Source organism: Haliotis rufescens, unplaced genomic scaffold, assembly GCF_023055435.1.
Source record: "Haliotis rufescens isolate VD_foot unplaced genomic scaffold, xgHalRufe1.0.p SCAF_6, whole genome shotgun sequence".
In the NCBI taxonomy this organism is placed as follows: domain Eukaryota; kingdom Metazoa; phylum Mollusca; class Gastropoda; order Lepetellida; family Haliotidae; genus Haliotis; species Haliotis rufescens.
The window spans coordinates 47,658,155-47,714,624 of NW_025964334.1; the positions used below are offsets into that span (position 1 = coordinate 47,658,155).

The 56,470-nt window shown below is 41.6% G+C and overlaps 2 protein-coding genes across 2 annotated transcripts; both read right to left on the reverse strand.

The window, feature by feature from the left end:
• Positions 1-8,782: 8,782 nt before the first annotated feature.
• LOC124146927 lies at positions 8,783-17,722 on the reverse strand. Its single transcript, XM_046517493.2, has one exon. The coding sequence runs from the start codon at positions 17,212-17,214 to the stop codon at positions 16,363-16,365; it is 852 nt and encodes a 283-aa protein (XP_046373449.2). The 5' UTR covers positions 17,215-17,722; the 3' UTR covers positions 8,783-16,362.
• A 25,232-nt stretch (positions 17,723-42,954) lies between these two features.
• LOC124146943 lies at positions 42,955-49,912 on the reverse strand. Its single transcript, XM_048386532.1, has 6 exons — positions 49,900-49,912; positions 48,731-48,940; positions 48,184-48,346; positions 46,186-46,310; positions 44,885-45,050; positions 42,955-43,054 (listed from the first exon to the last, which is right to left on the reverse strand). The coding sequence occupies exons 1-6, from the start codon at positions 49,910-49,912 to the stop codon at positions 42,955-42,957; spliced, it is 777 nt and encodes a 258-aa protein (XP_048242489.1).
• Between the last annotated feature and the right edge of the window lie 6,558 nt (positions 49,913-56,470).

Here is a 56,470-nt window from a genome sequence, read left to right on the forward strand (position 1 = left end):
TGTCGGTTGAGGGCCATTGCACTAGGTACTTTTCGACAGTTCGGTGTTGTGTGAAGACGACAAGACATGAACATATATTGCGACCGTTTAATAGAATTCATGTAACACATGTATACATAAATGCCATCACTTATATTGTTTAAGCAAATGAAACAGTTTCGTATTGTACTATACAGTTTATCATCTTTATACAGTTAATGAGAATTCACATGCAAATGCACTTTGCGGGGAAAAGTCATCAATCTAATTTGACATGGCTGACAGAGTCGAGGTAGTCCAGATTCGTCAGGTTTTGCTGTCGGAACTGAGTTTTCAGGTCGGAGAGCCTGCCATCCAGGCCCCTGAACTTCATGACTAAAACACCTGGGCCATCCTGGCTTCAACTGCTGGCTGCTCTGTCTTGACAACCGACACATGTTCGAAGTTAGGGTGGCACTTTCCAGAAATATTGTTTAGTCTGTGATGCCAGCCCTCGAGGTTATTATTGGTACGACGTCCCTCGTTGGTGTAGTGGTTCCATACGTCCCGATTTCACGCGTTTGGATCCTCGATCCAAGACTCTGGGACATTGTCCATAAACTTCACAACTGACTATCTGCAATGCAGTTCACCCAGACAACCTCTTCCCCTTGAGGTGGAACTAAACGCACTGAAGCTGCACTAGTCGATGACCTAGCTCTTGACATGTCGCCACATCACTGATAAAATGAAAGAAACATTCTTGAACTTGTCAGTTACTGATGGCTTTGTGGGAAGCTTTCTCAAGTCTAACTGGACGATGTCTGGTGACAAGTTGCAACAATATTTCGGTTGATGGAGGTTCCGTCTCTAGCTCTCTGCATTATCTTCTCTTTAAACATGTTAATTTGAAGTGATTAGTGATTATATGGCTGGGGTCCAATTCGGCTGACAATATCGTCATGGGCCTGCAGTATTGTATTACAGGTCTTCTCAATACATCACCAGTAGGATGTCTCGTTCTTGTGTCTGTTTCTTTTAGGTGAGGTGAAATGGGGTTTAACGTTGCGTCCACGATTTTTGCACTTACATGCACATGTGTGTGGCTGTGTGTATTAGTCCGGAGTGATGCTGATTTTATAGTGCTAGCCCATCGAGATACAATGCCTCAGTTTAACGTGAATAGCCTCTTAATGCCGAGAGCCAGGGTAACAACAAGTACCATCTTTTACGTTTGGTATGACGCGGCCGGGGATCGAACCCCAGACCTTCCGCTCTCCGGGCGGACACTCTACCACTAGACCACGGAGGCGGTCCTGTTTCTTTTAAACTTGTATCCTCCACGGCTCAAGTTAAGATGTCCATACTTACTCTCTGTGAAGCTGATCTGAAGTAGCGCATTAGCCATTATGACATTGGCGTGACCTCCTTCGCCGTGTTCCAGGCTTTTATAGCTACACTTACAATAAGCAAGTGACAAGATTTACTCATATTTTATCTTATTTCCGTTCTAACCTCACCTCACTTTGATCTTAAAAATCAGGTTATTTTGACTTTTGTAATTCTTAAAACTATATTTATTTTGACTTTAATAATATAGTAGATAGAAGAGAAATAATGTCGAAGCCATAACTTAATTCGGTACCGCTTATTGCTTTGTTAATCTCTTCTAGTTCCTTCACATTTTCGGCAGTTGGGTCCTGGGCACTGATGTGCTAAACTTGGCTTTTCGATAGTCCGGTACTGAACAGTACATTATTATAATGCCGCCATTCGATAGTTCGGTCCTACCTGAACCATTTAGATAGCCCCATGGTACTTAGTGCGAGGTTTGCCTGACAAGCAACACTTGGTACACCGGCAGTGGGGACTTGTCTCTTGTTAACTCACTTGTCAGTTGATGTAGTGTCGGGGGCTAATTACACGCATTCGACCGTGACTGATGCGTATATAATGTGTGTTAATTATATCCCCTGGGACTCTGTGTGCGAGTACAGCAACCACGTAGATTTACAAATAAACCGTAAGAAGCGACGGAAGGTGGTTAGGCTCGCTGACTTGTTTAAATTTGATGCAAGTGTATACCAATTGGGTTGACCGATCGCGATGCCTATGATGCCATTCACTGGATTGTCTGGTCCAGAATCGAGTATTTACGCCGTCATGTGAACTGCCAGGCGAGTATACACCCATGTTTGACGGTGGCTTAAAAATTAAAAAATGAAACAAACAAGAAATGTTTATGCGCTGGTGATGTATTTCATACGGGTAACATAGATTTGTCTTAGACTTTAAGTGTTCCGACTGTTTCAGCCTATAACGTTTCAATAACGTTTGTAATGTTTTGATCAAAATGTTGTTTTTTTATGACCGGTTGTTTATTTGGAATATTGTTGAATGCGGCACTGAACAACAAACAAATAAACTAATAAACACCTCTTATCTTTATCCCTCAATGAAGGCCGGTTAGAGGTACATGTGTATGGTGGGGTAAAATGAGATTTATTGTCCCCTTCAAGATTATTGAACTTATATTGTGCATGCACATGTGCGTGTGTGTGCGCGTGCGTGTGCGTGTGCGTGTGCGTGTGCGTGTCTGCTTGAACTAGGACGGAATAATGCCGATTTCATAATGCTAGCCGACTGAGATATCATTGCCGCAGTTTAACATGTGTACCCCACTCAGACATAGTACACTGACTCAGAGCCGACCATTCCTTGTTTTAGCCCCTTTACAACAAGTACCATCTTTCAACGTCTTGGTTTTACGCGGCCGGGGATCGAACCCCCGACCTTCCGCTCTACGGGCGGACACTCTGACACTAGACCACGGAGGCGGTCATAAAGACCGGTTAGATGATAATATGTGATATAATGTGAGTGAGTGAGTGCCTTGAGTTTAACGCCGCTTTGCAAGCATTTCAGTTGTACCATTACATGACGGCTTTGTGGAGAAAGAGGTGAAAAAGTTAACGCTTTTGTGAAACGGATGAGCCCGGGTATTGTTCTAACAAAGCAAAGCTCATTATAATAGCTAAACTGGGATTCGAACCCACAATCATAAGATAGGGAGACGCAATTTTGCAAAGCGAATGGCATGGCTGTATACGACTGGGCCACCATATTCTTGAATTTATTTGACGTCGACACTGAAATAAGACTACACGACTTGGTTGTCAATGTTTCAAATATCATTGCTGACGCTAAAATGTCTTTTTCTTGTGTCTAACGTAGTAATATTCCAGGTATATGACGCGGCCAGTAAATAATCAAGTATGGGACAGACAAACCAGTGTTTGATATCATGAGCAACGTCCCACCCCAGCGGGGTACAATGACAAGCAAGTCTCCCACCCTTACCACCCGATCCATTCAGATATCAAGAAAAGGTTACAGTCGGGACCTATTTTACCCCGAAATCCCACACAGTTCGACATTTCCAATTATTCGTGCCATGAGGAAAACGGATATAGCGACAAGTCGGTTATAACGAATTCACTTCTAGTCACCATTATGTGATAATTAACTAATTATTAATTAATTAACTAAGTCCCTTATAGTTCTGTATATCTGGATTAAACTGCTTCGTGAGAGGCTGTTTGAATGACAGCGTCTGATAACTGTATACGAGACGCTAATTTATTGACAACGTCTGATTTTTTAACCTTTGTTTGTACGTAGGCGAGGTGAATGACAGCGTCAGATTTAGTGACATTTGTTATATGTAGGCAAGGTGGTTGACAGCGCCCGATATAGTGACCTTTGTAGTATGTAGGCAAGGTGATTGACAGAGCCGGGTCTGGTAACCTGTGTTATAAGCAGGCGAGTTGATTGACAGCGTCACACTTAGTGACCTTTGTTGCATGTAGGCGATGGTGGTTTATTTCCAATGTCTTGTCTGTTATAACAAGGACTTTGTGTCATTAACATAGTTTATTAGATTCTATAACAATTCATATAGACACACCATGTAAAAGTAAAGACATTCACACATTGTTTGAAAACATGCCCGTTTAATAATAACATCAGCCATAACGTGACGGAAGAGCAGAGACTGGCGGTAGATACTGACCCCAACTGATTGATGTCTTAAGGGGACGCTTCGATCTCTAATGTAACACCCCAGTGAAGAAAGACCAATTCTGATTGGCTCCCTGGGTTTGACGTTTGGACCCCCAGGCACAGCCATGTCTTAACAGAGAACCAATAACCATTAAAAGTGCATGCCCTGCATACTTGCAGGGATGAGTGCTTTGTTTCTTTGTATGCCTTAAATACATATACAATGGTATTTGCATTCACGTAATATCATGTAATTTCATACAATGCTGTTTCCTGAAAAGTTGTTTTTAGGTTCTCACCTCGTCATGTCGACTGTGATATTGAGCTCATTTTTAAGATTCAGTGAAACCGAAGTACTATGAAATCATACATGTAGGATTCAGTGAACCCGACATACAGTGACAGCTAACATGTAATATTCAGTGAATCTTCATATGTAAGATTCAAGGAAAACGCATGTGTAAGATTCAGTGATACCTTGTAAGATTCAGTGAATGTCCATAGGTAAGATTCAGAGATACCTAACATTCAATGAATGTACTTAGGTAAGATTCGGTAAAACCTGAGATTTAGTAAATGTTCATATGTAAGATTCGGTGAAAATTAAGATTCGGCGAATGTCCATATGTAAGATTCAGTGAATGTCCATATGTAAGATTCAGTGAATGCCCATATGTAAGATTCAGTGAATATCCATATGTAAGATTCAGTGAATATCCATATGTAAGATTCAGTGAATATCCATATGTAAGACTATGTGAATGCACATATGTAAGATTCAGTGAATGTCCATATGTAAGATTCAGTGAATGCCCATATGTAAGGTTCAGTGAATGCCCATATGTAAGATTCAGTGAATGTCCATATGTAAGATTCAGTGAATATCCATATGTAAGATTCAGTGAATGTCCATATGTAAGATTCAGTGAATATCCATATGTAAGATTCAGTGAATATCCATATGTAAGATTCAGTGAATATCCATATGTAAGATTCAGTGAATGCCCATATGTAAGATTCAGTGAATATCAATATGTAAGATTCAGCGAATGTCCATATGTAAGATTCAGTGAATGCCCATATGTAAGATTCAGTGAATGCCCATATGTAAGATTCAGTGAATGCCCATATGTAAGATTCAGTGAATATCCATATGTAAGATTCAGTAAATGCCCACATGTAAGATTCAGAGAATGCCCATATGTAAGATTCAGTGGATGCCCATATGTAAGATTCAGTAAATGCCCATATGTAAGATTCAGAGAATGCTCATATGTAAGATTCAGTGAATGCCCATATGTAAGATTCAGTAAATGCCCACATGTAAGATTCAGTGAATATCCATTTGTAAGATTCAGTGAAACATCACGTGTAACATATGATTAAATTTCGTTGACTCGAACTCAGTTGTATTGATGTATCATAGTATGAGTTCGACACTGCGTCAACACATCGTTTGTGTCGAAATAGGCATAAATCGACACGGTCGTTGATACCTAAAACTAACTATACTCTGTTGTGAGGGTAAGAAACATGTCGCGTATATATATACTGTCCACTTGAAGTCATTTATAAAAGTCGTTACCACACATAACAAAGTGTGTTTACTAATCAAATGTATCTCTATGTTTTTGAAGGATGATTACCAAACGGGATATAATGTTTAGAGGCTAGCATAATACTGTTACTACTCTAAAAGCAATTGTACGAATGCTTCCGGCCATTGTTGATTTCGCACTCGACTCCAAAATTGTTTTCATATATAAGCCGCTAACATGCAGTCGACTCTGGTCATCCTGCAATATGCTCGACTTCGAATTAACCACATGGCCCAGGTTACACTGAACTCTTTTACAATGCACCAACAAACTCGACATTTCAACCCCGTCGATGTTGAAATCGTAAGTTCACTATATATGTGATATTTGTGCAATTAGAAATATAGATTCTGGATGTGTTTCGATAAAAAAACAGTAAACGACCTTGAAACTGAAAAGACTGTACCCTCGGTAGAACCGAAGTGCGAGGTTGAACGGTGAGCGTGGAGGTGTGAGTTGTCGTTGGTGACGTGGGTTAAATCGATTTCGAGATATCCGTCTGATAAGACGACAGTAGAATCTATGAACATACAGCATACTGTTTAGTCCGGATATAACGATCGATATAACTATGTAAAGCGACTTAACGAAGCCAGTTGTATTTGTAAGTAGTGGCAATTAAATACATTTGCATACGGATATCAAAGTTTGGCTGAAATGAATTAAAGTATGGTTTTACGCCGCTTTTAGCACTGTTCAAACAATATCACGGCGGGACACACGAACTGGCTTTCACACAGTGTACCAAAGTTGGGAATAGAACCGGGGTCTACGGAGTGACCTACGAGCACTTTAACCACAATGCCACCCTACCGTCCCATGGGTGAAACGAAGTGAACTAGGCTGGATGAGTTCGATTTATCCGGAGCTGATTTTCTGAATTTTCTCAAATGGCTCCACTATATATTAATTATGACGATTAATACGAAAATAACATCACAGTTTGAACATATCTCCCCTGTGGAAACATTGTGCGAAAACGCATAAATATATATAAACATATGAACAAGGTATGTTTTAATATAATCACATATATCGTGCTGATTGTTCAAAGTAGGTAACCCGACATCAATTTGAGCAACACATGTAAAACCGTTTCGTGTCTCAGTCTTTAGAGTATCACGTTAAGCGCTAACAGAATATCACCGTGAAAGACAAACAAACACATTCAGGCAGCAGTAATGAAAATGTGAACAAAGGTTAAATATCATGACAGTCACTTGTTATTGGATGTCACAGTTTAATCCATTGGAGAAATCACCTTTGATATTTGCGAGACAATGAAATTAAAAGATTTATGTCATTTCATTCACGGAAATCATGTGAAGAGATATCACGACAATTGAATTAGCACACGCAGTTCCACCCACAAGCTTATAGTGTTCTAAAGCATATCATATCGTATCCGCACTTGGGGCAGCGCGACCCAATATACCAGCCCAGAACGAGCCTTGAAATCAATCGGGAGAATCCGTATTTACCAAATAAGGGCATATTTGTTACGATCAAGCAAAACAGAATTCAATGAGAATGTTAAATGGGGCAATGTATGACAAACTGGCGATATCGATGTCCCTGAACAGCTTAAGGTTTCATATTTCTGTCAATGCCGTACAGTACATAGGCCCAAACCGTGACTTTTTATATTTGAAAACAATGACAGGTCGATGCTGGCTTTCTATGAAATTACACATGAAGACTTTTTAGTGCTATATATTCCCGTTAAAAAACATAGGAGGATGGGGCTGGGGCGTATTGGGGTGAGTATGGGGAGGTATTGGGGGTGAGGAATGACAATACCGGGGTTGGGGAGTTGGTGGGGAGGAGTGTGTGTATGTGTGTATTGGTGAGGGGGGGGGGGGGGGGGGGGGGTAGGGGGATGTCCTATGACTAAGCATAACACATACCGCGCATGCTGTGAAAGGCACACGATCAACAGAATGTCAAAATACACTGTGACACCTTGAAAACATTCCACATACCTCTGTCATAAACACACGTCATTACATCACACAGAGGTGTAATATACATCAAGTACAATATGCCTGAAGTGTTCCTATCCGGTGGACGAGGACGACAGATTTACAGTGTCCAGATAAAGTAGGTTGCAATTAGCAGACATTGTGCTATAACACACAACACATATGTCTACCTAGTATACACGCACACGTGCACGCGCGTGTTTGTGTCGTTTAGCAGTATTTCGTTCGGCTGTAGTTCAGCTCTGTGGCGGCAGTCTGTAAATAATCAAGTCTGGATCAGACAATCCAGTGACGTCATCAGCATCGATTTATGAAATTGGGATATGATGACATGCATCAATCAAGTCAGCGAGGCTGATCATCCGATCCCGTTAGTCGCCTCTTACGACAAGCATAGGTTACTGAAGAAAAAGTTCTGACCCGGATCTTCACGGGACATAGTCTGTATGAATAAATGTACTGTCCTGAACCCAGTATAATCAATACCTGAAAATAGCAATGTATACAGTCGGGATATAACGGAATCTGATAATAATAACAGCCAGTCATAACGAGTATACGTCTTCTTATTTTCTTTTAAACCTTTAAAGAATAATTAGTCTTAAGATTTTACCAAAGAAATATATTGTTCGCTAGACATGTTGGATGTCAGGGAAAACTGTGTGTTTTAAAACAGTTTCTCAACTGCCTCAAACAGCCCCGCTTCTCATAGCTTATAGTGAGTGAATGAGTATGGTTTTACGTCGCTTTTAGCAATATTCCAGCAATATCAGGACAGAGGACACCAGAAATTGGCTTCACACTTTGTACCCACGTGGGAAATAGAACCCGGGCCTTCGGCGTGACGAGCGAACGCTTTAACCACTAGGCTACCCGACCGCCCCTCTCATTGGCTATTAGGAAATACTGTATTTTGATGGTTTCTGAATCGAGTGCATGTAACGAATAGTTATAGGTACTACTAGTAGTAACAAAAGTTGAAGAGGGTTTGCCTTTCCGTCGTTAATGAATGAATGTGTCGGTTAGTTTATCAAGTCTTCACGGAAAAATAGGGCTTCAATGAAGAATATCCATGTGTGGATTCTACCCGGACTGAACAGTCGCACTGCTGCATGTCTACCCAAGTCTTTAACACTCCAAAAGGTCATCATAACCTAAACAAAAAAATACACTTACAATGAATGGTAACAATAAGCTCTATTCAATGTGACACGTACAGTTTGACGTTTGCTGATATACAAAGGGAGGTAAGTACCCTTAGCACTTCCGGTCGTCCATGTTGTATGGCGAAGATAGTATAAACGTTTATAACAATAGAATTGGCATGTAATAACATTACAAATATAAACAACTTGAATCATGTGTATAGGATGTTTGCAATGTGTAACAAGTAGAATAAAACAATTAAATAATCACAACAAATGCCATTGTTTTGTTTCCTCGTGTTGGCGCATCACAACACAAGTCGTAAGTCATGCCCTTAATGGACTTATTGACTTAAATGAACAATGTAATAAAAATACATATAATAAATGGAATTTCACAAATATCCTTTAGAGATGAGCATACTCATACAATCAACATAAAAACACTAGGTTTACAAGTTTGCCAGACTTCATTCGTTGACTTTGCATTTTTTGCTTTCTTTAATATGTCCTATTGCATAGCACTTGTTTAAAATGCTACATCAGCAGTAAATGAATCATGCATTAATATGGCGGTGAAATTTAACAGTTTCATGTGAAACTCGTACAAACAATTGTATTCAAGCAATCATTGTCCAAAATCCACCTGTATCATCGCAATCTAAAAACAATTACTTTCAATTTGGGATAAAACAGTTGGTTAATCCCCCTTGTATATGGCGGGGGCAGGCATGTTAAAGGTGTATTCAGGATATATGTACTATAAGCAAAGGCCAGGTGGCAGATTGATTGAAACCAATATGTATTGGATATATTCTTGATGTAGCGGCCATAAAACTTCCGAGTACCGTGATGGGATTCGAACCACGGACCTTCTGACCCGAGGTCGGACGCCTTGTCCACATGACCAAAGAGGTTAACCCCGTCAGCAAGCTCACAAGGTAAGGATGTCATCTGTGGGATGACTCTAAGCTCTGCTAGATACTCTCCCGTCAACAGAAGACACGTCCCGGGCCGCATAGTAGGGTACTTTGTCTTATCTTGTTCTTATTTAATATAAACGTGCTCAGCCCTACGTTGGGCGCAAATGTAGCGGCCATTAAATTTCCGAGTCCCGTGATGGGATTCGAACCGCGGACCTTCTGATCAGAGGTCGGACGCCTTCTCCACATGACCAAAGAGGTTAACCCCGTCAGCAAGCTCACAAGGTAAGGATGTCATCTGTGGGATGATTCCACGCCCTGCTACATTGACTTCAGTTATGGCCGCATTTGGACAGACGGTTCATAGGTAATTTATCAAGTTCAGTAACGGTAAACATCACGTTTGGAGCAAGGGTTCCCAAAGTTCCCAAAGCAACAATGGACATCACTGAAAGCTGAATTGGGAGACGGGTTTACCTTCCATAAAAAATGGACATCACTTTAAGCTAAGTTTGGAGAAAATTTCCCAAGGTCGCTCAACACATTTCAGCAACAATGGACATCACTTCAAGCTGAATTGGGAGAAGAGTTCACTTCTCATAAAAAATGTGGACATCACTTCAAGCTGAATTGGGAGAAGAGTTAACTTTTCATCAAAAGTGATCATCACTTCAAGCTGATTGGGAAAAGAGTTTATCTCTCAGCAAAAATGGACATCACTTTAAGCTGAATTGGGAGAAGGGTTCGCAAGGTCGCTCAACTCGTTTCATCAAAAGTGGACATCACTTCAAGCTGAATTGGGAGAAGAGTTTACCTCTCTACGAAAATAGACATCACTTTAAGCTCAGTTTGGAGAAGGGTTCGCAATGTCGCTCAACTCGTTTCCGCAACAATTGTAATTTCTTAAAACTGAATTCGGGGATGGGTTCTCTTTTCAACAAAACTGGACATCACTTCAAGCTGAATTGGGAGAACGGTTCACCTTTCAGCGGAAAATGGACATCACTTTAAGCTCAGTTTGGAGAAGGGTTCACTTTTCTGCAAAAAATGACATCACTTATGGCTAAGTTTGGATCAAGGGTTTCTTAGGTAATTTGTCACGTTCAGCAAAGGTGGACATTACTCAACTGCTAAGCTTCCAAAAGGGTCCCCAGGACATCCATCAAAGCCATACAACTTGAAAGATACGGTAAAATTAATAATGGCTTCGCCAGGTGTGTCAATAGCTTTTAGATCTCATCCTTTAAGCTAATATGTATACGATATCACCCACCCACAGACCACTGACGTCGGTGAGTGCGAAGATTGATTTTGCCCCATTTGTGTTTTTGATAGGCGGAGGACACATTAGAGAGATCTTAGTTAGCTAAAGTAACCTGCTCGTGGCACATGCCTGCTTGCACTGATATCTACCATGGCCCCAGGTGGATTTGTAGTCCTTGAACATGCTAATGTTTCGTCGTCAAAGCGTTGCCGATAAGATGTCGTAAATGTCACGAGAACGAATATTTTGCCAGAAATCTTTCACATCAAACGAATGGTGAAATTGAAACTAAACCATTCGTTGTATGTGAACATGGAACTGACAGTCAACGTTAGCAATGCGATAACCCGAAACTACAGACTTTTGGAATATCGTATGGGTGATTATAGTATTGATCCTGATCTTTAGAAGTAGTTCCTGGAAATATGCAGTTTGTTCGCCTAGGCTTCGAGGTCCGTGTATTATTTTCATTTGATCATGTCTCTGAGCGCGACATTCTCGTGAGATACTTTCTCTCAAGCTCTTAATGCCGCCAACATATTACTCCAAACAGCGAATATCGACCACGTTCTGTCCTGTTTAACAAGTGGGAACAGGTTCGACTGTCAACTGAAACGTATTACAAGGATCTAGGCTAGATTAGACTTGTGATTGTAGCTTGGTGACAGAAGACTCATAATGCAGTGACCGGAATAACGCGCAGTGGCAGGGTGTCGTCCTAACTTTCAGGTTCTGTCCCCTGACAATTATCATGTTTTGAAGAGGTCTGTAGGTCTAAATGGTCGACCTCCGCTATCGAACGACTTCAGCTTAACGACAAGGGGCAGAGATGAGGTAATGGAAACTATTTTATATAAAAGAAAACCCAGTCATGTGAGGGAGGCACGATATGTCTGGGGTTCTTGCTGTTACTCCACGCAAATCGATTCTGTCATTTTACTTGTTATTGAGACTTCAGAACCAAACAACCCTTAATGGCGGGTAAGCATATCAGTGAATTATCCCAGATAATTTGTGAGTTGTTTAGCCAAAAGAGGGTCAGTCGCTATTGAGATGCCGCAATCCTCAACAATCGCTTGATTGTATCAGCAAAAGCTTGTAATTCCTCTCGCTTTATGCATATCACATGCCCGAGCTTCTTAGTAGCAGACGACAATTGTCGGCTGCTTCGGCGGCAGTGAGCAGACGATAGAATTGTCCAATCGATCGTTTAAACAATACACTGTCTCGTGAGCGCTCCTTGTTTTCATGTAGAAACTGCGAAATACGCCAGTGGAGTAGATGCTTCCATTGCCGAGAATACAATGACACGCGTTCTGGTCATGCAGACACAAACACAATCGTAACTCTACACCCGGTGATATGTACTGGAGCGTCAAGGAACACCGCCATCTGCACAGGCAAATGATTATGATACATTCAAGGAGCGTGTGGTGTATACGTCCGTTTACGAGCCATTTGTACCTATCTCTTCACATGTAAGACAACATTCTCCCATAGGTCCTTCTCATCAATCGGATTTTACTGTATCTCTAATGTTTGTCCGATGACATTAACAGCGGGCGTTCTTGTCCTTTATTGCAAACGAGCATTTTCTGAGTATATGTTGTTCCTGGACTAACTAAAGGGTCGCGGCAACGCAACACAGCAGTTGTCCTGGAGACAATGGGTCGTGGAGACAAGTATTCATCTCTCTATGACGGTTCAGAAGGCCACAGCATGGCGAGTGAAAGAGCGACAGATGGTTATGTCAGCCAATCAGTCGAGGATTTATTGAGATATACATCTCCTGGTGTCTTTACATCTCAGACATTACCATTGCATTAGATTGGTCTTCAGAAGATAGTACGATGTCAATAATACGATGGCATGACAGATTAACTATAGTAATATGAAAATATAGGGTGTCCTCAACTTCTTTTGAGTAGTATAGAAAATAGAAAAACTCACATTTTCTCAAATAGTATAACATAAATTCCAGAACATTCATTAACAAACCATAATTTGTTGGCTAAATCATTGTAGTCTGCCCAAGTATTTATTCGCAATTTATTTTCAATTCGTAATTTCGAAACGCTTACGTATAAGTACACGTCAATAATCCTATAAAAGAAAGTTCTAACCGAGAAATGAGTTTGATAAATCTGTATATTTACCAGCTGAATTTGGCTCTTTTAGCTTTATATTCATGTACTTGCATTGTCACAGCATATGAATCCCGCAAGGCCCGGGGCAGTGATGCTCGGTGGTATTGAAAGGAGTATTAGAAAGTCCAGACAGAACGTGATGAGAAACGATAACGAGGGACCACCACTAACCGAAAACCTAGTTACCGGGAAATAGTATCACTGATCACGACCAGAACGGAAAACAGACTGAAATATGTCTGTTTCTGAAATAAGACGCAACATGAGAGTACATTACTTAACACAATCTCCAGCCAAAGTTGTGTGTCTTATTTAATTGCGAGTGCGTAAGTTGGGTTTCAACACCCCTTTGAACAATATTTCAGTTCTATTACCATGTGCCAGCTTCATGTAGTAGGAAAGCCCAAAGTGATTCCAACGTTTATCAGAAGCACGGTATGGTGCTGGACAAACCAGGAATCATAAATAAACGGATTTTGGCTTCGGATCCTGGCGATCCACCGCGAATTGTGCTCTTGAATTGACAGATCGGCCTTCTCATACCTCACTTTGGACCACTGTTACTGACTGTTCACTAGCTGTTCACTAAATTGAAAAATAAACTTTTCCTATGTGGTCCAAATTCAAATTAAGGTACGCGAACAACACTCAAATAGAACAAAATACACATATTTAACAATTCAATACTGTCATTTGTTGTTGTATGAAATAACTATGAATATACACGGCCTGTATTGAAAATATAAAATAATTGTATAAATTATGGTATTATGCCAATAAATACGATTGCAAAAGAAATATAATAACAGTCGAAAGGGTGTGATGACCGCAAATAACACTTTAACATGTTCATGTAGTGTTAACAGTAAGATAAATAAATTCCAAAGTTGTTTTTTTCACGCAAGGGTTACTAAACTGCCGGGCTAAAGAAAGTAAACACTTGAAAATTGAATTGACCAAATTATCACAAACGTTATCGAACGTTACTAGGCTGAAAACATTCGCCGAAACACCGCAAACTTAAGATCCAAAACACAACTATGATATTCGTGTCAAATACATCACCATCGAATAACAATTTCTCTTTTGTTTCATATTTCATTTTCAGCCACCATCAAACATGGGTGTATACTTTCTTTGCCCGGCAGTTCGTGTCGATTGTTCAACATCATCGCCCTACCTTCAGTGTGACTCACTATCATATCGGCGTTACACATCTTGAAATGATACCGCTACCTCTACCTATCTCATATGTCATGTTAGGTTCCCGCACCTTGCTCAGCGAGATAACATTGTGAGGGCAGGTACTTGCAGATGACATATCAACCCTTAAGTTGAATTATTAGTTAACCTGATATTGCAATCCCGTATTAAAATGTGGCTGTGGTGGGTCTGACAAGATATGTCACACAACGCGCCAAACATCATGTCACACAACGCGTCAAACATGTCACACAACGTGTCACACATGTCACACATCGTGTCTAACAACATGTTTCACAACGCGTCAAACATGTTACACAACGTGTCAAACATCATGTCACACAAAACGTTAACCATGTCATACAACGTGTCAAACATGTCATACATCATGTCTAACAACATGTTACACAACGCGTCAAACATGTGACATAACGCGTCAAACATCATGCCACACAACGCGTCAAACCTGCATACAACGTGTCAAACATATCACACATCGTGTCTAACAACATGTTACACGTTATAGCAAGGATCATGTGATACATCATGTAACATGCCACACATTATACTTCATGTGACACTGACAGGTCAAACATCTGTCAAACAACATGTCACACAAAATGTCACACAACATGCCAAACATCATGTTACAAGTGACAGCAATGACCATATGACATTGACATCATGTCAAACATGTCACGCAAGATGTCACGCATCCAGTCACACCTGTCCAGCTTATGAAGTACATGTGAACGTGATTCAGATTAGGCGGTAAACATAACCATCCTCTCGTCACATCAAACCCATTTCTATTCAAAATAAATGTAATATTGTAATATATATTCTTAGAATGGAAATGAAAGTGAATATCTCCAGATAACAGAAACAAACGATCTGAAACGGCAAAACCCTGAAATATTTCAGGAGATCATTTCTGAGATGGAATGTTGTTTGCCATACATGGCGATGTCACTCCGGACAAGAGATCGCCCCATGAATTGGTATTGATCACAACAGAAAACAACCCGTTCTGTCAAATCGTACGGTTCATCATCTGTCAAATAGATTGCCGAGCAGACTAAACCAATTAACACTATATTCCATCAAGCTGACATGGAAGTCAAAAATAATGTTCATATGGAAAGTGTTAACTCTGTCGTTGGCTGTAAACTCATTACGTTAGTATATATATTTGATGAAGTGCTAAATGAGCTATCACCTCCTTTACTGACCGCATAGGACACAAATCACATGCAATATTAATCAGTTTCGTTCTATTTGCAGCAGCTCAAATACAAACATTTAAAAAATAGTATAAAAAAGATTAACCATTTGTTATAATAATTTCATAATATAAACATATTTCATAATATAAACACATTCATAAATACATATATATAAAGGAATGCTTGTGTTTGTTCCAACTGAACACCTATTCAGGAAAACAATTAAAATATGACCAATACCAAACTTCAACGACTTGAACAGGGGTTATTCTAGCAAAGGGTTTGAAGTCATGACAATATAGAGAGTACCAGTTGAAACAGATTCATGCCATGGCCTAACTGTGTTCTTCTACAGGAACTGTGCTTGTGGATGCTTTCTACGTCAAAGAAAATGTTTCTTACAGATCCTCGACATGTTGATATTTCTCCCTTTGAAAATAGGTACAACAAAACACAGGTAGTTACTCCAAATCCACATTAGCTCTGGTCCAACAGAACATGAAACAAATATAGAATGTCATTGTCCTTCTCTAAACTCCACAACACAGCAAAGAATCCGTACGGAAAAGTGATACTCAACAAGATTACTCAACACCCACGACACTCGCCTTCCTTGACATATATCATCTGGTTTGGCTTGATAATTCTGGTAACAACTCCACTAGTTTAAAGTTAGGTATTCACATTTCTGATTAACAGCTATTTTAATGATCCAATCAGCTGAGTTGATAATCGATACCTAACCTTGGTAAAGTTGGAGGCCAGGCCATCGGAATTTGACATTGATGGTGCCATTATTGGAAATACAGGACATTCAGCGTTCATAGTCATAACTGTACACGTTAATAATTGAATCACTCACTAACTTCCTTTTGCGGTGTTTTATCCATATCCTGTAGCCATTGTCTAATTCTTCCATCTCTAAACGATTTGGGTCCACGTTTATAGCAAACAATATGCTGTCTATAAGCCTCGTCGTACACCTCCTCGAATGATTTATCATTGGGAAGTTCATCATCGTCAAGGCTATACGTCTCGGTGGACTCGGATGGAAGGAGACACAGCTTAGCTTCTGTGATGTCTCCTCGTTCTAAGGATTCCTTCTGAGCAGCCTTGAGATTGGCACAGGATTGAGAGGCCCGGGTCACCACGGAGTCACCACTAGTTCGATCCTCAGGGTAGGACATTAAACGCCGGAGTTGAGCAGCCTTCTCGCCGGTAGGCTCGGCGAACCTGTCCGACATAGACGTGCTGTCTGACGAGGAATCGTTGGATATTAATCCTATGCTCCTTGCTGTGCATTCACTATTAAGAGATATAGCGCTACCCACCCGGCTTGAGCTGGAGAGTACTCGCAGTGAGTTGGATTGGTCAAAAGCTTCCAGCCATTCCATGTCCTTTTTATTCGGATCCCTGTCCAGGTCCACGGACCTACGGGTCATTCGGGGGGAACAGAACACACCCAGTTTAGAATCGGACCCTCCATCGGAGTTATTTTCACCGAAACGATCAAGTGCCAAGTTTGGCATTGAAGCAGCCGGTAGCCCCATGTCTGTCTGGTAACGGGATACAACACATACATCCGGGTCCCCACGATCTTTATCCTCTAACACAATTTTGGGTATGTTAGTCATTTCGCTGGTTTTCGGCGCAGACGACGGTCGTCGTTTGTTACTCTCGTCCGTCTTCCTTGGGTCTGCCGCCATACTCGGCTAGCTCCGGCATACAGTTACACCATGCCAACCTCGTGTGTCGCACCATCGATTGCCGACCGACCGCCCGTCCGCCGCTCGCTAGTCGTCTTTTTCCACTTGATCTGAAGGCTCTCACCTTCTGCAAGAGTCGTCTCGCACTGTCTCTTCACGCCCGCTGTCCATGGACCATTCAGAGGTAGCAGAAGATTATTCCCTGGGCGAGGTCTCATCAAACACCGTGAATTGTGGAATCATATTAACCGTGATGAATAACAACAGGACAAGATGACCTAAACAGCTTAAGCAGAGCTTTTCATTCAGCTGGAAGAGATCTCGTGAGCGGCACGGGTCCTGTAATACACCGGCGTGTAGTAACGTTGTCACCCGCCTGCGACATATCACACGGTGGTAACAATACAATCGTCATTGGTTGAATCCTTCTAATCAATCACACCTCTATCGCAATTCAGCTAGTACAGGCACAGTCCGACCAGGACATGATGGCGGGGCATGCTGGGTCGGAATCAATACCATTACTGCCTTCCGCTGTCGGCGAGACACGTCGACAGTCAGCGCGCAGTTTGTCAGTTAAACTGCTATTGTACAGCCGATAGCGATAAAATGATGTATGGCGTTCTTCGAACAGCAATTTGTCCAATCAAAATGTGCAGTTGAGATTATGACTACCTGTTGTTATGATCAATACATCCGGATTAACTCGTTATATAAAAACAACAATAGATTGTTTTGACATCAGTGGTAATTAATGAGATCAGCTGGGGTTTATATCATAATAAACAGTGATCGATCGCCCATTGTCGAGGGTACGCTGTGTATACATCATTGTCGACTTAAATGCATTTTATCTTGAATGTCATCCGGGGTGTGTTTTGCTTATAGTGTGGTGTTAAGAATGCTGTTGACAGGGTAACACAGTATTAGCTTTGCCTCGTATTAAGTTTGCCCGTGAAAAGCTCAGTTAGTGAAGCATTAGTTCAAAAATAATGTTAAATGCGAAGTTATAGGTACATTTACATATTCAATTTCAGAAAGAAATGGACTCTCGAATCACGCCTTTAGGAAATAAGCTTTTTATTTATTTGATTAATGACTCAGAACGTGACATTTAAAGAAGGTAATTATATACTAGTATATGAGCTATCTAATTTTGCGTTTTGCCGTATTGATGGAATAACATCTTACGTGTACCTTAAGTTACGTCATGGTGACAGCAATCTCACACGTCTCGTGACAGCAATCTCATACGTCATTGTCACAGCAATCTCACACGTCATGATTACAGCAATCTCATATGTCATGGTGACAGCAATCTCACACGTCTCGTGACAGAAATCCCATACGTCATTCTGACAGCAATGTCACATGTCATAATGACAGCAATCACAGACGTCATGGTGACAGCAATCTCACACGTAATGATTACAGCAAACTCACACGTCATGATAACAGGAATGTTACACGTCACAATGACAGCAATCTCAGACGTCATGGTGACAGCAATCTCACTCGTCATGATCACAACAATCTCACTCGTCATGATGACAGCAATCTCACACGTCATGGTGACAGCAATCTCACACGTCATGATGACAGCAATCTCACACGTCTCGTGGCAGCAATCGCATACGTCATGGTGACAGCAATCTCACACGTCTCGTGACAGCAATCTCACACCGCACGGTGACAGTAATCTCACTCATCATGATGACAGCAATCTCACACGTCATGACGACAGCAATCTCACTCTACGGTAGGTGGGTACGACATCTAGGGACATTGTTCACAAAATATAAGATTGCGATAACACCCATGTACAGGCAGAAAAGGATCCTTATCGGGGAAAGATACGAATCGACGATGCTGACACGGCTAAGGGAGACAACTTTTCACAACGAATTACAAACAGGTTAATTAACCAGATTAATTTGAGCATATCTTAATAGTTTAACGGCTATTTGTATTCAATTACATACTTTCTGTTATCGTTTTACGAGAGACGTTTTGTTGACATAGTTATTTTTTCTTTGTATATGTCTTTTTTTCTCCTTTTCACCTAGTTATTGCACTTTTATAGTTTGAAAAGTTTTTTTTTATGTAACTCCGCACTCAGCCTTCCAGCTATACGACGGTGGTCTGTCAATAAACGAGTCTGGACAAGAAAATCCGTCAGAGGGTGGGGGAACTTATTTTATTGTTGTTTGCATAATCGGTGATTGATATAATTCTAAACTTCAGGTAGGTAGGTATTGTCCCACTGAGCGGTGGAGTGTATAGACATATCTTGTGCATGACACATCCAACTGTGACTTGTCCGTCACAAAATTCTATTCAAATTAATATGAATCATACTATCTTCTTCGCAACCTTTCATCAAAATATAATACCTTGTAAAAGTCGGTTACAATTCGAAGCCCCATAAAGGTGACAATTGAAGCGTATAAAATTATATGCCTTTACATCGGGGCTGTCAGTATTTGAACTGTCAATGCATGCTCTAGCAATGACAGTAGGTTTCTATTTATACTCAAGGACACAAGTAACTGTGATGTGCTTTTATAAAATTAAGGGGAACTTTGGAAGCGTGTTACTCAAAACACCGTTCGTTTTTAAGCTTTAATATTATACTGGTGTTTACATGGGCTGAATATCGACCCGTTTGAGTGAGTGGGTGAGTTTGGTTTTACACCGCTTTTAGCAATATTCCAGCAATATTCCAGCAATATCACGGCGGGGGACACCAGAAATGGGCTTCACACATTGTACCCATGTAGGGAATCGAACCCGGGTCTTCGGTGTGACGAGCGACACTTTAACCACTAGGCTACCCGACCACCCATTTGACCTTCTAAATTTAAAACAATGTTCATAAATCCCAATTATTAGTTATCCCTTCCATGACCAGAGCTCGTTTAGTCTTTGAGTATACTTGAATTGTAGACACTGACTGGCGAGACAGTGCGAGGCTACTTGCATGTGGTATCGCCAGATGTTCTCGAGGCTGTTACAGAGAATGTCAAAGTACGGACCCTGTCTGGTCTCACGGTGCATCAACTGCACACAAATCCAAGCAAGGAATAATAATTGCCTACAGAGCTAATTTTGCGATCCAAATTCTGTATAATTGCCAGATAACTTCAGTAGGATATCCCCCCCCCCCCCCCCCCCCCCCCATAGGAGTTTCGTAAAAAAAATTCGTAATGATATAAGCAGCGGTCCAACATGTCGTTTTTAAAACTGGTTCCCAGCTCAGTGTGCGCTGCGACTGAGGTATGTAGAGACGGAGCCAAGTAACGCGTGAGCTTGCTGTCACCATGCGTTGTGAGGTTGCTGGCATCAAGACGTGTGAGGTTGGTGTTGTCATGACGTGTGAGATTGTTGTCATCATGACGTGTGAGATTGTTGTCGTCATAACGTGTGACATTGCTTCAGTGTTGCGCTTTTCCTTGAAAACGGTCAGCACAGGTGCTAATTCATTGAAACATTTGTTTTTTCCACTTTCCGATGCTTTTTCCAGAAGGTGTATTTGATACATTTATGGGGCATGTGATATGTGGTGCTTGTTGTTTTGACATCATATGTTGACTGGTCAGTTCCTTTAAAAGCTTTTATCCCGCTATCCGGACTCACATTCAACAATACCCAAGACACGTGTAGTATTATTAATATCTATGTATGAGAAAGCATAGTATGGAATATATTTTAAATGTAAGGGCGAACATAATATGCAATTAGACCCGTGACATGTTAAGATATATTAGGGAGCAATTAAGTTCTAATATTTCCTGTTTCCATCTGTATACACATGCATTTACCATAAAACTAACAGAGTGCTTTAAAGATTATTTTTGTTTGGATCAATATTAATGTTAATCAAATGTTAGAAGATTAAGAGGATATGCAGTGTTAATTTGTTTATGGAACCATAATCTGACAGTCAGGTACAACAAGGAAAGTGAATACTGCCTGTTATGAAATACCTAATTTTACAGACATCCATCAAGTGTTTATTAAAGGTTCCTTTAACGACGCCCTAATCCACGCTTGGTTCTCGCCATGCAATTAATTTTGATAAACGATCTATTAAATTCATTCAATTTTTTACGCTTCTGCTATTTGTTTGAACAATCCGAATTGAATAACGTGACAAAGATATATTCCCAACGTCATCTATTTGCAATTTTTTGAATAATATTCAATAATATCTAATGCATAAAAATACTACTACATGTAAGTATGTTTTTGTTAATAATTGGTATCCATATATGTCAATGCCAAACATATTTCCAACTGCTCCACATATTAAATTCACACAAAACAACAGACAACGTAAACACAAAAGCAATGAAAAAATAAATGTAATGAATTGGCGCTTGTGAAATAGTGCGCCGCCGCAGGCAAATTAAGTAATTAATTATTGAATTGTTTAAACATCACTCTTACAATGCAATCCCACAGCTTGTTGTGTCGACGCTAAGATTGAAGAGCGTACACAAGCTGGCACACCGCTGCGCCGTGATGACTTGGCATTTTTAATTACCATCCCTGATCGAACAGTCAAGTTGAAATTTAATTAGATAATGCTTCGGTATGTTTCTAGTCAATATTCGCCCATTCAATTTTCCACCAATCGGAACGCTAGTTGTCCGTCATTGCGAACATGAACTTCCGGTAACCACGTGACCCTACAAACAAGGTTTTTTTCTTATTCCTATGTAATATCTGTAAATATATAAAAACTCAACTCTCAGGTAGTATAGATAAATATAAATATTGATATAAAAATAAACTTGAAGTAAATCAACCCTGTTATGTCTGCCTGTCTGGTCTGAAGAGGCTCGATGGAGCTGACAGCCCTCGCCTATAATTAATTTACTCCAAGACAGACATACATTTTATTCGTATATTTTTGCCTTGAGGCCAGTTGTACAAAGACAGTGTTACAAAAAAATATGCACAGAAATGCATGTAAAGATCATTAAAATGCAATTCTATACAGTTGTAGACAATTTTCGTTTATCTTTTGACACTTTGTTTAAACAAATAGCGTGTGGTAAAAATGTGTTTGTATTTATTTCTTTTTAAAGATGTACACATTTTTGTTGGCTAGAGTTACTGGTATAGATAGAACATACAAAGAGCATATAAATAAAATATGAAATTCATCTTCGTGCAAGTTCAAACAATATTGGTACACAGCTATACCAATAGCATTAACGTTTGATCTTAAAAGCAGTTAAATATATAAATTAAAGATACCACATCTGAACTTTGTTAAGGATCTTCGTAGTTGCGACGATGATAAAGCGTGTAGATAGAACTCCGAAGAATGTTAGATTTAAATGTAGAGTATGTGTATTACACGTTAGAGTTTGCCATGACAGATGACCATTCTTGAAAGTAAATGTACATGTCTTTATAACGATGTTCAAAAAGAGAGAAAAATAGTTCCAGGTTTTCAACACCTTGAGAAGTCCAAGCGAAGGAAAATCCGTATCTGAATAATAAGTCTCGAACTCACGAAGTCAAGTCTACATCTCCATTCTCGTCTCAACGCTTTAACATGTTGTAGCAGTAGTTCGAATAACGTGATTCTGAGCCCACTTGCACAAAATGATCTTAGCCCTAAGACTATCGTAAGTCTATCTTAATGTATAGGAGTTAAGATCATCTTAGCGCTAAGGTCGCTTTGTGCAACCGGGCCCAGGTTGCTTTTTTAATCTTCTCCAATTTGAAATAACTCATGTTTTGTAATTAATTGAAACGGAGATCTGCCAGCTTCAGAGGGAATGGCCTTGTTTGGTGGACGGTAGCCACCTTTAGAACACATTTAGTTTTGATTGTACTTTTCTTTGTTGTGTCTGTAAATGATTCCACATAGCTCTGCGCCATAAAGCAAAATTGGTTGAATTTTACCATCAAATATCCTTAATAGTATATCAGGAGGTATCGTTTTATATCTGCAAATAAATATCTTGATAGGGTATAGAACCTTTCTGCTTGTCTACAAAGTACATCGCATGCTCTGGAGAATATATTTCTGCATGCGATTGATGGATTTAATGTTAAGTTTACACGATATACGGCTTTTCCATTTGACGAGAGGCCAGTCACATGACCGAGAAACTGACATTAATGAACAAATTTTGACGTTCATACGTTTTCCTTTTGTATTCTTTGAAATGACGAAAACACTGACGGACTACAACATTCCTGGGGGCCCCCCTAGTACGAGACAGCCTCCGTGGTCTGGTGGATAGAGCGTCTGACCGAAGAGCGGAAGGTCGTGGGTTCGATCCCCGGCCGCGTCATACCAAAAGACGTTAAAAGATGGTACTTCTTGTTACTCTACCTGGTGCTCGGCAGTAAAGGGCTAAAACAAGGACCGGTCAGCTCGGAGTCAGTATACTATGTCTGAGTGTGGTATTCATGTTTAACTGCGGTATGGTATCTCAGTGAGCTAGCATTATAAACTCGGCATTAGTCCGGACAGGTACAAGCAGACACACACACACACACACACACACACACACACACACACACACACACACACACACACACACACACACACACACACACACGTGCATGCATTTCGTTACTTAAGTGCAATATTCTTGTACGCGACGTTAAACCCCATTTTATTTCACATCTTGCCCGTGTACGAATAAGTACAGAAGTGTTGTTTCTGATAATTTTGAATATACAACCGAATAGTGTGACTTCATGTTCGTGCACGAATATCCTCGCTACGAGCCATCCCAGTGAACAAAACGTAGAAATGCACACCCGACTCGACCCGTGCCTAGACTGAGAGTGACAGTCTACAGCCCTCTGTGGATTTAACGTAATATCTCTTAGATAGGTCTTTGTTATCACCTTTCAATGATCGGCCAATTCATCAATGACGACTCACACATGTAATCGCCACAGATTTATGAACGACTTCGGAAATCTCTCCCGTCACGTTGATCGTGTCGGCCATCTTGACGTCTCGCTCTTAATGTAAATGTATTGCCACGTACCGTCACTATGGCAATGTGTGCTAAAAAGTAAAGTCGTGGAAGTCGTGAAAGTCAACACATAAGTAAATAATTTGACAGCACTATTTATACAATCATCATTATAAAGACGGAAAAATAGTCTTTTTCGGTTATTAGATAATATCGATACGCGATTGTTATTTGCTTTAAGATTTCATTGGATTTTTGAGTTTCAACCTAACACCAGTCCAATCGTAAAGCTTCACTCCAGAGTTGTCCTGTCGCCGAAGTCCCCTCTTCAATGGTTTTACAAAGGAAAGCTTTTGTTTGTGTCTTTGTTTGTTGTTAAGACCACACTCGGCAATATTCCAGCTATGTGACGGCGGTCTTAAAATAAGTCAGGGCAAGACAAACCGGTGGTTGATATTGTGATGACACATACTGAACCAAGTCACCAAGCCTGATCTTCGATGTCATTCAACCGATTGATGAAATTATCTATCGATTTTGATCTGTTGGTTTAATGGCGAACATACGTGTTACCTAACGATCGTGATAAAATATATATGTATTATTCAAACACACGTTTGACAACGTATTTTTATTTTTAAACACCTCGACAAAATCTGTATATATGTCGTTTAGTTTGACAAATTGTTGATGAAGTTTAAGATTTCTATTTCGTGATGTGTTACGTCACGATGTCGAAACACTCACATCCTGGTGGTTAAACATAAAGACAGTGTAGCATGTACACTTTTGGGGGTGTTAAATCAACGATTTAATACCTCAAAAGACTTAACACTATCATAACTGCAAACAGGGAGCATAATTAACATTGTGACGAAATAACGTAACTTTCCCATATTTGCATAAAACTCGTTGTTCATTTTTGGTCGTGCCAAATGTAATGTAATGTAATGTAATGTAATGTAATGTAATGTAATGTAATGTAATGTAATTTAATGTAATTTAATGAAATTTAGTGTAATGTACTGTTGATAATCTGTGAACGCCATGTCAACATTTTCTAACATCAAACAATTTCAAACCCAAGTGGGAGTTCAGCCAGTGCTTTAAAATAAATAATTCATTCAGACATGACATTGTTACTTTAATAAAAGGTAATACCGGGTATTTATTTTGCAATTTGATACCTCTGCCTGATTGATTTATGTCTCCATTTCGTCCTGACATTAACATGCAACGTGAAACACTGGTGTCGAACCAATATCCTGCTCCCTGAAGACATAGGTAAACATGTGCGAAGCTTGGTCGTTCGGTACGATGACACGATAACCCACATACACAAGTGATAACGTTACAGCCTGCATCACGGGGAATATAGAAATGTCGAAAATGAAAAAAGTGTTGCAATAACCGTGTAGTGGCAGCATGTACTTGACGCCATGGCTATAACAGCAACGTTATCAATCGTATCTCCTCAAATCTGCTCGGGCGACAGGTGGCGGGTTTACGTACTTCGGTAGCACTCCATGGCTGTACATTCATCTCCCGCCTTCGATTTCGTGTAAAATAGGATACAATGGATTTGGCCTGCTGGTTGACATTTGGTCTTTGTAATGACGTTACACAATGACGTCAAATGACGTTACACACTGACGTCAAATGACGTCAACGTAGAACCTTAATGAATGATGACACTGCGAAACATTTGTTGAGGGTTGATGTTTTATCTGTCTTACCACTTTCATATCTTGGATTAAAACTGAAAGAAAGGAAAATTGGTTGGTTAACGTTGATTGCGGTGAACTTCAACGTGCTCGGTTGTTGAGTGGGTGGGTGGAAATGTTTTAAAGCCGCTTCGAACAATATTTTAGTTATAATATTCTATTCTAGTCAGCTAGATGTAAAAGAAAAACCCAACATAAGACAGGTTTTAGACATTTACCACACAGTGCTGACAAATCTAGAAACGTTATTTTAATTAGGGTGAACACACAATCATAGGGTTCTGACACTCCCAAGGGACGCAACTCTGCAGAGCGAAGGTGGTGACTGACGTCACCATCATCTTAGAGTTTGTCTCGTGACATGTTGGTCCCAAGGTGACCAATACGTCTTTGGTGCCTTAATTCGCTGTGCAGAGTTGCGTCCCTTGGGCGTGCCAGAATCCGCTGATCATGTGGTCGGATCATGAATACGACCTGAAAATGAGACAGGTTTGTCATCACAATGCCCATCTTAGCAGATTTCACTGAAATGGAAAACTTTCCTGGCACATTTTATTTACACGCCCGGACGTTTATTTGAGTTCTTGTTCAAAGCAGCGTAAAACCCAAGAATCTCACTTACAATTGTAATAATTTCATAGAAAAGTGTTCTAAAAACGTTTTACCTGAACTGATAATAGATCAATCACACGATCATGAGTAGAAGTGATTTGTCCTTTATAAAAATTAAAGTCTTCACTAATCGCACTTCCTGTTGCCGCTAATAAATATTTTATATGGTGATAAAGTGTCACCACAAATATGATGTCAAAGTCAGTATAATTTATCAAAGCCAGAAACTAAACGTGACAAATACCTGTCCACTGTAAAGAAAGTGTCATTACCTTTTTGTCAATACCCGCTATCCGAACTGTAATTGCCCTCAGCAATACGGCAACGTGTAGTCATTATTCAAACTCAGACTTGAACCTTTTTTCCATTAAATTTCACCAAATATCGAGGAAGTTGTATGAACACCTGCACCAAACATTTGTCCTACGGCTCAGGTTGACTCTTATTTGATGGGAAATATTTTAACGGTTCTTAGCCCAGGTGTCCGTTCGATCATGGCTCTGAGAAATCAAGCACTCTTACAGATCATCTCTCCTTGCGTAAGGATAGAGCTGCCCAAATGATCTTGATATCAATGCAGCATTTTTCTCTGCTGTCAATTCAGATTTTATTATTTAATTACACGCGACAGAAGGTAAAGAGAATCAGAAAAATGGTGTGTTGATGTGTTGCGAATGTTTATGTAGGCATTAGGCCGCAGTGATGTACTTGTTTCTGCCTCTTTGCCTCGTGCTTCAGAAAACAGACAACCAACCTCAGGTGCACGTACCGTGTATAGAGAAATGTCAGTCTTTAAATAACACCCACGTGTTAGGTCGTTTTACTTGCGTGCTCAAAAAATAAATTCTTTCATTTATTTCAGAATATTTTGTCTTTGAAGTTTCAAAAATTCGTCTTAGTCCTAGGCATCGTTCGCACCTTTTTAATGTAAGCAGTTCTGTCACAGGATCTTGTATGTGGAAATTATTCCGATCGATGAGTTTGCGTATCTATGGCAACAGTTTACGTCTATGTACCTTTAATACCCAAAAGTGTTTTCTAGTTTGAGTTGGAGGATATGCAGACCTCGCCACGCAAGAAAATGTGGACACAGCTTCGTCAACACCGAGCATCTGGTCAGGGTAACCTACGATTTTGGCGTTCAAGATATTGATGACACTATGTTGGCTTTGCGGAAGTAAGGTGTGAGTGAGTTAAAATTTTAGAGTGCGCCGGCAATATTGGGGGAAATATTGGACTGATGGATGGATATATGGTGGATTGATTGATGGATGATATGTGGTGGACGACTAATGGATGATATATGGTGGATGACTAATGGATGATATATGGTGGATTGATTGATGGATGATTTATGGTGGATTGGCTGATGGATGATATATGGTGGATTGATTGATGGATGATATATGGTGGATTGACTGATGGATGATATATGGTGGATTGTTTGATGGATGATATATGGTGGATTGTTTGATGGATGATATATGGTGGATTGACTGATGGATGATATATGGTGGACTGATTGGTTGATGATATATGGTGGATTGACTAATGGATGATGTATGGAAGATTGATTGATGGATGATGGTGACAGGATTGATTGATGGATGATAGATGGTGACTGAAATGATTGATGATGATAGATGGTGAATGGACTGATTGATGGATGGTTACTGGATTGATTGATGGATGATAGAAGGTGACTGGATTGATCAATGGATGATAGATGGTGACAATATTGATCAATGGATTATAGATGGTGACAGGATTGATCGATGAATGATAGATGGTGACAGGATTGATCGATGGATGAAAGATGGTGACTTGATTGATTGATGGATGATAGATGGTGACAGGATTGATCGATGGATTATAGATGGTGACAGGATTGATCAATAGATTACAGACGGTGACAGGATTGATTGATGGATGAAAGATGGTGACAATATTGATTGATGGATGATAGATGGTGACAGAATTGATTGATGGAATATAAATAGTGACAGGATTGATCAATGGATGATAGATGGTGACAGGATTGATCAATGGATGATAGATGGTGACAGGATTGATCGATGAATGATAGATGGTGACAGGATTGATCGATGGATGATAGATGGTGACAGGATTGATTGATGGATGATAGAAGGTGACAATATTGATCAATGGATTATAGATGGTGACAGGATTGATCGATGAATGATAGATGGTGACAGGATTGATCGATGGATGAAAGATGGTGACTTGATTGATTGATGGATGATAGATGGTGACTGGATTGATTGATGGATGATAGGTGGTGACAGGATTGATCGATGGATTATAGATGGTGACAGGATTGATCAATAGATTACAGACGGTGACAGGATTGATTGATGGATGAAAGATGGTGACAATATTGATTGATGGATGATAGATGGTGACAGAATTGATTGATGGAATATAAATAGTGACAGGATTGATTAATGGATGATGGATGGTAACAGGATTGATCGATGGATGATAGATGGTGACAGGATTGATCAATGGATTATAGATGGTGACAGGATTGATCGATGAATGATAGATGGTGACAGGATTGATCGATGGATGAAAGATGGTGACTTGATTGATTGATGGATGATTGATGGTGACAGGATTGATCGATGGATGATAGATGGTGACAGGATTGATTGATGGATGATAGATGGTGACAGGATTGATTGATGGATGATAGATGGTGACTGGATTGATTGATGGTTGATAGATGGTGACAGGGTTGATCGATGGGTGATCGAATGATGGAATGATGGATTGCTGAGTATAGATGGTTTAGATGGTGGTTGGGTGGATGGTGGGATAGTAAATATGGATGATGCATAATGGATGATGCTGTTTTTTATCTCGGAAGGATGCTTGGGTGGATAGATTGCGAATGGATGGTTGTTGGAATCGATCGACAGACTGGTACATAGAACGAAAATTACAGAATGGATGCAATGAATGTGCGTCCTACGACGTGTGTGTGTGTGTGTGGGGGGGGGGGGGGGGGGGGGGGTGTCATTGTATCGGGTGTGAGCGCGTCATTGAGTCGGGTGTGAGTGCGTCATTGATATGGGTGTGAGTGAGCCGTTGAGTGACCGTGAATAATGTCTAAGGGGCTTGTAAATGAATGAGTGACTGAATGAATAAACACGTACACATGTTGTATATACACGTATCTCATCTTCCTCCAATATTTACACAATTGATCTTAGCGACGGCAAAGCAATACGGAGAGTCTTCACACAAACAAGCAAATACTGGTATCGATGCGGCGCCAGCGCCCTAAACGAATTTGTTGCCCTGACCATGCAATAGGAACTATTTGTGTGTGTAGGACCGAAGCCGCGCCAGGGGGCTAATGAACGTGCCTTGTTCATTTGTTCACAACTGGCTTCAACAGCTTTGGTCTGCCAGCTTCGGTTCCAGCAGGACCAATTAATCTGGATCTTGATAGTCGTGGACAGTTGGAGGGCAGGCTCTCGCTCGCACAGGCGTCATTCTACACATGACTGCCACAGTGCTCCTGCATCGTGAGGGCTACAGGGTCTGTGGTTACCATGGCAACTGAACTTTACATTCTTTCGTGGACATAATTGTAGACGATAAACTATTTTATATTTTCACACTAATATAATATAAATAAGTGCACATGCTCAAGATAACTCTATATTCTCAGTAAGCGCTGCTCATAGACACATCATCTGATTATACAGATTGCAGTTATTTTAGGTGTTGGTCACATGTCTAATTTGAAGTATATGTAAGTACTTTTTGAAGCATGTGTTCATGTTGAGTGTATGGCAACAATTATGTTTCTAAGTCCTGTCTGAAGCACGTGTTCATGTCGGGCGTATGTCAACACGTGTGCTTGTAAGTCCTGTCTGAAGCATGTGTTCATGTTGGGCGTATGTCAACACGTGTGCTTGTACATCCTTTCTGAAGCACGTGTTCATGTCGGGCGTATGTCAACACGTGTGCTTGTACATCCTGTCTGAAGCATGTCTTCATGTCGGGCGTATGTCAACACGAGTGCTTGTAAGTCCTGTCTGAAGCATGTCTTCATGTCGGGCGTATGTCAACACGAGTGCTTGTACATCCTGTCTGAAGCATGTCTTCATGTTGGGCGTATGTCAACACGTGTGCTTGTACATCCTTTCTGAAGCATGTGTTCATGTCGGGCGTATGTCAACACGTGTGCTTGTACGTCCTGTCTGAAGCATGTCTTCATGTCGGGCGTATGTCAACACGAGTGCTTGTACATCCTTTCTTAAGCATGTGTTCATGTTGGGCGTATGTCAACACGTGTGCTTGTACATCCTTTCTGAAGCATGTGTTCATGTTGGGCGTATGTCAACACGTGTGCTTGTACATCCTGTCTGAAGCATGTGTTCATGTTGGGCGTATGTCAACACGTGTGCTTGTACATCCTGTCTGAAGCATGTCTTTATGTCGGGCGTATGTCAACACGTGTGCTTGTACATCCTTTCTGAAGCATGTGTTCATGTTGGGCGTATGTCAACACGTGTGCTTGTACATCCTTTCTGAAGCATGTGTTCATGTCGGGCGTATGTCAACACGAGTGCTTGTACATCCTGTCTGAAGCACGTCTTCATGTCGGCCGTATGTCAACACGTGTGCTTGTACGTCCTGTCTGAAGCATGTGTTCATGTTGGGCGTATGTCAACACGTGTGCTTGTACATCCTTTCTGAAGCATGTGTTCATGTCGGGCGTATGTCAACACGTGTGCTTGTACATCCTTTCTGAAGCATGTCTTCATGTCGGGCGTATGTCAACACGTGTGCTTGTACGTCCTGTCTGAAGCATGTCCTCATGTCGGGCGTATGTCAACACGAGTGCTTGTACATCCTGTCTGAAGCATGTGTTCATGTCGGGCGTATGTCAACACGTGTGCTTGTACATCCTTTCTGAAGCACGTGTTCATGTCGGGCGTATGTCAACACGTGTGCTTGTACATCCTTTCTTAAGCATGTGTTCATGTTGGGCGTATGTCAACACGTGTGCTTGTAAATCCTTTCTGAAGCATGTCTTCATGTCGGGCGTATGTCAACACGTGTGCTTGTACGTCCTGTCTGAAGCATGTCCTCATGTCGGGCGTATGTCAACACGAGTGCTTGTACATCCTTTCTGAAGCATGTGTTCATGTTGGGCGTATGTCAACACGTGTGCTTGTACGTCCTGTCTGAAGCATGTCTTCATGTCGGGCGTATGTCAACACGTGTGCTTGTACATCCTTTCTTAAGCATGTGTTCATGTTGGGCGTATGTCAACACGTGTGCTTGTAAATCCTTTCTGAAGCATGTATTCATGTTAGGTGTATGTCAACACGTGTGCTTGTACGTCCTTTCTGAAGCATGTATTCATGTTAGGTGTATGTCAACACGTGTGCTTGTAAATCCTTTCTGAAGCATGTATTCATGTTAGGTGTATGTCAACACGTGTGCTTGTACGTCCTTTCTGAAGCATGTATTCATGTTAGGTGTATGTCAACACGTGTGCTTGTAATTCCTTTCTGAAGCATGTATTCATGTTAGGTGTATGTCAACACGTGTGCATGTACGTCCTTTCTGAAGCATGTATTCATGTTAGGTGTATGTCAACACGTGTGCTTGTACGTCCTTTCTGAAGCATGTATTCATGTTAGGTGTATGTCAACACGTGTGCTTGTAAATCCTTTCTGAAGCATGTATTCATGTTAGGTGTATGTCAACACGTGTGCTTGTACGTCCTTTCTGAAGCATGTATTCATGTTAGGTGTATGTCAACACGTGTGCTTGTAATTCCTTTCTGAAGCATGTATTCATGTTAGGTGTATGTCAACACGTGTGCATGTACGTCCTTTCTGAAGCATGTATTCATGTTAGGTGTATGTCAACACGTGTGCTTGTACGTCCTTTCTGAAGCATGTATTCATGTTAGGTGTATGTCAACACGTGTGCTTGTACGTCCTTTCTGAAGCATGTATTCATGTTAGGTGTATGTCAACACGTGTGCTTGTACGTCCTTTCTGAAGCATGTGTTCATGTTAGGTGTATGTCAACACGTGTGCTTGTACGTCCTTTCTGAAGCATGTATTCATGTTAGGTGTATGTCAACACGTGTGCTTGTACGTCCTTTCTGAAGCATGTATTCATGTTAGGTGTATGTCAACACGTGTGCTTGTACGTCCTTTCTGAAGCATGTATTCATGTTAGGTGTATGTCAACACGTGTGCTTGTACGTCCTTTCTGAAGCATGTATTCATGTTAGGTGTATGTCAACACGTGTGCTTGTACGTCCTTTCTGAAGCATGTATTCATGTTAGGTGTATGTCAACACGTGTGCTTGTACGTCCTTTCTGAAGCATGTATTCATGTTAGGTGTATGTCAACACGTGTGCTTGTACGTCCTTTCTGAAGCATGTATTCATGTTAGGTGTATGTCAACACGTGTGCTTGTACGTCCTTTCTGAAGCATGTGTTCATGTTAGGTGTATGTCAACACCTGTGCATGTAAGTCTTGACCACCCGATCCATTCAAGTAACTGCCAGTGAGTAAGGAGAAAACTCCCTGTCAAGATCATAGTATGGGACAGCACCAAGTATCTTGTTGACAAGCAACGTGTCACACTTTGTAAATTGTAAACTTGACCAGGCCTTTAGTGGTGAAACTTTATTTGAAAAACTTAGCTGTCAGCAACATGTTTTTCCATGAAATCTGAATAGTATGTACATGCTCTTTAGTACCCAAGCAACTGGTAAATGTAGACACTACAAACTGGAGTTGATGGTATAGTGACTGACATGAAGGAGAAATTCCCAATGGGAAACTTATTGGGAAATATTAACCTATTTCCATACATTTGGTGCAATGAGTGAGTATAGTTGTACGCCGCTTTTAGCAATATTTTAGCAATATCATGACGGAGGACACCGGGAATTGGCCTCACACATTGTATCCATGTGAGGAGTGAGGAATCGAACCCGGGTCTTCGGTGTGACGAGAGAACGCTGTAACCACTAGGCTACCATACCGCCCCTGTATGCATTGATCCATTTGGGACACTGAATATGATTTTTCAGTTGTTTCTTTGATTTCAGCTCCAGGCATTGTTAAAAATAATTAGGTAATCTGTAGATCTGAAACTGAGGTTCAACTTCTTTGCAATGTGTCCTTTTTTAGTTTAGCTAAAGTAGTAAAACAATCCGATTTGTATACAAGAAAAGGCCGGTGACCACAACGTAGGTTGATATTCTTAGAGGTAAAAGTAACTGTGATCAAATAAATATCGAACACAAAATACGGCAGCGAGTTTAATAACCATATGCCGAAAACATGAAACCGCTACAAGTTTTAGTATTCGTTCTTGAATCCACCTTTAAAGTTCATTTCAATTTGAAATAAATTATAACGGAACGGAAGGAATTTCGGAAAATAAGAATGACTAAATGAAATAATGCATAGCAGTTGAGGATTGGGAAAAAACAAGATGGCGACCGCAATCAAACCGCTACTCATTTTCTTTTCCGTACCGGCTTCTTCATTCAATCAATTTCTCTTTTGGTTAAATTAAGCTTACTTATTAAGAGGGAAGTGGTTAAGGTAGATATTGATATATAGTGTTTAAAAAATATATTACGATTGATGAGCAGCTTGAGATGTAGAAATATATGTAAGTCCAACAGTGCACATGACCATGCGTTTCGATCTGTGCCCCTAGCTTTTGCATAAAAGATAGTTACTAGTAAACGGTAAGGTAATGAATGAATTAGTACATTGTTTATAAATATTGTGCAATTAAGATCATAGATGATTGTCAAGAGTTATAGTATGTTTAATTTTCCCTCATCATGTTTTTAGTTTGTCAGCATCACACTCTTGATCGTGGGTTTCACAAAAAGGGGTAAACCTCTGAGATACCGTTAAAAGCGGCGTTAAAACTAACTCTTTATTGTGTACCTTGTTGGATTCGCTCTATTTTCCTAGAGCATCATTATGAAGTTATCTCAAATAACTCGTAACAATTTTGAATCATTGTGTGTCGATATATCAGCCATGTCCAAACATGTTGGAGGACAAAACCCAGGTTTGGTCAATATAGGGAAGATACTTGAGTGTATTCCAAATAGCATCACTGTTATTGAGTTACACTGTCGTAACGTTCTTGTGTTATAAGTACGTTATATATTCCGGTGGATTCTATGTATATTTCATGAAAGTAAGCGCTTTGAGTGACACATTGTAGTGTGCATGTATATTAATGACTTCATGGTAAATAGTGTGGATTGTTTTGAAATTCAAGCTATTCACGGTAGATCGCGGTTGGGTTGACAATTAGTGAGTGAGTGAGTGAGTGAGTTTGGTTTAACGCCGCTTTTAACAGTTTTCTGGTTATATCACGGCGTGTCAGCTTAATGTGGGAGGTAAGCCAGAAGTGATGCAGGTCTCAGACGTTTACCACTTCGGTGAAACCCACGAGCACGGGTATGTTGCTGACAAACCTAGAAACATAATCCGGGCGAACCGTGATTCGAACCCATAATCATAGGTTTCTGGCTTGCCCAAGGGATGCAACTCTGCACAGCGAATCGCGGCGCCTTAGACGACTGGGCCACCCGTGCCCCCGTGTTGACAATTAAATATTGTTATGTGATGGAAGTACACAAAATGAATGAATGAATGAATGAATGAATGAATGAATGAATGAATGTCCACGGTCAATGGGTCAGTACGTGATCGGCCAAGGTCGGGACGACTTAGAGTAACCATCCCGGCCTAGATCATTTCATCCTCATCCGACTGCGCCATCTACGTGAAAGGACGACCACATCCACCTCTACCGCGTCCCAAATACCCGGAATGCGCAGAATCTACGACCAGACCGTACGAAACCGTTTAAGAGCAGCAGGTCTAAGAGCAAGACGTCCTGTTCGACGTGTCATATTGAGTCGACAACATCGTTAACAACGACTGCATTAGTGTCGTCAACACAGGGTATGGCCTCAACTGCAATGGATAGATGTCTGGTTCAGCGACGAATCAAGATTTCTCCTTCGTCGAGGGGGTGGAACAGACGTCGGGGAGAACGTTACGCCGGAAGCTGCGTACAGGAAGTGGACAGGTTTGGTAGGGGTAGCGTTATGATGTGGGCTCTCATCATGGCAGGACAGGTTTGGTCCATATCCAGGGTACGGCACAACGATACATCAACGCAATTCTCCTACCACACGTCCTCCCAATTTCCGCCAACAGCAACGGTTTATTCCAGCAGGACAACGCTCGATCGCATACAGCACAGATCACAAGAGCCTCTCTACACAACAACAACGTTAATGTTCTCCCCTGGCCCTCCAGATCCCCGGATTTGAACCCTGATTTAAAATCATGTGGGATAGATGGCTACGCGACGTCAACCACAACCCCAGACGTTGCGGCAGTTGGCTTTTGCGTTGCAGGGCGAGTGGGCTACCATTCCCCAGGATGTGATTCGCATACTCGTCTCTTCCTTGGTCAGGCCTCAACGGGGGACATAAGCGTCACTGATGGTAGCTTACCTTCACCTTGGACATTTCCAATGTTCCGATAACTGAGATGACTACAATCACCATGTGTTCTCTCCACAACATTGTGGCTCAATACCTTGTACGGTTCCTGGTATAAATGTAATTTCCTACCTCACACAAATCTGGATTTACGTAACGGTTATATATATATATATATGGTGGTGTACAAATAGTGCAAGTTTGCTATGTGCAGGTGACACTTGCATATGATAACAAACATAAAGCCAAAAGCATGATCGTAAGATGATTCATCAGAAGGAATGTCCCTGTGGTCAGCATCAGGGTGACAATCAACTTGACTGTGAACAACAGCATAATATACAAGGTAGGTATAATATATAAAATAGGAATACCAGGTATATGGATATTTTGTATCATGGCAGTCCAATCAATGACTTTGAAAGTATTTGGGCAATGTTATTCACACTTTTAATGCGAACTCTATCGCTACCTGGTTGATCGTTGCAAATACCCGTCCATCCCGAGTCTAGAATGACAAAATACGTTTCGAAGTTCGAAAATTGATCAACGTTTTGATAAGTTCGTGTCTGTAACGTGTCAGGGATTAAGTTATGAATATTTTGTCAGTATGGCCCTTCAGCTGACTCTCTGCTGCATTGATTTTGGCTCTGATATTGTATGAGGTGAGTTTGATGGTGATATAAGCCTTACCCTCATGGGGTTTGCTTACAAAGTGGAACGATCGATGTCGTATTTTGTATTTTTGTCCCTAATTGGTTCACAAATATTTCAAGTATTGTGTCATCTGTAGTCATGTTCCTACCAACAGGAACATTCATGGATCTGAGCTAGTTACGCCTCGTATACTACCACGTCATCGACTTCTAGTGAATGAGTATAGTTTTACGCCGCTTTTAGCAATATTCCAGCAATATCACGTGTGGGGACACCAGAAATGGGCTTCACACATTGTACCCATGTCGGGAATCGAACCCGGGCCTTCAGCGTGACTTCTCGGGTGGCCTTGACTGACCTTGTTTCAATCGTCGACAATTTCATTTTGTTGACTTCAAATAACTTTCTTCTGTTCATCGATTGTTGAAACAAAATGGCTTGTTGCATCTCTAACCACTTATGTTACCCAGTCTGTGTTTTGAACTTGCATTTGACTAATCGACAAGTTAGGCAAAACGGGAGCTAGGGCGGGAACCAAAGTGATGATGACAATTCGTCACGATATGGCTGAAATATTGCCGATGTGACGTAAAGCATAAACTCACTCACTCACTCACTTTTTACGGATATTATGTTCTCCGATTCAGACATTGTTGGTTCTGGTAATGGTGACTCGACGTTTCAGTTCATCAAGTTCATCAAGTGGTGGACTCTCCATCCGTCTCTACGATCCACTGGACTTCGTGGTTGGGGTGTCATCCATCTTGGTCGACGTGGCACTGTCACGTGTCACGCTCATTTGTCGTTCGAACAATAAAAGTCACAGTCACGCAGATGGCAACAAAAACATGTAGCAAGATACAAGATTTGATGTTACTGTGCTTTTAAATGATTTACTTCTCAACCTTGCATCGCAGGCGGAGAATTGGGAACGTAAGACGGAGCTCAAACTAGTTACTGAGTCCTACTTTTCCGCCATCTTGTATCATCAATACGTTGGTGTTACAGATATAAAGATACGGGTCATTTTTGACAGAATTATCCCATAAAGTATAGAATTTAGTGATGGTTACCGCGAAACGTCTAACATCAAAGGGGGAAGTTTCAATTTAGGATTACGATTTTTCGGATGGAACTTTTACTGTTTTGATTCCTGAAAGGGTATAAGGTCGATGAGAGATTCCGAATCCCATACAATTTCCTGTCAGTGAGATGCCTTCCACACATGGAATTGTCCCGGCGACGTCATGAACAACAGTTGCTAATTACAGATGCGGATGTGGGCAAGACTCCTCGTCTACCATAGTGTTCGTTCCACGACTGATGGTATACACATCAACACACGATCTCAACTATGGAATCCTAGTAGGGACATTGGGCGTTGTCGCATTGTCGCCCTTACAAAAACAAGAAAAAAGTGTCAAAATGAACCAACACGCTGAAAACAATAAATACTCAGGTCTTCAGCGTGACGAGCGAACGTTTTAACCACGAGCTACCCCACCCCGAAAACATTCTAGAAGATCTATATAACAGTAACGATGCTTGAGTTAATACGGATCATCCATAAAGGATTGGATCCTTGAAGATCCGGGGTAGAGTAGTTGTTCAGCAACCCATGCTTGCCGTAAAAGACTATGCTTGCCGTAAAAGACTATGCTTGTCGTAAGAGGCGACTATTTAACAACGGGATCGGGTGGTCAGGCTCGCTGACTCGGTTGATGCATGCCATTGCATCCCATTTGCGTAGATCGATACTCGTGACGTCTTTCACTGGATTGTCTGGTCTAGACTAATTATTTATTTATTTACAGACCGCCGTCATAAAGCTGGAAAATTGATGAGAGCGACATTAAACAACAAAAACCAAACCAAACCTAAACTTCAAAAACGGTCTTTTTTATTCATTTCAGCTTTACCTCTACAACAGGTGTCGCAATAGGTTCTAAAGAGAAAAGTCATTTTCTAAATGATGCTTTGTTTGTTTGTTGTCTAACGCCGCACTCAGTAGTATTCCAGCTATATGACGGCGGTCTGTAAACAATCGAGTCTGGACCAGGCAATCCAGTTATTGACATCATGAGCGTCGATCCACGCCATTGGGATACGGTGACATGCATCAACCAAGTCAGTGAGCCTGACCACCTGATCCCGTCAGTCGCCCCCAACGACATTCTTGGGTTGCTGAAGACCTATTGTACACCGGATCTTCACGGGTCTCTAAACTATGCAGATGCAGTAAGACCCAAAGTGTCCTCGTCATGTTTTGCCATTCATAGCATAAACATTAACTGGAGGCCTATATCTGCTATAGAATCCAATTTCGTCTGAAATCAAATAAACAATAGCAAAACTCAAATTCTTAATTCGAGCTTTTTACCAAAACCATTAGCCTGGCAAAATCAAATAAAAACAGATATATTCTCCAAACCGGAGGCATCTTCATACTAATTAAATTACATTCTCAAAGGAATAGTTACCATGGTAACATGCGGTCGTTGATGAATATGTCACATTCTTAAATATGGAAAATTATGGCTTAGCGTCATGTGCAGATGTAATCAATTTTTTCAACCTACTTCTGACTAGCGTCTTGGTAATATCGTCACCATGATTATATATACATATGGCCAGTGGCCAGTGGCGTTGGCACATCAAAGGGGATATTCGAAAAACACTCGTACAGGTCGTGATAATAAAATTAAATGTTTTGTTTTGTGATGTGTTTTATCTGAAATAGGGGTGGTGGGGTAGCCTTGCGGTTAAAGTGTTCAATCGTAACTCAGATGGTCCCCGTTTGATTCCCTGGCTATACAGTAAACTACGGTTAAAACGAACTCGCTTATAACGAACTGACGGATATAACGAACTTACTTTTTTGGTCCAGACTAATTGCTGTAGTTATGCTGCATATATGCTTATAACGAACTAAAATTAGTAGTCCCTTTGAGTTCGTTATAACCGTACTTTACTGTATATATTTTGTGAAGCTGATTAGTGATTGTATTAGTTGTGATCGTGCTGGGAACCATACGCAAACCGTATAGTCACTATGTAAACAACAAGAGAGCGAATAAACAAATTATTTATTGTGTGTAATAAATACTTATTGAGCTTATTTACATGTGTGTCAGATACGAAACAAATTTTATTCACTACAAAGTTAAAAGAATCACGTGTGATCCGTGTGGTACATTTATTCGTTTATTGGTGTAGATAATAATTCTATGCACAAAAAAGGAAGTGGCTGTGAGAACTGATCAAAGAGCAATAAAATCAATTTCCTCCTTTTAATTCTCCAACGTGTAGTCACTTCAACACGACGCGGGAGGAAAGCTTGAAGTGGTACATGTCCTAGACGTGTACCAATTTGGTGAAACACGTGAGTATGGTAAGATACTTACGAACCAATCTCGACAATCAGAGTGTATCTTGGATACGAACCCTGACTGTGTGTGTACGTACGTGTGCTCTTACACGATGGGCCAGGTAAATCATGATAATACTAGCTGATATAAAAATGGTCGCGGTGGGGTACCCTACAGGTCAAAAAGGGTCACACAATGGTTCGAATCCCTAAATGGACATCACGAATGGATACCGTTCCGTGAAATGTTGATTCAGGCACCCTAAATCGCTGTACACTCCTGTCATGAGAGTGTTTATAAACAGCGCGGTCATCGTCTTTGTTACGGAAGCCTTTCAGGGCCATTTGTTTTTAACTTGAAATTTAAAGATAAGTTGAAACTCTTAGATGCTATGTTGAAATTGTAAGATACATCAGTTGAAATTTCAAGATACTAAGTTGAAATTTCAAGATAATAAGTTGAAATTTTAAGTTCTAATCTTAATTCAACTTTTTATTTTGAACTTTCAAGATCATTATCTTGAAATTTCTACTTAGTATCTTGAAATTTCAAGACGAAAAGAAAAAAACCATATGGCCCTAAAAGGCTACCGTATCTTTTAGCTCTTAGCAAAGTGTCATAAAGAGAATCAAACCGAGTCTACAGCATGACGAGCAAGCAAGCGCTTGAACCACAAGGCTACCCCACCATCCGACAAGTGCTAATCTGTATGTATTCATTACAAGCCAACCAGGGGATAGAGACTGATTCACTTATTTATTTCCCGTTATCAACAGTGAAAGAATCATAACAGTACTTCAGATATATCACGGCGTGTCAGGCGAAAGTTGGAGGTGGTCAAAGGTAACGCAAGTGGTGTTTACCATGTTTACTTAGCCTACGACCAGCGGATCCTGGCACGACAAAGGAGCGGAACTCATAACTGCTGCTTCTTAGCTTTTATCACCCGTAGATTTGAAATACAAAATAATAAAATAAAAGTAATTTTGTCAATAAAATGTCGGGGTTGTGGTAGTTGTAGATATAGGAGGTGGAACAATGCGTGATAACAGCATTGACTGAGTTGTTGAGATGTGCTGCACAGTCTCGCCACAGCCAACAGCCTGTGTCAACAGCCAGTGTCAACAGCCACACTGATTACAGCACACACTTCTCGTATTGAAGAAATGTTGGCGATTTTCTCTAATATGACCTTCAAGGTACCCTTTAAGAGCCTGGTTAGAATTGGTCTTCAGCAACCTATGCTTATCGTAAGAAGCGACTAACGGGATCGGATAGTCAGCCTCGCTCACTTGGTGGATGCATGGCACCGTATCCGAATTGTGAGTATGGTAAGATACTTACGAACCAATCTCGACAATCAGAGTGTATCTTGGATACGAACCCTGACTGTGTGTGTACGTACGTGTGCTCTTACACGATGGGCCAGGTAAATCATGATAATACTAGCTGATATAAAAATGGTCGCGGTGGGGTACCCTACAGGTCAAAAAGGGTCACACAATGGTTCGAATCCCTAAATGGACATCACGAATGGATACCGTTCCGTGAAATGTTGATTCAGGCACCCTAAATCGCTGTACACTCCTGTCATGAGAGTGTTTATAAACAGCGCGGTCATCGTCTTTGTTACGGAAGCCTTTCAGGGCCATTTGTTTTTAACTTGAAATTTAAAGATAAGTTGAAACTCTTAGATGCTATGTTGAAATTGTAAGATACATCAGTTGAAATTTCAAGATACTAAGTTGAAATTTCAAGATAATAAGTTGAAATTTTAAGTTCTAATCTTAATTCAACTTTTTATTTTGAACTTTCAAGATCATTATCTTGAAATTTCTACTTAGTATCTTGAAATTTCAAGACGAAAAGAAAAAAACCATATGGCCCTAAAAGGCTACCGTATCTTTTAGCTCTTAGCAAAGTGTCATAAAGAGAATCAAACCGAGTCTACAGCATGACGAGCAAGCAAGCGCTTGAACCACAAGGCTACCCCACCATCCGACAAGTGCTAATCTGTATGTATTCATTACAAGCCAACCAGGGGATAGAGACTGATTCACTTATTTATTTCCCGTTATCAACAGTGAAAGAATCATAACAGTACTTCAGATATATCACGGCGTGTCAGGCGAAAGTTGGAGGTGGTCAAAGGTAACGCAAGTGGTGTTTACCATGTTTACTTAGCCTACGACCAGCGGATCCTGGCACGACAAAGGAGCGGAACTCATAACTGCTGCTTCTTAGCTTTTATCACCCGTAGATTTGAAATACAAAATAATAAAATAAAAGTAATTTTGTCAATAAAATGTCGGGGTTGTGGTAGTTGTAGATATAGGAGGTGGAACAATGCGTGATAACAGCATTGACTGAGTTGTTGAGATGTGCTGCACAGTCTCGCCACAGCCAACAGCCTGTGTCAACAGCCTGTGTCAACAGCCACACTGATTACAGCACACACTTCTCGTATTGAAGAAATGTTGGCGATTTTCTCTAATATGACCTTCAAGGTACCCTTTAAGAGCCTGGTTAGAATTGGTCTTCAGCAACCTATGCTTATCGTAAGAAGCGACTAACGGGATCGGATAGTCAGGCTCGCTGACTTGGTGGATGCATGGCACCGTATCCGAATTGTGCAGACCGCCGTCATACAGCTGGAATATTGCTGAGTGCGACGTTAAATGAACAAACAAACAAAACCTTCAACCTGTTAGTTTAATATCTGGTTATCAGTTTTGCCAGCTCCGACATCTGGATCAGTCTCTTGTTTAATTCAATGCGAGGGATTTTATGACGCTTCTTTTGATAGTCGTCGATGCTTGAAGTCTGAATGTGAAAGTTGCGCAACCGAAGTTAGTCCAGTTATTCTATAATAGCCATATATTTTGTTTTCGCTCCGGGGATCACTCCATCCAAAAGCTTCTCAACTAGAAGTCCATCTTTAGATCTCTTCTCCACATACCTAAAACAAGATGTCACTGATGTAGCATTTGGATGTAGACACCAACATATAATAATTGCTATCAAATGTGAGGAGAGGCGATGAAATAGAGTCCAGCCTACCGGATCAGCACAATTTAAAAAATGAGTAAATCTTTAAGTTTCAGAATTCGTTATGAAAGATGTCTTGTGTATTAATTCATATGAATGAGGATCAGACTCCGTTTTCATCACCTGCATGGTTTAGACTTACAAGAACACCAGACGGTATATGTAAAATAGCTCAAATGTATCAAAAAGGCAGATTTAAGAGGATTTAAAATTTCGTGATGGAAATTTTCTGATATTTGAAGCAAACCTTTGAGACAAGCTTATTTTATTAGGAGATACATATTTGTAATTAAATCACTTTGGGTCATGCTCAGTTAACGTTTCTCTTGAAATTCATAAAATCTGCCTTTGTTCTAATTTTATCTACGTCTGACGCTTATAATTTCATGCACCGTGTCATTCTAAAGCTTCCAAGTGAGTAAGTTGGGTTTTAACGCCGTTTTGAACAGTGTTCCATTTATATCGCGGTGTGTCAGCTTGATGTGGGAGGAAAGCCCGAAGTGATGCACTTTTAGACGTTTACCACTTGGGTGAAACCCACGGGCAATGTATTGACGGGCAATCTATTGACACACCTAGACACATAATCGGGGCGAACCGGGATTCAAAACCACAATCATATGTTTCTGGCGTACCCAAAGTATGCAACTCTGCACAACGAATTGCGGCGCTTCAGACAACATTGCCCCTCTTCCAGTGAGTGAGTGAGTTGTGTTTAACGCCGCTTGTAACAGTATTCCAGTTATATCACGGCGTGTCAGCTTAACATGGAAGGAAAGTGATGCAGGTCTTAGACGTTAACCGCTTCGGTGAAACCCACGAGCATGGGTATGGTGCTGACAAACCTAGAAACATAATCGGAGCGAACCGGGATTCGAACCCACAATCATAGGTGTCTGGCGTGCCCAAGGGACGCAACTCTGCACAGCGAATTGCGGCGCCTTGGACGACTGGTGTCAGTGAGTCAACCATTAATGACGAAGTTGACTGCGATCGGTTGACAAAATAGGTCGGTGGTTGAAACAGATAAAAAAGAGTAAAATTTTAAAGTATATCTTGTAAAAGTATTAAATGAAAAAAATCGGACTGAAATGTTTCATTGACTGAGAAGACAATAAAAATTGCATTCCCAAATGAAACTACTTTGGAGGGTGTTTTTTCTTAATTATAGAAATTAGTTAATAGGCTGTACATTAATAATACGTGCTCCTCAAAATGCGTCTTCCCCAACATTTGATCCCTTGAAGCAATCAGTATCTAATATACACAATAAAATATCATTAATGTCAAACAATTAGGAGATAAACCGACTGTGTTTTCAATGTAGAGCTAGGTTACATGTAGATTTAAACGCGCTAAACTGAATTTGAAACCGAACGCTTAGCATGAGGCTTCAAATGTTCAATTTAGCGCGGTTCAATCTGCAGATAACCTCCACAGAAGGTTTATCTCTATTCTACCATGACCAGTAAAAGATGGAACTCTGTGAGGTGTAACGTATGGTTAGGTGAGCAGGACACTCCATATATGAAAAAAAGGGTTCATTTTCCTATAGGGATGGAAGGCTCAATATAATGGCAACACATAAAATAAATAACAGAAAACAAACATCTACAACAATGTTTCTATTTATTCAAATATCTATGTCTTTAAATACTATCTCAATTTACTATGAAACAATATTTTAATAGCGTTCGCGTACTTATTTGAAGTAATTGTAGATATATATAAAGAGCATTACCCATGTCTGTAGTAGATGAGGTAGATGTAGTCGTTGTAGAGACGTAGTCCGCTGCAGGAGCCGGACACGGGGCCGCCGTTGGGGACCAGCTGGGTGTTGGTGGAGGTCGACATGTCGAATACCCATACATCACCCGTCGACTTAGCGCACCAGTAGATCCTCTGGGCTGAGGGCATATAAAAGGGCGCGTCATTCAATCGGCATTCAGGTCGGAGTCAGGTCAGTATACTGTGTCTGGGGTATTCATGTTAAACTGCGGCATGGTATCTCAATGTGCTAGCACTATAACATCGGCATTAGTCCGGACTAGTACAAGCAGCCACACACACACACACACGTGTATGCACGTCGCTATATAAGTGCAATAATCTTGTGCGCGACGTTAAAGCCCATTTCACCTCACCTCACCCTTCTCGGAAGTGGATCAGTGTCCAGAAAAAGAATTGATTAAAGCGACATAAAATCCTCTTCCTTCTGTGTCGATTCGCCCCAAGTCTTCACGTGCAGACAGGGAGTAGGTTCAGAGTGAGTGAGTTGGGTTTAACGCCGCTTTTAACAATATTCCAGTTATATCACGGCGTGGCAGCTTAATGTGGGAGGAAATCCCGAAGTGATGCAGGTCTCAGACGTTTACCACTTCGGTGAAACCCACGAGCACGGGTATGGAGCTGACAAACCTAGAAACATAATCGGGGTGAACCGGGATTCGAACCGGGATTTGAACCCACAATCAGAGGTTTCGGGCGTGCCCAAGGGACGCAACTCTGCATAGCGAAATGCGGCGCCCTAGACGACTGGGCCACCCGTGCCCCCGAGTAGGTTTAGAGAAAACAACCTGGTTGTGTAATGAAACATATCGGCATGCACAGTTTACTTACATTAGTAGGAGCGAGTGACATCATTCAAACATGCAACTGCATGTGCCGATAGCAGTTATTCGCTGTATACACGCCCCGTAGGGTTATCAGGCTTCTAAGGATACATCGGGTGGCCAGGGTCCCCGATTTTGTTGATGCATGTAATCGTATCCCAATTGCATAGATCGATGCTCATTATGTCAATCACCTAATTGTCTGGTCCAGACTCGATTATTTACCGACCGCCGTCATATAGCTGGAATTTTGCTGAGTGCGGCGTTAAACAACAAACAAACAAACACAAATCTACAGTGCGAATCGCGGCGCCTAAGATGACATCTGTGACCCTTTGTTTGAATGCCCTAATTCAAAAGTTCAAATTTGTCTGAATATTTTACCTCTGAAAATTCCTCTGATGAAAGAATGCAAATTTTTTTTATTTACCTGGAATGTCGACGTCCATGCCCCACACCGTGGATGTTGATGTGAACATCGTCGTTACCGGAGACGCCTCATTAGTCTTCACGCTCTTCATCGTTTTAAACCCCTCATCAGCCCAGTACAGCACACTGAAAACAAAATGTATATACTGACGGAGAAACAACTGGAACGTACAGAAACGAAACCCTTCGGGACAAATGTGATCAAAGACATTTGACAAAACAGTACAGTGTTACACTAAACACAGTCGTGATACTATGTCTACTACTGCGTTTTTATACACCTATATCCAACATTGTAAACTCGAAGTCACGGGGGACATCTAAATATGTCGAATAATCCGTAGTTCGAGATACGTACCGATATTACACCACAGATTATGCCTGGTCAATAAAATGACATGAACATCGTCTTTAACGGGTTGTCGAGACAAATGGGTTCGAGTTATCTATGTTTTGCTGTAAAGTGAAAGTAGCTTTTTCGGTTAGATTCTCTATGCTCCCGTGTAATTGATTTTCAGAATAAGATCTAAACAGCAGGAAAAAGTAGAGTGAGTGAATGTTGTTTAACGACGCAGTAAATGTTCCAGCCATATCACGATGGAGAACGAGTATGGGACAGATTCACCAATGGGTGATATTATGAGTGAGTGAGTGAGTGAGTATGGTTCTACGCCGCTTTTAGCAATATCACGGCGGGGAACACCAGAAATGGGCTTCACACAGTGTACCCATGTCGGGAATCGAATCCGGGTCTTCGTCGTGACGAGCGATCGCTTTAACCACTAGGCTACCCGACCGCCCCGGTTGATATTATGAACAACAATCAGGAGTACTATGACACACAGTCAAGCCAATAACCAATCCTGACCACCCGATCCCATTTGGTCGATTTTAGGACGAGCGACTCACTTTAACTCATTCGGTGTTTAACTCATCCGGTGTTTATGGCCCCTAATTTGCAATATTCCAGCCATATCCCGTCTGAGACCTTAGAAAATGCTTCCCACATTGTACCCATGTGGGGAATCGAACCGGGGCCTTCGTCATAACGAGCGAACGCTTTAACCACTAGGTTATCCCACCGCCCCATGACTCACGGGGACATTGCATGACATACTGTTATATATGTAGTCAGATGGGTTCCAGAGTGTTATATCAGAGTTTATATCCTGTGTCAGCCTGTGGATATATCGGCGAGTGCGTTTGGTTCAACGATGCTTCAAACAATCTCCTAGTATCAGAATTAACCAGTACACCTTCAGGATGTGCATAAATACAAGTGCATAGTAACTATACATGAAAGTGCAGGTGCAATAGACAACGATCAATATACCTCCACCCTCCCCCACCCCCACCAAACCAAACCCATTTATCTGGTGAAGACCTTCAGTGGCAGGCAGTATTTTAATGGACACTATACAATATAACTTTGTCTAATTTCTAAAACAGAATACACAAATTGTCCTAATTTATAAATAATTTCTTGAGATTCACATTGTAAAGGATTAATACATTTAGACATTATAGGTTGATAAATGACGTTGGGTTACTACTAGCGTCCCGGCGGACTGGGTGTCATCGTACATGTACCTCCATGGCGCAGCTCGATGTTGATGGATTGATTATTAACAGGCCGCCGAGAAATAGGTGCAATTTTGCTGAATGCAGCATTATACAACATTCACACGCTCCTTGCAACTCTGCTCACATGTGGGGGCACGGGTGGCCTAGTCGTCTAAGGCGCCGCAATTCGCTGTGCAGAGTTGCGTCACTTGGGCACGCCAGAAACCTATGATTGTCGGTTCGAATCCCGGTTCGCCCGGATTATGTTTCTAGGTTTGTCAGAGCCATACCCGTGCTCGTGGGTTTCACCAAAGTGGTAAACGTCTAAAACCTGCATCACTTGTAGCTTTCCTCCCACATTAAGCTGACACGCCGTGATACAACTGGAATACTGTTACAAGCGGCGTTAAACATAACTCACTCACTCACTGCTCACTTGTCTTCCAAGTTGAGCTGGTTTTGACGTGGTTTGGACACTTCTAGGTCGGGCGCCATGATTGTCCAAGTGCCGTCTGACGTCATCTTGACCACGCGATCCCCGCTGACAGACAAGTAGATCAAGTCCCGGCATTCGTCGATAGACATTCCAAGAATCGTTCCTGAAACAAAGAATAACACCAGTTCATCATTAATGACCCCGTGTGGACACGTTACATTGTTACAGTGTCATATTGTTACCATAGTCATCTCTTTGTTACCAGGGGCGGTCGGGTAGCCATGTGGTTAAAGCGTTCGCTCGTCACGTCGAAGACCCGGGTTCGAATCCCGAAATGGGTACAATGTGTGAAGCCCATTTCTCGTGTTCCCCGCCGTGATATTGCTGGAATATTGCTAAAAGCGGCGTAAAACCATACTCACTCACTCTTTGTTACCACACCCAAACTCCATTGCTTTAACTGGTCCAGCCACGTTTGCGCTTCAGATTGTGGTGAAAAACACTCACTTTTTACCCAACTTGTTCTTATCGTAACGCGACAGTCTACCTGAATAGTTGGTTCCATGAGTTTGGTTGTCGCCCCCGTCTAGCTGTATCGACGTCACAGGGTTCGTCCCCAGGTAAATCCTGTTCTTCCTGTAATAGTACGCCATTGCCCGCGAACTCTGGGACAGCGTTTCTGTCCAGAGCATGCTACCATTGGATCTATACAGCGTTATGTCATTAGCTATCGCTATCAGCAGCCGTGGCTCTCCAGCTGACAAAAACAAAACACTGAATCAGATACACATCATACAGGTTGGTACTTTACGCCACTCAAACAACAATAAGGGATCGGGGCGAGGGAGAGAGGGGGCAAGAAGCGGTAGTTACTGGTATTTTTCGGTTACTGATGATAGTGAAAGAAGGAGTAGAACAATTTCATTTTTATTCTAGAAAATGACCCTCCACCCCTCACTCCAGAATATCAGATGGTCGGTCCCCCACCCAAATGGCTCTTACCCTGTGAAAATCCGGATTAGAATTGGTCCTCAGCAAACCATGATTGTCATAACAAACAAACAAACAAACAAACGAATTTCAGATAAAACCGACCAGTGACAGTTGAATTTTAAAGCTGTGTCTTGAAAGATACTTTGAGGTTATCTAACGATTCAATACCAAAATTCGATTTCCCAAGTGATTGTGCAGTATATCATTTTGAAACCCATTAAAACCATGTCAGTTTCATATCGCCTTTCACTAAAAGTAAAGGTCTATGTATTAACTGATGTCCATGGTTGCAGTCTATTCCGCCTAGGTCTTCTCCACCAAGTCCAGTTTCCACCCTTGCCGAACTAGGCAGGAAGTTACGTTTTGGCTGGACTAACGAGTCTATGCATAGTCCAATCAAAATCGCGTAATGAACGAGACATCCGGTTCGTAAACAACATGGATTTCAACGTGCAGATTTCGGTCGACTGCAGGATTTACAAAGCATGTACACCGTCAACTGGGCCTCGACAGATATTTTGTAAACAATTTCATGTTTTTAATCAAGATGCTCAAGTAATTTGATGCACTTCGCGGGGAAAGACCCGTTTTATTACAATTTTGTATCTTGATTATCGACCAGATTGTTTTGACAAGGCGCCGCCATTTTGTTTGAAGCACATGCAAGGGATATGAAAGATGGAATCTGATTGGTCAATAGGTGGGACATAGAAGGGACATTACTTGTTATAGCCATGGTGGCGCTACGATGGAAGGGTGGACACTTAAACGCTCTTGTCAGTTAACGCCCTTGTCTCGGGAAGATGCGGCTTCTCGCGAAAGTAACGCTTGAAGGCTGCGGTACGACCTCAGCCTTATAGCAGTAGTACCGCGGAGGTTCCGTGATTCAATCGCGAATCTTCTGCGATGAGTGTAATTAATTTCCCCGGAATCTCCGCGTAACTATGGGATGGCTTCTACTTGTGGACAGCATGCATTGCATGTGATCTCTCCATGGGACTGAATATCAATCGATACTACAGCGTTACATTGTCAATACATCAGGACATGTCAGCACGTGACACGCTACGACTACTGGTCCACTCAACACGTGACATGAAACAGTAAAAACATATGCAATATAACAATAACCGTTTGATACATAGTTATACATTCATACATTACTTAATGTTAATATGTGCCCAACAGAAGTTAACTAAGAATAATCATTGATAATGTTTTTTTCGTATTGCTCCCAGAGCTATGCCATCCTGTCCACAAGAGACACGTGTGAATACCATTAATTGTTGAAATCCGAATAATGAGCCGTGCGTTTTCTATCCTATTTTACCAAAGATCTTATGATAATGCACACACAAAATGTCAGGTGTTTTGAGCGAAAATGTATAGGTGCCTGCACTGTTTTTGTTTTTATTTTAAATCTAGCTTTAGCTTATACAAACCTCTCTGATTCCAACATGACCTTTGTGACGACACATAAAAGAAATATTTCTCACTTGGATTTCATAGAACAGCCCCATCAACCACCACCATCGATACTACAGCATAACATTGTCAATACATCTTATGTAAATAATTGATATTTGCACACGGTGTGTTTGTTAATGTGTATAATCACATGATAGTTGACCCGTGAAATTCCGGGTAGAGAATAGCTAGGTCTTCAGCAACCCCTGCTTGTCGTAAGAGGCGACTAACGGGATCGGGTGGTCAGGAACACTGACGTCGTTGGTGCATGTCATGGTCATGATGTTTTGGTTTGTTGTTTTACGCCGCACTCACCAATATTCGAGCTATATGACGGCTGTCTGTACATAATCGAGTCTGGACCAGACAATCCAGTGAATGATATCATGGACATCGATCCATGCAATTGGGGCCGATGACATGCATCAACCAAATCAGCGAGCCTGACCACCCGATCCCGTTAGTCGCCTTTTACGACAAGCATAGTCGCCTTTTACGGCAAGCATGGGTTGCTGAAGACCTATTCTACCCCGGATCTTCACGGGTTTCATGATGTTAATATGTGAGTGAGTGGACACTGAAATTCACAAAGTGTTTCTAGCAGTGTAGCTTATTTCAATGGCACCTCAGTGATTCTGGACATCCACATGTCATGGGTACATAGTATGTCACTGGTACATGGTATGTCATGGGTACATGGAATGTCACTGGTACATGGTATGTCACTGGTACATGGTATGTCACTGGAACAAGGAATGTCACTGGTACATGGTATTTAATGGGAACATGGTATGTCATGGGTACATGGTATGTCATGGGTACATGGTATTTCACTGGTACATGGTATGTCACTAGTACATGATATGTCACGGGTACATAGTATGTCACTGGTACATGGTATGTCATGGGTACATGGTATGTCACTGGTACATGGTATGTAACTGGAACATGGAATGTCACTGGTACATGGTATTTAATGGATACATGGTATGTCATGGGGAACATGGTATGTCATGGGTACATGGTATGTCACTGGTACATGGTATGTCACTGGTACATGGTATGTCACTAGTACATGATATGTCACGGGTACATGGTATGTCACTGGTACATGGTATGTCACTGGAACATGGAATGTCACTGGTACATGGTATTTAATGGATACATGGTATGTCACGGGTACATGGTATGTCATGGGTACATGGTATGTCACTGGAACATGGTATGTCACTGGTACATGGTATGTCACTGGTACATGGTATGTCATGGGTACATGGTATGTCACTGGTACATGGTATGTCATTGGTACATGGTATGTCATGGGTACATGGTATGTCACTGGTACATTGTATGTCACTTGTACATGGTATGTCATGGGTACATGGTATGTCACTGGTTCATGGTATGTCACTGGTTCATGGTATGTCACTGGAACATGGTCTGTCACTGGTACATGGTATGTCACTTGTACATGGTATGTCATGGGTACATGGTATTTAATGGGTACATGGTATGTCACTGGTACATGGTATGTCATTGGTACATGGTATGTCACGGGTACATGGTATGTCACTGGTACATTGTATGTCACTTGTACATGGTATGTCATGGGTACATGGTATGTCACGGGTACATGGTATGTCACTGGTTCATGGTATGTCACTGGTACATGGTATGTCACTGGTACATGGTATGTCACGGGTACATGGTATGTCACTGGTACATGGTATGTCATGGGTACATGGTATGTCATAGTACATGGTATGTCACTGGTACATGGTATGTCATGGGTACATGGTATTTAATGGGTACATGGTATGTCACGGGTATATGGTATGTTACTGGTACATGGTATGTCACTGATACATGGTATGTCACGGGTACATGGTATGTCACTGGTACATGGTATGTCATGGGTACATGGTATGTCACGGGTACATGTTATGTCATGGGTACATGGCATGTCACTGGTACATGGTATGTCACTGAAACATGGAATGTCACGGGTACATGGTATTTAATGGATACATGGTATGTCACGGGTAAATGGTATGTCATGGGTACATGGTATGTTACTGGTACATGGTATGTCACTGGTACATGGTATGTCATGGGTACATGGTATATCATGGGTACATGGTATGTCATTGGTACATGGTATGTCATGGGTACATGATATGTCACTGGTACATGGTATGTCACTTGTACATGGTATGTCATGGGTACATGGTATGTCATGGGTACATGGTATGTCACGGGTACATGGTATGTCACTGGTACATGGTATGTCATGGGTACATGGTATGTCACTGGTACATGGTATGTCATGGGTACATGGTATTTAATGGGTACATTGTATGTCACGGGTACATGGTATGTCACTGGTACATGGTATGTCACTTGTACATGGTATGTCATGGGTACATGGTATGTCACGGGTACATGTTATGTCATGGGTACATGGCATGTCACTGGTACATGGTATGTCACTGAAACATGGAATGTCACGGGTACATGGTATTTAATGGATACATGGTATGTCACGGGTAAATGGTATGTCATGGGTACATGGTATGTTACTGGTACATGGTATGTCACTGGTACATGGTATGTCATGGGTACATGGTATATCATGGGTACATGGTATGTCATTGGTACATGGTATGTCATGGGTACATGATATGTCACTGGTACATGGTATGTCACTTGTACATGTTATGTCATGGGTACATGGTATGTCATGGGTACATGGTATGTCACGGGTACATGGTATGTCACTGGTACATGGTATGTCATGGGTACATGGTATGTCACTGGTACATGGTATGTCATGGGTACATGGTATTTAATGGGTACATTGTATGTCACGGGTACATGGTATGTCACTGGTACATGGTATGTCACTTGTACATGGTATGTCATGGGTACATGGTATGTCACGGGTACATGTTATGTCATGGGTACATGGCATGTCACTGGTACATGGTATGTCACTGAAACATGGAATGTCACGGGTACATGGTATTTAATGGATACATGGTATGTCACGGGTAAATGGTATGTCATGGGTACATGGTATGTTACTGGTACATGGTATGTCACTGGTACATGGTATGTCATGGGTACATGGTATATCGTGGGTACATGGTATGTCATTGGTACATGGTATGTCATGGGTACATGATATGTCACTGGTACATGGTATGTCACTTGTACATGTTATGTCATGGGTACATGGTATATCGTGGGTACATGGTATGTCATTGGTACATGGTATGTCATGGGTACATGATATGTCACTGGTACATGGTATGTCACTGGTACATGGTATGTCATGGGTACATGGTATGCCACTGGTACATGGTATGTCACTTGTACATGGTATGTCATGGGTACATGGTATGTCACGGGTATATGGTATGTTACTGGTACATGGTATGTCACGGGTACATGGTATGTCACGGGTACATGGTATGTCACGGGTACATGGTATGTCATGGGTACATGGTATTTAATGGGTACATGGTATGTCACGGGTACATGGTATGTCACTGGTACATGGTATGTCACTTGTACATGGTATGTCATGGGTACATGGTATGTCACGGGTACATGTTATGTCATGGGTACATGGCATGTCACTGGTACATGGTATGTCACTGAAACATGGAATGTCACGGGTACATGGTATTTAATGGATACATGGTATGTCACGGGTAAATGGTATGTCATGGGTACATGGTATGTTACTGGTACATGGTATGTCACTGGTACATGGTATGTCATGGGTACATGGTATATCGTGGGTACATGGTATGTCATTGGTACATGGTATGTCATGGGTACATGATATGTCACTGGTACATGGTATGTCACTTGTACATGTTATGTCATGGGTACATGGTATGTCATGGGTACATGGTATGTCACTGGTACATGGTATGTCATGGGTACATGGTATGTCACTGGTACATGGTATGTCACCTGTACATGGTATGTCATGGGTACATGGTATGTCACTGGTACATGGTATGTCATGGGTACATGGTATGTCACTGGTACATGGTATGTCATGGGTACATGGTATGTCACTGGTACATGGTATGTCACTGGTACATGGTATGTCATGGGTACATGGTATGTCACTGGTACATGGTATGTCATGGGTACATGGTATATCGTTGGCACAAAATAATGACTTACTTCTACCAGCATCCCTTGCAGGAGGCGTGCAGGGGGCGGTCTGCAAGAACAAGACAAAGCATTAGTTCACGTCTTTCGAGCATATTGATACTCATGAAACAAAGTATGAAGATATATGTAGCTACACATTTTGGTACTGAATTGAAAACTTCGATTGTACGTACATGTGTCTACCCTTGATTTAAACATATTTTATTCATAAAAAAAGAATGGGGTTTGGTACAAGTTCTCCAACTTAGGGCGCCTTCTCCCAGATATTTTCATAATTGATTTACAGCTGGTACTGAACATGAACGGAATAGAAGAAAAGAAAAGAATAGGAAGGATAAGTGAACAGTGAGAAAAATATACTTTACATAAATCTCTGACTCCAACCGACACCACCACCACTGACTCCAACCCACACCACCACCACTGACACCTACCCACACCACCACCACCACCACTGACACCTTCCCACACCACCACCACCACTGACTCCAACCGACACCACCACCAACACTGACTCCGACCCACACCACCACCAACACTGACACCTTCCAGCACCACCACCACCACCACTGACTCCAACCCACACCACCACCACCACTGACACCTACCCACACCACCACCACCACTGATATCAGCCCACACCACCACCACTGACACCTACCAACACCACCACTACCACCATTGACATCAGCCCACACCACCAGCACTGACACCTACCCACACCACCACCACCACTGACATCAGCCCACACCACCACCACCACTGACACCTACCCACACCACCACTGACTCCAACCCACACCACCACCACCAACACCTACCAACACCACCAACACCACCACTGACATCAACCCACACCACCAACACTGACACCTACCCACACCACCACCACCATCACTGACTCCAACCCACACCACCACCACCACCACCAACACCTACCCGCACCACCACCACCAACAACACCTACCCACACCACCACCACCACCACTGACTCCAACCCACACCACCACCACTGACACCTACCCACACCACTACCACCACTGACTCCAACCCACACCACCACCACTACACCTGACACCTACCCACACCACTACCACCACTGACTCCAACCCACATCACCACCACTACACCTGACACCTACCCACACCACCACCACCACTGACTCCAACCGACACCACCACCACCACTGACATCAGCCCACACCACCAACACTGACACATACCCACACCACCACCACCACCACCACCACTGACACCTTCCAGCACCATCACCACCACCACCACCACTGACTCCAACCCACACCACCACCACCACCACCACCACCACCACCACTGACTCCAACCCACACCACCACCACCACCACCACTGACTCCAACCCACACCACCACCACCACTGACACCTACCCACACCACCACCACCACTGACATCAGCCCACACCACCAACACTGACACCTACCCACACCACCACTGCCATCACTGACTCCAACCCACACCACCACCACCAACACCTACCAACACCACCACCACCACCACTGACATCAACCCACACCACCAACACTGACACCTACCCACACCATCACCACCACCACTGACACCTACCCACACCACCACTTCCACCACTGAGGTGAGGTGA

Excerpts from the sequence above, each read along its gene's own strand:
- LOC124146927 (XM_046517493.2), bottom strand. The coding sequence starts at position 17,214 with ATGGCGGCAGACCCAAGGAAGACGGACGAGAGTAACAAACGACGACCG.
- LOC124146943 (XM_048386532.1), bottom strand. Across the intron at positions 48,347-48,730 it reads TCATGGAACCAACTATTCAG|GAACGATTCTTGGAATGTCT; the intron begins GTAGACTGTCGC and ends TCTTTGTTTCAG. Across the intron at positions 45,051-46,185 it reads CATGGACGTCGACATTCCAG|CCCAGAGGATCTACTGGTGC; the intron begins GTAAATAAAAAA and ends ATATGCCCTCAG.